Genomic DNA, 70949 nt, shown 5'->3' with positions numbered 1-70949 from the left:
TGTCCCGTGAATCGAGATAGTCGTCAACGTACGTGTTTTTGACAATGGCTTCTGCTGCGTCTGGAAATGTGTCCATGTGTTGAAACGCGTTCAAATTTTTGGCATATTGCGCCGAACATGGCGAGCAGGTTGCGCCAAATGTGGCCACATCTAATACATAAACCGTTGGAGTGGAACGAGAATCAGAACGATATAAGAAACGTTGAACTTGACGATCTTCTGGCTTTATAAGAAGTTGATGGAACATTTGACGGATATCGGCTGAAACAGCATATTGCCTTTGGCGAAACTGGCACAAAACAGTCAGCAAAGGTGTCAGCAGGTCAGGTCCAGGTAAAAGAAGTGAATTTAGAGAAATTCCATTTACCTTGGCCGCTGCGTCCCACACAACGCGAACCTTATCAGGCTTTCGAGGGTTGCGTACCACTCCTAGTGGTAAATACCAGGTGCGCTTTGGGTTCGAATTTTTTAGCACACCCTCAGTAGCCATGTGTGCGTATCCGAGTTGTAGATATTCTCCAATCAAATCATCAACTTTCCTTTTAAGTTCTGGTTCTCTTTCAAGCCTTCTCTCGAGGCATCTCAATCTTCTTTCTGCCATAGGATAGCTGTTCGGCATTTCGATGTCATTCCTTCTCCAGAGTAATCCGGTTTCAAATTTACCAGATGATGTGCGTTTCGTAGATTCATGCAGAATTTTTTGTGCGCGCTGATCTTCTGCAGATTCCATTACAGGAGACGTAATTCCGAGATTATCTACAGCAAAATATTCCTTAACAAGCTCATGTAATGAATCATCTTGACAGCATCCACAATTGTGCACCAAAAGGTTGGCAGATTCAGATTTGCATCTTATACCTCCGAATAAGGCCCAACCAAGACGCGTCTTTGTTGCCACTGGTTCTCCGATTCTTTTCTCTCGACGAGCTAACGTCAAAATCAAGTTTGCATTGTTCGCACCAATTAGAAGTCGTGGAGCGGCCTCACGATAACTTGCGATTGGGAGGCCTTGCAAGTATGGGAACTGGGAAGACAACTGCTCGTACTCCAAAGTCTGCCGAGGGAGGTCTAGCTTTTTAACAGTTCTAACATCGAACATCTCATATTTAGAGCCTCCGTGGATGTTTGAAATACTTATATTAACTTGTCGAGATGTTGGTTCTTTCCTAGTCACATTTCCCGTCCATTGAAGACAAAGTGGCATATTTTCTCCATCGAGCCCCAATTCGTCAGCTAAATCCTGGTCCATCAACGTATGGCTGGACCCGTCGTCTAAGAAGACATAAGTTGTGATGGTTTTACCGGCCCCATACAATGTTGCAGGAATTATCTTGAATAATGTTGACCGCAGTACGCAATGATGAGTTGAGATTAGAGCTCGTGGATCCGATGTACTAACTGTATCGAGAGCTTGCTCTGAATGCAGAAGTCTGTGGTGCATCTCAGTACATCCATTCATGCTGCACGGTTGTTTAGTCCGACATGGCCATTTGCCATGGCCCACTAGGCATCGCTGACACAACCTGTGTTGATCGACCAGTTTACGTCTTTCCCCTACCGTAGATTCTTTGAAGATGTCGCAATCGCGTATTCTGTGTCCAACGGAGTTACATAATGGACAAGGTCTCACCTCAGCGTTCTTGGGTTTCGAAGTTGAAGACTCCTCTGAGCTATGTGCATTGATGAAGCTAGACTTATCCTTCCTTCTCGATGAAATATCTTCTGATTGCGAAAACTCCGAAGACATGGATACATGACATGCTGCAGATCTAATCGTAGCAACGAAATCACTGAATGCTTTTAGTGACTCGTCTCCTGTTGAACGGGAATGCAATCCCCAATCCAGTCTAAGATTCGGCGGAAGTTTGGCTACCAACTCCGAAAGCAACATCGGGTTCGAGAGGTGGGCCTGAAGATTTGCGGCTTCGATGTAAGTGACAAGGTTACTGACCTCCCGTCCAAACGTGATAAGCGTATCTAACTTATTGATGTTTGGATGCGGTGCACCTCGCACTTTAATGAGCAGACGATGTACCAGTTGGTCAGGCCGGCCACATTCGTCCCGTAATGTTGCAATAATATTGGGGACAGCAGCAGGCAACGTGAGAATACTCTGGACTTTATCCCGAGCGCTTCCAACGAGACATTTTTGAAGCCTAGCCAGATTTTCATCTGGTTGTATGCCGCACAGTTGCGTTGTCGTTTCGAATGCCTGCAGAAACATAGGCCACTCCAAGGGATCACCAGAAAATTTCGGTAGCTCCCTAGGCACCACTTGCCTAGCAGCGAGTTGCTGTGCGCTAATCGCAGGCACCGACTGCAACGGCAGAGGTTGTTGCACTATTCGACTTTGTTGACAAACAGATGGTTGATGGCTGAGTAAATACTCTTGTCGTTCGCGTTGTGGTGAACCTGATTGACCAGTAGCATGGTGGTATTGGTTTGGCTGACCATCGTGGTCAGCGTACAGTTGAGTACTGTCGGTGATTTGAGCATTGATTGAATGTCGTGATGGTGCTAACGGTCGCTGGTAACTCATATGACCATTCCACTCAGCCTGTGGTGCACGTGTATGTGCGGAGAGAGGATGTGCATCTGGTCGATAAGAGAATGTTTCTTTATTGATAGTATGTTTATATCTCGGTGCTGGTTGTGGAGTGCTACGCTGATTATGCATCACAGCTTGTTCGAAAATGTGTTGCGATTGTTCCAGTAGTCGAGGTTGAGCTGATACATCAACGTATTCAGGCTGACAAGGCATACATACAGATCTATTTGAACCTGATCCCCGAAGTGGTGCGGTTGTATGTAGTTCCATGATCATCGGCTGGTTTTCTATGGTGGCTGGTTCCAGTAAGCCGAATGTTTTAGACGGTTTAGCCAAAGCCACAGATTGGCCAACGCGTGATTGTATTGAAACACGACGTTGCAGACTTCGGACGGCAGGGTCCGATCGTGGATGTTGCATGTTCAAAAGGCTCTCTTGCATTTGGACCTGGGATGAATCGTGTGGTAGTTACTTTCCTTCCGTGTAATGGTCGAGTTCAATGCTCTGAGCTGCCTGTACTGCTGCTTTACGATTAACGATGGGCAATTCTGCAGTGGATGTGAAAATAGGGGTTGCTGGATGTGTACCCGAAACTGTTTTAGGAATGGTCCCTGTCCTAGGACGTGCAGCTGCTCTTTCAAACAAAGATTTGCTTTCGGTCAATTCCAAGCCACCTACGGCCCCTTCTAGAGAACGATTTTGGTCCACTATCCAATCGTGCAGCGATTTGCGACGGCTATGCGACGTATCAGACCCTCTGCTGCTGGATGTTTCCGTCACATCTGACTCAATTTCAGTTTCGATTTGATGCTTCTGGGTAAGGTAAGCGCGATCTCTTTCCGCCTTTTCCATGAAGATACGATCTTCGAGATCTTTTGCCTCTGCTAGTTGTCGGAGCCGAAGACGAGCATTAGAACTGGTAGATTTGAACGACTTAAGTGATTTACGGCATTCGACGCAATTTATACAAATCCACGACCTCTCACTTACGGATGCATGAACTCCAGCACAATTAAAGTGCCACCAATTATTGCATTGGTCGCAGGCAACCATGTCGTCTACATGAATCGGGCGGTCGCATCCTTTGCACCCTTGGGGAGATATTGGTACGGATGTTGTGGAGTCCTTTCCGCTCATCCTGTGCGCCACAATTTTCGAGATTGTGAAAACTTCCCGTAGTTGTGTTTAACTAGCAACTCGACTGAAATATATTGCGATATTAGATTTTGACAATGCTTACAAACTAACGAATTCTTACAAATTGGTTTCCAACTCAACCGGTGTAAACGCACCTACGGATGATTTCTTCTCTCGGTACTATTTGCTATAGGTAGAACATAATTATAAAAAATAAATGAAAATACTAATTCAGTCACTGCCACAAAGTTCTTCGATGTAGGTTTCTTTAGGAATACAATTTATAAGGCAATTTAGGGAATTCATACATTACACTATAACACGTAATAATTCAATTTGTATGCACGCTGAGTCATATATCTTTCCTTCCAGCTTCTCAACCATAAACATTATCACCTCGTTTGGCTTTGATGTGATCTAACTACCTACAGGGCCTATCGCTTGTACGTCGTAACAGACCTTCCTTAAACATATTATGCTGTAATCAAACTTGTCATATTTGGAATTCAATTTCAATGTTTTCTAACCTAATTTTTACTCTCTTTCACAGAATCACAGTTCGAGGTCATTGAAACTAGTTCAGATGAATTTATTTGCAAAATTATTCATTCGAATACGAATTATTCGAGCTGTTCGGAATTTGCATCAAGATGTTACGATTATGAGAAAGAATGAACACAGTGTTCGGCATTTGAATCAAATTTCACCACATACTTAACCCGTAAAAGCAATACATAAATAAATCAAATCAACATTATTATAGGCACATCAAACGACAAATAGTTAAGTTTTGCGAAAATTAATATTTTCACAAATATCAGCGAATTTATGCCTATCAGATGTATTTGAAGCCACTGTAGGTGTTCGGAATATCGGAACAAGCCTGTACCGCCGAGCTTACCGATTCCCCTGTTGAATCTACAACGAGTTGCGACCGACGACGAGACAATCGACGTGCGTCAAACGATCCGTCAGCAAGGCTACCTATACACCCTTGATATGCAAAAACTGATACGACGTTTAGAAAGCTAGAATTGATTAGTCACGTTTTTCTGAATATTACTACTTTATTGAACTTTATTTAAGTACTAGTGGTCCCGGCAAACTTCGTCTTGCCATCAAGTAGGCTGTTGAAAAATGTCATTGGAGCTCCCATACAAAATAACATATTAGTACTCCCCCGTTTCACCAAATTTTCCGAAAACATTCCTAAACTTTTTCGTCGCACGAACACGTCGGAACCCTTCAAGAAGACAACAGTGAAAGAATTGTGGAAATATGTAGTCCCGTTCTTGAGCCATTTCGTGACATACAAACACCACTCCATTTTTATTTATATAGATAGATAGATAATTCCCTATATTTCAATGCTTTTTTTTTTTTTTTTTTTTTTTTTTTTTTTTTTTTTTTTTTTTTTTTTTTTTTTTTTTTTTTTTTTATTTCTTTATTAGTATCATTCCAAACATTACATTCATTTCTTATATCTAGGTGTTCTGTGTTATTTGACAACACTATCATCCTAATTTGGTAAAACAAATTTAAGATTTAATTAACATTTTGTTAACAACATATTACATTTCATTTGCCGCAGCAGTTCAGTTTTTTTTTACAGGTGAGTTGATTTCACCTGCTTATAAGAGAAAAAAAAAGTTTTTAAATATACTTAACCTAACTTAACCTAAACATATAACGCATTAATCGTGGCAATAGAAGATTGTAACGATTTTTGCCTGAAATTATTAATGATTGTATTTGACATTTGTTCCAATGTTTCAACATTGGATATTCTATGTAACTCATTGGTACTATACCAGGGAGGAAGCCTCAGAATCATTTTCAAAATTTTATTTTGAATTCTCTGCAGAGCTTTCTTCCTGGTATTACAACAGCTAGTCCATATTGGTACAGCATACAACATGGCTGGCCTGAAAATTTGTTTGAATATCAACAGCTTGTTCTTAAGACAAAGTTTTGATTTTCTATTAATAAGGGGATAGAGACATTTTACATATTTATTTCATTTGGCTTGAATGCCCTTAATGTGATTTTTGAAAGTTAAATTCTTATCTAGCATGAGCCCTAGATACTTAACTTCATCTGACCAATTTATTGGAACCCCTCTCATCGTGACAACATGTCTACTTGAAGGTTTCAAATAAAGAGCTTTTGGTTTATGTGGGAATATTATTAGTTGAGTTTTGGAAGCATTAGGAGAAATCTTCCATTTTTGCAAGTATGAAGAAAAAATATCCAAACTTTTTTGCAATCGACTACAGATGACACGCAGGCTTCGTCCTTTGGCGGAGAGGCCTGTGTCATCCGCAAACAAAGATTTTTGACATCCCTGAGGTAGCTCAGGTAAGTCAGATGTGAAAATATTGTATAATATTGGTCCCAAAATGCTGCCTTGAGGAACACCAGCTCTTACAGGAAGTCTTTCAGATCTGGAGTTCTGATAATTAACCTGAAGTGTACGATTTGACAGATAACTTTGAATTATTCTAACAATGTATGTTGGGAAATTAAAGTTTTTTAATTTTACAATCAAACCTTCATGCCAAACACTGTCGAATGCTTTTTCTATGTCTAGAAGAGCAAGACCAGTAGAATAGCCTTCAGATTTGTTGGAACGGATCAAATTTGTTACACGTAAAAGTTGATGAGTGGTCGAATGTCCATGGCGGAATCCGAACTGTTCATTGGCAAAAATTGAATTTTCGTTGATGTGGGCCATCATTCTGTTCAAAATAACCTTTTCAAAAAGTTTACTGATGGAGGAAAGCAAACTGATTGGACGATAGCTAGAAGCTTCTGCAGGATTTTTGTCTGGTTTTAAAATTGGAACAACCTTAGCATTTTTCCATTTGTCAGGAAAATATGCTAATTGAAAACATTTGTTAAATATATCAACTAAAAATGATAAGCTACTTTCTGGAAGTTTCTTGATGAGGATGTAGAAAATTCCATCATCGCCAGGAGCTTTCATGTTTTTGAATTTTTTAATAATAGTTCTCACTTCTTCCAAATCAGTCTCCCAGGCATTTTCAAAAACGTTCTCTTGATTGAGAATATTTTCGAACTCCTGAGTAACTTCATTTTCAATTGGACTAGTAAGTCCTAAATTAAAATTGTGCGCACTTTCAAACTGCATAGCAAGTTTTTGAGCTTTTTCGCAATTAGTTAGTAATAATTTGTTTTCCTCTTTCAATGCCGGTATTGGCTTCTGAGGTTTTTTCAAAATTTTCGATAATTTCCAAAAGGGCTTAGAGCCAGGGTCCAATTGAGAAATTTTATTTTCAAAATTTTTGTTTCTTGATTGAGCAAAACGTTTCTTGATTTCTTTCTGCAAATCCTGCCATATAATTTTCATAGCAGGATCGCGAGTGCGTTGAAATTGCCTTCTCCTCACGTTTTTAAGACGGATCAAGAGTTTAAGATCATCGTCTATAATCACGGATTCAAATTTTACTTCACATTTTGGAATTGCAATGCTCCGGGCTTCAACAATGGAATTTGTTAAAGTCTCAAGAGCATTGTCAATATCAAGTTTAGTTTCTAAAGAAATGTTAACATCAAGATTGGAGTCAACATACGTTTTATATATATTCCAGTCGGCTCGTAAATAATTGAAAGTGGAGCTGATAGGATTGAGAATCGCTTCTTGGGATATTTGAAATGTAACAGGGACATGATCAGAATCAAAATCAGCATGAGTAATCAGTTGGCTACAAAGATGACTAGAGTCGGTTAAGACCAAATCAATCGTAGATGGATTTCTAGAAGAGGAAAAACATGTGGGGCTATCAGGGTATTGAATTGAGAAATATCCTGAAGAGCACTCATCAAATAAAATTCTGCCGTTGGAATTACTTTGAGAATTATTCCATGACCGATGTTTGGCATTAAAGTCACCAATGACAAAAAATTTTGACTTATTGCGAGTCAATTTACGCAAGTCAGTTTGGAGCAAATTAACTTGCTGCCCAGAGCATTGAAAAGGCAAATAGGCAGCTATGAAAGTATATTTACCAAACTGTGTTTCAACAGAAACACCTAAAGTTTCAAAAACTTTAATTTCAAATGATGAAAACAGTTGATGTTTTATACGCCTATGAATGATGATTGCAACTCCCCCACATGCCCCATCAAGTCGATCATTACGATAAACAAAAAAGTTAGGATCTCTTTTGAGTTTAGATCCAGGTTTTAAATACGTTTCGGTAATAACTGCTATATGCACGTTATTAACCGTAAGAAAATTAAACAGCTCGTCCTCTTTACCATTCAGAGAACGAGCATTCCAATTTAAAATATTTAAATTATTATTTGGATCCATTAGAAAAACGTAATCCAATAACAATTTGATTTGTAAATTTTACACCTACTTGGACTGCTTCAGTCATAGTGGTGGCTTTGAACATTGCATCAATCATTAGATTCAATTGTTCAGTTAGAAAATTAAAATCAGAGGCAGACATGTCATGTGATTTCCCATTGGAATTTCCGGTAGACGAAGAAGCGGAGTTACCTGTGGCGGTAGGGTTTTTTCCATTTGATTTGAAACAAGTAGAATGGGTACCCATGGATCGAACAGGGGAGGAGTTCGAATTTCCTGCTACGATATCGGCAAAGGATTTACCGTGGGTAGTTACATTCGAAATAGAAAGATTCGAACGGCTACCCGACGGATTAAAATTAGTTTGTGAATGAGCATGATTATGATCTTCCTGATGGGTATGATTCATGATCAAGCGATCGTTAACTGAAAAATGAGCATTGTTCGATACTCTACCAGGCAAATTCCGGAAACGACCGTTATCGTAACGGATATTATCTTTCATCTGCCTGGCACGAGCCTCAATGACCATTTTGCGTGAAGGACAATTCCAAAAATTGGACTTATGGTTAGCCCCGCAATTACAACATATGAATTTGGTGGTATCTTCCTTCACTGGACAGACGTCTTTGGCGTGAGAAGAACCTCCGCAAATCATGCATTTAGCATCCATGCGACAATTTTTTGTACCATGACCCCACTTTTGGCACCGACGGCACTGAGTGGGGTTCTGGTAATTTCCTCCAGGTTTCTGGAAATGTTCCCATGTCACACGGACATCAAACAAAAGTTTTGCTTTTTCTAAAGCTTTAATATTATTTAGTTCTTTTTTGTTAAAGTGAACTAAATAAAATTCTTGAGAAAGCCCTTTCCGAACAATGCCAGATTGGGTTCTCTTTTTCATAATGATTACTTGGACTGGGGAAAATCCAAGTAGATCATTTATTCCATTTTTGATCTCTTCAGGTGATTTATAGTCACTTGAGAGACCTTTCAAGACAACTTTGAACAAACGTTCAGTTTTGTCGTCATAAGTAAAAAATTTGTGCTTCTTCTCTTCAAGATGTTTGAGAAGAAGCTCACGATCTTTAAGAGTTTCCGGCAAAACGCGACAGTCTCCTTTCTTTGCGATTTGGAAGGAAACCTTGATTCCCCTAATGGAGTTCAAGATCTCCTGCCTAAATCCCCCAAATTCGGAACAACTGACCACGATAGGCGGCACTCTTTGCTTCCTCACTTGAATCAAAGAGCCTGGGCTAGAGGCTGCTTCGATTTGGTGTTCGGAAAATTTGTCTAGAGCATCGAACTGATTGCTCATTTCGATACAATTATTCATTTCACCCTTGGAAGAAAGTTCGCATTCCGGGGAAGCGTCCTTTCTTCCATTCTTGCCACGTGTAGTGACAGTTTTGAAACCCACTTTTTTGGAAGGAAGTAGTGAATTCAGAGATTCACCCTTCCTTTTGTTTGTTGTTGATACCATGTTTAATTAATAAACGAAAGAAGACGTGACCTTCGAAAGGTTTTTTTCCAAAGACGGTGTCCAAGAAGGATTACCACCGCTAGCTTTCGCCAACGGGTCCAACGAAAAATCGAAGGCACGGGTCCAAACAAGGATCGTAAAGGGATCAATAGTAGAAAAAATAGTACTGAAAAGTACTGTTTTAGTGGCACTGAAAAGTACCGTTTTTAATTTTAGCACTGAAAAGTACTGTTTTTGTAGCACTGAAAAGTACTGTTTTATTGCTTTAGGTAGTTTTTAAGAAAACTTCCAAGAGCAGAGAGAATTCGTGTACGCACAGCACGAAGGTACGATGCGCACTGATTTTTCAATGCTCATTTATATTTCTTCATTGTTATGATGGTTTAATGTAAGTTTTCATGCAACATATACTAAATTTCGTGAATTTCATTATGAATTTGTTATCCTACCTAAACATTTATAATTTGATAACCTAGATTGAACCTATTCACACTGAAAATTGTAAAACGGTTGAGATTTCTTAAAACTAAGATCCTTAAAAGCAAAGTAAGTCCATACAACATATGTTATCAAAATGATCCACTGATCTTACGTGTTCTTAAATCTATAAAGGTCATTTGGACGACCTATCAACCAGTGTTGGGAAGTAACTCTTGGCTGCCTGAGGAAACTAGAAGAAAAACTTGTTGTAAGTTTATATTCATTGAGTAATAGATGAAATTATCTAAAACTAGTGGTCCCGGCAAACTTCGTCTTGCCATCAAGTAGGCTGTTGAAAAACGCTATGGATCGTCCCATACAAAATTATAGTTCCGTTCACTCTCGTTATTCTGACTTTCCCGGTGAATATCATGAGATTTCTATACACACAAACACGTCGGAACCCTTGACGAACAAAACGGAGAAAGAATCATCCAAATCCGTTGACCCGTTCGTAAGTCATTTCGTGACATACAAACACCAATCCATTTTTATTTATATAGATAAATCTAATTACAGCTTCAAGCTGTCAACAACAAGACTGCTCTGAGGACCGTTTGTAGTTCTATCCGAACATTCTTGAAGAACATCTCTCGGATAACCTCGAAATGCCAGAGGAAAACGAAACACCGGAAAGCGGCGATCGCAACTGTACGCTTTGCGAGGATCACGATAGCGTAGACGACATGGTCCAATGTGACAACTGCGACCTCTGGACTCACTATAGTTGTGCGGGCGTCACCGAAGCCGTGAAGGAGTCACAGTGGGTGTGCCCGAAGTGTACGAACACCCTGCAGGTGTCGAAGAACACCAAGAAGGTTACCTCCAAGAAGACTGGTAAGAAGGGTAGCAATAAGAGCGATACCGGATCCGATTCCGGAAAAGTAGATGCTATTGTAGCTAGTTTTGAGGAGTCACTGGCGCAGTTGCAGCAAGAAAGAAATGCAAAAACAAAACATCTCGACGAGGAAAAGGTTCTGCATGAAAAGCGTTTGCAGATGGAGCGGGAAATTCTGGAGCGAAAGCGTTTGCAGAAGAGGCAAATGATGGAGAAAGAGCTGGCACAGGAACAAGAAATCCTGGAACAACAGCTACGAGATGAGCAAGAATTTCTTCAACGCCGCCAGGATCTTCGCAACCGGTTTCAACAACTCAAATTGGACCTCTCTCAGCGTTACGAAGAACCCGACGACTCAGATGATGATGAAGATGGAGCGAATGGAACGGAAAAGGCGAAAAGTTGGTTGCAAACAACCAAAGAAGATCCCCGAGGAGCATATCCGAAGAAAGGCGGACCGCATGAAACAGGTTTCCAAAGCTCACATGTCAGCCAGTTAGGTGGTACCAGAAAGTTAAGCCAACACCTGGAATTTCCGGGACCCACGATGCAGAACGAGCCGGGGTTGAAACATGCTGGCAGTTTCGTCGAACGTCCGCAGCCGGAACAATTTCCAGAACCCACGATGCTAAACGAGCCGTGGTTGAAGGAAGCTCCCAACTTCATTGAACATCCACTGCCAAATCAATTGGCAGCAGATAATGCATCACGGGAACTACTGCAACGATCGGACCTAACCGCAGAAGAAGAAGACGTCATCAGAAACATTATGAGCCGCAGAAGACCAGGAGGTAATGTTCAAGGCAGCTTTGCAAATCGAGGACCTACGCCGGAACAGCTGGCGGCTAGACAAGCTATATCCAAGCATCTACCAGTATTTCGTGGGGAACCTGAGGTTTGGCCACTTTTCATAAGTTGTTACGAGTATACCACGGCAGCGTGCGGCTTTACGAACACGGACAATTTGAAAAGACTACAAGACAGTCTACAGGGACTTGCGAAGGAAGCAGTGCAGAGTCGCCTCCTGATACCAGATTCAGTTCCAGAAGTAATAGAGGATCTGCGAAAACTCTTCGGTAACCCAGAAAAGTTACTGAAAACTCTGGTAACGAAAGTGCGACAGGCGCAAGCTTCACGAATGGATCGACTTGAGACGTTTCTGTACTTCGGAATCACAGTTAAACAGCTGTGTGACCATCTCGAGGCAGCCGGTTTGCACGATCACTTGAGTAATCCAATGCTCGTGCAGGAGCTCGTTAATAAGTTACCACCAGAATATAAATTAGACTGGGTCCGGTTCAAACGCGGTAAGCTAGGAACACCGTTGAGGAACTTTACCGATTTCATCAACGAGATAGTGTCGGAGGTGTCGGAGGTAGCTACTTTTGGGGCTACATGCTCCCCATGTTCGGCACAATTTATTAAAAACCGAAACGCTCTTGAACACTCGGAACAGTACCCTGAAGCAGCATTGGCAATCGTGGATCGAACGTATGTGGACGACTATTTTGATAGTCTTGACTCTGATGAAGAGGCCCTACGCCGGGCTAAGGAGGTGAAATTCATCAACGCCAAAGCGGGGTTTGAAGTCAGAAATTGGTCTTCAAATTCGTCGTTAGTACTTTGCGGACTGGGCGAAGAAAAATCAAGCGGATTGGTACATTTTCATCAAGATAAAGCAACCGAGAACGAAAGAGTACTAGGCATTATCTGGAATCCACGCTTGGACGTTCTGTCATTCGCTGTTCCATCTGGAGCGGAAATTTCGTTGGATCATTCTGGCAAGACTACAAAAAGGATCGTTCTTAGTTCGGTTATGTCCCTATTCGACCCGTTAGGTCTACTAGCGCCATTTACCACGCAGGGAAAAATGCTAATCCAAGATCTTTGGAGGTCCGGATGTGACTGGGATCAAGCCATTGACGACGATTCGTACAAAAAGTGGAGATCATGGGTAAGCGTTTTACCTAAAATCGCCGACTTGGAAATCCCTCGCAGTTACTTTGGTATGGTGCAGTCAAAGGACTTCGGCCACATCCAACTGCACATATTTACCGATGCTGGAGAAAATGCCTTCGGGTGTGCTGGATATCTACGGATTGTTGATGATGGAGTAGTTAAGTGCTCTTTGGCAATGGCACGATCGAAAGTAGCTCCTCTGAAACAACTTACGATCCCCCGCCTAGAACTGCAAGCGGCGGTATTAGGTGCAAGAATGTCGCACCAAATCAAGCAAAATTTGTCGTTTCAACTACATCAAACCTTTTTCTGGACTGATTCCCGAACAGTTCTGTCTTGGATAGCTTCGGATCAGAAGTGTTATAAACAATTCGTTAGCTTTAGGATTGGAGAAATCTTAAGTCTGACGAATTTGTCGGAGTGGAGATGGATACCTTCGAAGCTGAACATAGCGGATTGTCTGACGAAATGGAAGGGTGAATGGGATCTGGATCCGGAGTGGTTTAGTGGACCGAGCTTCCTGTATCAAATTCCAGAAATGTGGCCACGCCAGCAGCTGCCTCCGACGAATACAAGGATTGAATTACGAGCTGTGCACTTATTCCACGACGTAGTACTGCCGGATAAGTTGATCGATGCAGCCAAGTTTTCCAAATGGAATGTTCTCGTCAGAACGTTAGCAAGCGTACTACGTTTTGTTTCAAATTGTCGGCGAAAATTGCAAGGAGAACCCATCGAAACACTCAAACCGACGGTGAACCAAAGATCAAAAATAGTAGTCGAGATGTAAGCGGTTCGAACACCATTGAAACAGGCCGAATATCAACGAGCTGAAACTTTACTGTTCAGATCAGCGCAATACGACGAATTTGGCGATGAAATAAAAACGCTTCTTAAAAATCAAAACTTTGAACCATCCAAGTGGATAAACCTGGAAAAAGGCAGCTCACTTTACAAGCTCACTCCGCTCTTAGATAGCGAAAAGGTATTACGAATGGAAGGACGCTGTGATAAGGCTGAAAACCTGCCGTTCGACATGCGGTTTCCTGTCATTCTTCCACGAGATGGACCAGTGACCGAACTTCTAGTACGCCACTATCATGAAACGTACGGTCACGCCTTTAGGGAAACTGTTAAAAATGAGATCAAACAGCGCTTTCTCATCATCAATGTGAACACAGTGGTGGCCAAAATCGAGCGAAGCTGTACTTGGTGCAAGGTGAACAAGAACTCGCCAAGAATTCCCAGGATGGCCTCCATTCCAGTACAACGCCTAACTCCCTACAAGCGACCCTTTACCTTTGTAGGGATTGACTACCTTGGGCCAGTAGATGTTTCAGTAGGCCGACGTGCTGAAAAAAGGTGGATAGTATTATTCAGTTGCCTGGTAGTTCGGGCTGTCCACCTCGAAGTGGCCTATAATCTTACCGCACAATCATGTACGATGGCGATTCGGCGCTTCATCTGTCGGCGGGGTCCCGCAGCGGAATATTTTTCCGACACGGTACAAACCTTAAGGCTGCCAGTAAAGAATTCGTCGAAAAGCTGCAAGAAATAGGAAGTGAATGTGCAGAGGAATTCACTACCGCGCGAACGAAGTGGCACTTCAATCCACCTGCAGCCCCACACATGGGGGGTATTTGGGAGAGGATGGTCAGGACTGTAAAAAACGTGATGGCAGTATTGAATGACGGACGAAGATTAACTGACGAACTGCTTCTGACTACCCTAGCTGAAACCGAGGATATGGTCAACAGTCGCCCTCTAGTTTACGCGCCGCAAGGTTCTCCCCAGGAATCACTCTCACCTAACCATTTCCTTCGAGGAATCGCCGCCAACGAACCGCATGAAGTACTGCCTCCAACCAACCCTGCCCTAGCTCTGCGTGATACATATCAACGTTCAGTAGAGTTGTCCAATAACCTGTGGGAACGCTGGCTGAAGGAGTATACACCAAGCTTAAATCATCGCAGAAAATGGTTCACTGAATCTTCGCCGCTGAGAAAAGGTGACCTTGTCTACGTGGTCGAAGGAAATCGACGTAAAGCATGGATTAGAGGAGTAGTAGAAGAACCAATAGTTTCGGGTGATGGAAGGATCCGCCAAGCGGTCATTAGAACCAATTATGGACTTGTGAGGCGAGCTACTGCTAATCTGGCGGTACTAGAGATCGAGGGAAGTAACGCTGCTCCGGATGGCAATTCCGGAACAGGATTACGAGCCGGGGATATGTTCGGAATATCGGAACAAGCCTGTACCGCCGAGCTTACCGATTCCCCTGTTGAATCTACAACGAGTTGCGACCGACGACGAGACAATCGACGTGCGTCAAACGATCCGTCAGCAAGGCTACCTATACACCCTTGATATGCAAAAACTGACACGACGTTTAGAAAGCTAGAATAGGGTCCTAAAGCCCTGTCCCAATTTTAGTGCCAAACGCTCAAGTTTAGGCCAAAAACACATGTTTACTCAATTTTCTAATGTTTTCCGTTGGTTTAAGCCCAAAAAACATTTTTGTTAGATTTTGTCACATCCTTTGGCTTAAACTCAAATTTTGGGTGTATTTTGTTTTCCGTGTCCCTTAAGAAATGTCAGATAGGAACAATCCCAGTGGTCGAACTAAAACCCCTGTGGTGTTTTTGTCGACGAAGCGAATGTCAAACATGATCAAAAGTGTCAAGGTTCATTTATGGACCAAATTTTTAAATTAAAGTTTAAACATGATATAGTCATTATTTGAGCGGGAATAATTGCCAAAGTAGTTACAGTAACATGCTTTTTCGTGTTATTAAATAAAAACAAGATTTCATTAAAAATTTTAGGACCCAATTGATTAGTCACGTTTTTCTGAATATTACTACTTTATTGAACTTTATTTAAGTATAATTCCCTATATTTCAATGCTCATTTATATTTCTTCATTGTTATGATGGTTTAATGTAAGTTTTCATGCAACATATACTCAATTTCGTGAATTTCATTATGAATTTGTTATCCTACCTAAACATTTATAATTTGATAACCTAGATTGAACCTATTCACACTGAAAATTGTAAAACGGTTGAGATTTCTTAAAACTAAGATCCTTAAAAGCAAAGTAAGTCCATACAACATATGTTATCAAAATGATCCACTGATCTTACGTGTTCTTAAATCTATAAAGGTCATTTGGACGACCTATCAACCAGTGTTGGGAAGTAACTCTTGGCTGCCTGAGGAAACTAGAAGAAAAACTTGTTGTAAGTTTATATACATTGAGTAATAGATGAAATTATCTAAAATAAATCTAATTACAGCTTCAAGCTGTCAACAACAAGACTGCTCTGAGGACCGTTTGTAGTTCTATCCGAACAGTAGGCCTTAAGTGTTTGGTGCAAGAATTTATTTATTGCTATACATATTACTTATTCATTCTGTTCGTAAATTGAATCAAAGTGTTCGGAATATGAGACTTAATGAACACAGTGTGCGGCAGTTGAAGCATTATTTAATTATTTATTTGCATCGTCTTCAGATAAACTGTACAGACTGTTTGGTGATACCTTACTCTAATAGAGAACGAAATCAATTGCAGGCACTGACAGAAATAATAAATAAATTTGGAAAAACAACTACAAGTACACGCCACGAATAAAAGCAACATTGAAAAAGCGGCAGAAGGATGGAAAGACTTCAGCAATACAAGCTGCCTTAAATTAATATTTGCTAAAAACAAACTTTAAAACATATAGGGTGCCGGTACCAATGGTTGTAATGTACCAGTAGATTGGACTATGGAATAAAACGTGCATTTTTCGATAAAAACGACATGAGTTATTTTTGGTGGATAGATCACCTCTTCTTCTTCTTGGCATTAACGTCCCCACTGGGACAGAGCCGGCTACTCAGCTTAGTGTTCTAAGAGACCTTCCACAGTTATTAACTGAGAGCTTTCTTTGCCAAAGTTGCCATTTTCGCATTCGTATATCGTGTTTTTTTTTTTTTTTTTTTTTTTTTTTTTTTCATGCATCTCTAGGAGTTAAAAAATCTTCTCAAGACTGGCCTGTATTTGTTCATGCTCATGCCACAGTGTATGGTTTGGCACTGTGTGGGATTCGCAATGGGGCGCCTACCCACTAAAAAACAGTCTCCTAGGTACACCGTCACCGTAAAGAATTCTTCTCCGGCACCACCTTGCGGTATTACTTCGAAGAAGAGGCGACACATGCTACGCGCACCCTTCATTAAGCCCTTCGGCTCCATCATTAATTTGTTAGTTCCTAATCCATGCCATGCTGAGCCCTTCGGCTCCCATTAATAATTTGTTAGTATTCCTAGTTTGTGATCTAAACATGCCATATTCAGCCATTCGGCTCACGATACCATGGGTGCCAGAAACTCCCTGACGAAGGAAGTTCTCTTGGTGCTGGACGCATGCCATTTAGCACTCCAGGTTCTCGCGCACTATTCGGATAGTCCCCGGCGGTGAATCTACCCTACCCCGACGAAGACTTCCCCGGAGGTGGAAGTTCTTCCGGTACCGATGCTGCCCGGATAGGTGCCAAGGTCGATCCTGCGATTCCGGTTGGTGGATGACTTCCGGTTCACAGGTGCCCTGACGACCAATTTGGCAAGACAATTTACACCGTCTTCAGCTCAAGGCTGCACAGACTGAACAATCACAAACATTAGGCAACGGACAACACGAAACACCCAGTAGCCCAATGATGAATTTTTCGTTTGACGAAAAGTTTCCACCGACTGGAGTGGGAATCGAACCCACACTTCATGGCACAATATGCCTAAACGACTGACGCCGCTAACCGCACGGCCACGAAGCCTACAATTTCCGGGGCTTTTCCACGATCTACTCGGTCTTGTCCCCGACGGTGGATCAAGCTTACCTACCGGTTGGGTGCCGAGGTCGGTTCGGCGATTCCGGTTGGAGACTGACTTCCGGTTCACCGGCTTGTTCCTCCCTCCACTTCCGCTGAAGCAGTGACATTATTTTCGTCACCGCCATGTTCACCGCGTTCCACATCACCTCATCGCTACACATTCTATCCACTACGTTGTCTACGGTTACGTCAGCACCGCAGACCGCTGTCATCTCGCTACGTTCCGCAGCAAAACGTGGACACTCGAAAATGACGTGTTCCGGCGACTCCTCTACGACTGGGCACTCAGCGCAGAGCGGCGACTCTGCGTGGCCGAACCTGTGCAGATATTTCTTGAAGCAGCCGTGACCTGACAAGAACTGCGTCAAGTGGAAGTTGACTTCTCCATGGGATCTGCTCACCCATTTCGCCAGATTTGGAATAAGGCGATAAGTCCACCTTCCCTTCTCAGCGGTATCCCACTCGCGTTGCCATTTCACCATCGTGTCGGCTCGGGCAATCTTCCGGGCTCCTCTAGTACTACTAGCTTCGTAGCACTCCTTATCCTCTTCCAAAACGTAGCCGATAGGGACCATTCCGGCAATCACGCATACTGCCTCCGAAGATATGGTTCGGTAGGCACTCGCTACCCGCATGGCCATCAGCCTATACGTGCTGCTAAGCTTGACTCGGTTCCTCTTCGTCTTCATTGCGGTTCCCCACGCCGGGCTAGCGTACCTCAGGATCGACGTAGCCACGCTAGACAATAGCCTCCGCTTACTGCTGCAAATCGCCGAGTTATTCGGCATGATCCTGGACAGCGCCGTGACTGCCCTTGCTGCTTTCTCGCACGCGTAATCGACATGGCAGTTGAAGTTCAGCCGATCGTCGATCATTACGCCGAGGTGTTTTAGCTCCCGCTTTGAGGCTATGGTGTGTTCTCCCACTGTAATCTCAGCCTTCTGCACCACTTTTCGATTGCTGATAAGCAACAGCTCTGTTTTTTGGTGGGCTATCACCAGTTTCTTCTCGTACATCCAGTTTTCGACTGCGTCCACTGCTTCTGTAGCGAGAACCTCCACCCTTTCCAGTGAGTCACCAATGACCACAAGCGTGATGTCGTCTGCAAATCCAACGATTTTGACGCCTGTTGGCAGCCTAAGCGTCAGCACTCCGTCGTACATAGCATTCCACAACGTTGGACCCAGGATAGAGCCCTGTGGAACTCCCGCATTTACCGACCTCGTCTTCTGTCCTTCGCTAGTGCTGTAGCTCAAGACCCGGTTTTCAAAGTAGCTTCCTAGTATCTTGCACAGATAATCCGGAACCTTCATTTTATGTAACGCCACAGCAATGGCTTCCCAGCTTGCACTGTTAAAGGCGTTTCTCACATCTATCGTCACGACAGCACAGTAACGGTTACCTCTACGTTTTTTTGTCCTTGCTTTGTCGGCTGTGTCAATCACTGTTTTGATGGCATCTACCGTTGACTTTCCTTTCCGGAATCCATACTGCCACTCCGACAGTCCACGCTCTCCCTCAGTGAACGCCATCAGTCTATTGAGGATCATCCTCTCCAACAGCTTTCCGAGTGTGTCAAGCAAACATATCGGCCGAAACGAGCCTGGTTCACCGGGGGGCTTACCCGGTTTCGGTAGCAGAACCAGTTTTTGCCTTTTCCACTGTGCTGGGAAATGTCCCTCATCTAAGCAGATCTGGAGTGATGTCCGGAACATATCTGGGTTGGCCGTGATAGCTGCTTTCAACGCTACGTTGGGGATACCATCAGGGCCAGGCGCTTTCTTCGGCTTCATTTTCTTGGCCGCCTCTATGAGCTCCTCATTGGTAATGATTGCTCTTTCTTCACCTTCCTGGCCATACGGTGTCGGTGGCCAGACCGTTGGCGCGTGTTGTGGGAACAACCCGTCGACGATAATCTGCAACTTCTCTGGGCATGTTTCAGCGGGTACGGCTGGACCACTGATCTTGGCCATCGCCACCCTGTATGCATCTCCCCACGGATTTGCATTGGCATCGCGACACAACTCCTTGAAGCACGTTCTCTTGCTCAGCGAAATTTCTCTTTTCAGATCGGCTTTCGCCGCCCTCAGTGTTACTCTACGCTCTTCCCTCTCACCATCGGTTTTGGCTCTTTGCATCCGTCTCCTGGCGTGGAGGCATCTTTTGCGGAGGTTGCCAAGTCTCTCATTCCACCAGTATACCGGACGACGTCTGTATTTCGGCTCGACCTTCCGTGGCATGGTAATGTCGCATGCTCGTACCAGCGCAGCCGTTAACTCCTCCGATCTCAAGTTCAGAACCTGCTCTTCTCTTCTGAGGGCTTCCACGAAAAGCTCTTCGTTGAAACGTTGCGTTTTCCACATCTGCTCGTGAGGTGTACTCGCTCTCTGTGAGCATTGTGTTCTTCCACCAATTCTATACCGGACCTCCTGATGATCGCTATGAGTGTACCCATCGCAGACTCTCCAGTTCAGGCCTCCCGTCAACACAGGACTACAGAAAGTGATGTCGATTATTGATTCCCGGCCATCTCTACGGTAGGTGCTGGTTGTTCCTTCGTTACCCAAGTCTACGTCCAGCCTTGCCAGCGCTTCTAGTAGACTACGCCCTCTTGGGTTGGTGAGACGGCTGCCCCACTCAACTGCCCAAGCATTGAAGTCGCCAGCGATGACGACTGGTCTCCGGTCGGCTAGCTTATCGGTTAGCTCGTCCAGCATCTCGTTGAACTGGTCCAATGTCCAGCGGGGGGGTGCGTAGCAGCTACACACGTACACATAGTTAAGCTTTGCAATAACGAAGCCTTCGTCCGCCTGGAACACTATTTCCTGGATAGGATACCTCCCCATCGTCCAGATTGCCGCTGTCTTCGCCTTATCAGCGATCCAGTTACCGTTTCCAGCTGGTACTCGATACGGCTCGGCAAGGATAGCTACGTCGCACTTCGATTCCGATACGGACTTCCACAGCAGCTGTTGCGCTGTGTCACAGTGGTTGAGGTTTAGCTGAGTTACCTCCACTGCGGTTTAGAATTTCTCGCTTGCTTGAAGGCCGGACACTTAGGGCCTCCCGTCGCGTGTCTGTTGCGACTTTTGTCCTTGCAGATCAGGCACCTTTGCTTATTGTTGCAATCTTGCGCCTTGTGACCTTCGTCGCCACACCATCTACCATTCGTATATCGTGTGGCAGGTACGATGATACTCTATGCCCAGGGAAGTCAAGGAAATTTCCATTACGAAAAGATCCTGGACCGACCGGGAATCGAACCCAGACACCTTCAGCATGGCTTTGCTTTGTAGCCGCGGACTCTAACCACTCGGCTAAGGAAGGCCCTAGATCGCCTCTAATTTAATCAATTTGCCAAATATCAGATTTTTATTATATCACAAAGTCATATAAAAAATCAAGTTTACGTAAAAAATTTGCTCCCTTGCACCAATAGCTGCCGTCGTGTTCCATTAGTGGATCAACGGATAGAAGCAGTTTTTAGAATGGATGTATTAAAATGAAGAAAAGACCCAGAGATGATCTTGTTGCTTCATTTGAAAGATATTAATTGTAGTTCCGAGGGAAAAATGTTAAACCTATGTAAAAATTTACCATTTTGTTTAAAATTCCTTGTATCATTACCGAACGTCTACTACTGGAGCACTAGCGCAACTACTGGAACACGTGTACCTATAGTGGCTCAAGCGATTTTGTGTTAAAAAAATAGTCTTATCACTCATTTTATATTTTTCCCATATAGAAGAGGTTGAAATATTTCTGTTGACGCTAAAAGATATCTGTTAAGGCTTTCCGTTATTTTGTTATGATTTTTGAAAGCTTAGGTAGTCCACTAATGGCACCGGCACCCTAAACAATTTATTCGAGCACAGGTCTCCATGTCGTGTCCATAAACTCCTTAAACTCTCGGCATTGGATTCCTCTCGGCCACTTCGATAGGTTGAATGCGTTTTTACGATGGCACCCGGGTATTTCAACCTTGAATGAGATGAAGTCCAACGTAGCAGCATCCTGCCAAGCAGGCTTCAAACATTTGATGTTCACGATTTGATCAATTCCGATTGAATCATACATCATCTGCACTACTTCATCCGTTGTTACGTCGTTGGCGATGTTCGACAAATATAATTTGACTGTAGGAGCATCCGAGCACGTACAAGCAAACCTTGTGGAACTCAACGCACAGTGATTTTTTTTGCCGATTTTGTGATCGAAATAGAATAGCGTCTAAACCGTTGGTTTTAGTGAAAAAGTTTGTTCAGAGAAGTTTCTTGATTTGTAAAAGCGCTGCTTTTGATACTAGCGGCCAGGTGATTAAATCACCTAAAAGTGAGATAAAAAAATATTTTTTTTACCTGTTCGAGATAGACGGTCGGTGTCTTCAGCAAAGTTGTAGCACATGTTAATTCAAGACACTTTGTCTAAGACACCAAATTTCTATCTCTTATACATTACAAGATATGTAATTTTATCTTAAAATGACCCTTAAAAATCAAAATTTTAGTATAACTTTTTTCTTAAATTTTTGACATTTTTTGTGTCTTCTACAAAATTGTTCAACTACCAAATCTACATGTTTTTGCTGAACATTGCAACTTGCTATCTCTTATGGTAAAATAGTTATTTTCAAATAATAGATTTTTATGGGGCTTTTTTGGACTAATAGCATTAGTTTGGACGCAGATTGACGCACATGACGATTTGCGATTCTGAAAGGACTGCTTTTTCACTTTCAAATGACACTAAGAACTTTTGGCCAGAAGCGGTCTATTGATTTTTATGTTTAAACTAGTTAAACCATAAAAATGCATTTTATAGCTCCTACTCGGAGCATCATCGGTCTGTTTTGCCGGTAAACAAATTAAACAAACAAATGAAAATGATAAATCATGATAATAAGGAATGGTACAACTAATTTATAATCAAATTTGAACCTGTATTTGTTGGACCAGACATTTTTGAACAGTTCTCACTGAATTCACAGAGTTTCTAACAGTTATAACAGAATTCAATAATATGCACTGAATTTAAGGTGAAACTCCTTTGAATCCGTAAACTTCCGTTTCAAAGTAGTGGTACACAAAATATATTCTCTTACTAGTTGGTAATAGTGTAGTTACAATTAATAAGACTCCGTTGGCATTAATCCCAGCATCAGTTCCAGTCTTTTTAATTTCAACTGAATAATATTGCTTGATATCATGCGTAACTATCAACATTCCTGACAGCACTGCAAGCGTGCAGCCGACTTGATATTAGAAAAATTAGAAAAAGCGGAAATTTGAGAACGGGTGATTGTTTTGAGCACGGATCTATAAAGTTTTATGTTGTATCCATCAGAAATCAATGAGAAGGTGTCTTTCAATAAATAATTAATGAAAGTAAACTGAGTTCGGAGTTCTACGTGTAGCGGAAATGATAAAATTGGGCGAAAAGTATTTTTCGTTAGCGGGTGAGTAAGTATAAACAAACGAGAGAATGTTCGTCGTTCGTGTTGAAAATTAGCACGATTTGTGAAATTTGGCTAGTTATGAGTTATTTTAACTACAATAATGGTAACATAACAGTGTTCTGATGTACAGTTAGCAATTTGGGAGTGAATAATATTAGGTAAGTGAAATATTTTGAGAAAAAATGTGTTTGTTTGTGTGAGGAGGCCATTTTCCCTGCCATGACAGGGATTCCTTCCTACATGTCCTTAAAGTTCTGATTCATGTCCAATCGGCGTTCACTGTTACAGTTTTATATCAAATCAGCATATACTTTGTCTGTATTAGTATAAGTGAAATTTACATTCACTATAGAAGTGTCAGCACACATATTATTCTCGATATTTTTTTTAAAATTTTGTTCCTATATCATAGAAGAATTTGTATAACACAAAGAGGATTTTTATTAGCTATGCCGCGTATCGCGAGATTTTGAAAGGAACAAAGACATTACATGGTAGCGCCACAAATGAAAGTTGTGTAACAAACGAATGGCACCGTTTACAAATTACGTAACGCTCTATCGAGAGTCAAAAGTTGGGTCAAACGTTATGACTTAAACAAAAATAAAAGCATTTCCATGCTAAATGAAGTTTGTGGGTGAGGTAGTATATCAAAAATTATATAAATTTTTCCAATTCCAACATTTTATATATGAAATAACGTTATGAAAACGAGAAAAAAGTCGTAAAAGCGTAAAAAAATGCATTTTTATGGTTTAACTAGTTTAAATATAAAAATCAATAGACCGCTTCTGGCCAAAAGTTCTTAGTGTCATTTGAAAGTGAAAAAACAGTGCTTTCAGAATCGCAAATCGCTATGTGCGTCAATCTGCGTCCAAACTAATGCTATTAGTCCAAAAAAGCCATATAAAAATCGATTATTTGAAAATAACTATTTTATCATAAGAGATAGCAAGTTGCAGTGTTCAGCAAAAACATGTAGATTTGGTAGTTGAACAATTTTGTAGAAGACACAAAAAATGTCAAAAATTTAGGAAAAAAGTTATACTAAAATTTTGGTTTTTAAGGGTCATTTTAAGATAAAATTACATATCTTGTAATGTATAAGAGATAGAAATTTGGTGTCTTAGACAAAGTGTCTTGAATTAACATGTGCTCCAACTTTGCTGAAGACACCGACCGTCTATCTCGAACAGGTAAAAAAATTATTTTTTTATCTCACTTTTAGGTGATTTAATTATCTGGCCGCTAGTATCAAAAGAAGCGCTTTTACAAATCAAGAAACTTCTCTGAACAAACTTTTTCACTAAAACCAACAGTTTAGACGCTATTCTATTTCGATCACGAAATCGGCAAAAAAAATCACTGTGCAACGGTGGTGAATTTACAACAGATGGTGGTCGAGACGTGTTCATCGATGTTGCAGTAGATTGGTTGTTTGATACATTCATTAGTTTTTCGGATAAACTTTGAATGGTCTCGTTCATTTTCAAAACTTCGGTTTTCAAATCTTCTACATCTTTTCCGACTGGCTGGTTTAGAGATCGGACTATATTTACGGTGTCACGAAATCTGATATTTTCTATCAAATCACGACAACTATCGCACATCCACAATATATTGCGGTGCAAACAAACGCCACCTTCATCATCTGATTGTCCAACGCATCCTGCATGAAATCGTTTTATACCGACGCAGAACCCTTCACTCACACACAACGATTGTTTCGGTTGATAGACACTCTTTTTTACATAAAAATAACACAGTCTCGTTCCTGGGCCATTCTTCAAAACCGTTGATGATTACGTAAAGCTGTTCAGGCGAATACAAACGCCTGTATGGGCTGCAATCTAGAGACAATGTTAATAGGGTGCAGAACCACTTGGGCACTTCCATGATTCACTTTGGCATGGGGGGTTTTTCTCGGCCGAATTGTCTGAAACTTTGCAATAAGAAGCGCATCAGTACGACGCATGTTGTGGCCAAATATTAGCTTCGTAGCTTTCAAAAAACCCCACTGCCGAAGTGAATCAAAAGTTCCAAGAATAGGATCCGGCTCCCTAATACAAAATGATGATAGCTATCGGCTCATGAACCAATTGTAGTTTGTAGAACTCGCAAAACCGCGTCGTGATGAAATGTTTTATGCGTTTATTGGCGTTTATATGACTTTCCACTGCGAAACTCGTAGGTAAGCGAGCACAAATCAATTCACTTGATAGATGGAACACAGCAAATACAGCGTACTTAGCGTTTAACTTCCACAAAAATGCTTTTTAACAAGAGCAGGAACAGACAACCGTCAGTAGCGAAGCGAAACAACGAAATGTTGTTCCTTTTTTGTGTTGAAATCATAGTAAAAAGGTAAACCATTACTTTTACCACTACGCTCAATAATTTACAGTTGAATTTTGCAACGAAATACAATAATTGTTCACAAATATCAGCTGTTCAATCAGGTCCGTCGCACTCGGGCTCAGATTGGGTACCACTTCTAGTACTGCATTTGGTCCCTCGGTAGTGCAAAAGGTACTCAAGTTTGACACATTGCAGTACACTTTTCACGGCATTCTAGATTACCTTATGAGCCATAAAATTTAGGGCATTTGCAAGGGACATGAAGGTCTTTAATTTGTCTTTGGTTCAATGCCTATCTGATGCATTAAAAGTAAGTGGTAGCCTCAAGTCTTCGGAATATAAGTCGAAACGGTAGTAAAAGAAGATAAATCATTATTTACACCATCAGCGCATGAGCCAGCAGAGCAGATGTGATCGTTTAAGCAAGTACTTTGCTACATGAGATCTAAAAAATGTGACTCACAATAGCACATACCGTAATCCGGGGGCAAATTGATCACTAGGGTGAATTTGATCGGGTCGGTACCAGCATTCCCTTTCAAGGATGCTTAATACTTCGTTGCCATCACAGATATTCTATGTTTTCTAATTTATAGATGTTTAATGATGATTTTAAACTATTTCATTTTTATTAAAGTCAGTTTTGCATAGAAATATTCACAGTTTTTGAAAGAGTTAGCAATACTGTTGGAAATGTCGATATTAAACAATCCGCTGGTGCTTAGCCTACATGTTAACTTTGAGTGTTAAACACGTTTTGTTAGCTTCAATGTTAACTGCTGAACTCATATTTGAAATCGTACAGCATTACAAGAATAGTTGTTTGCTCATAAAACCGTTTATTGTTGAATAAAGTGCTTATTTCAAGGGAAATTGCATACATTTAGGCGTATTAGGCAGATTTACAAAGTTTAATTTTGCGATAAAACTATGATATACACGAGTTGTAAGAATTTTGACATCTTATTCAGATTCAGGAGACCCAAATTTAGTAGACAGGGAAATTTTACATACTAAAATATGCTTTATTATATAGTGATCAATTTCGCCCCAATCATTTTCAATTTTTGATATTGAAACAAATTTTATGAAATGTTAAATTTTATTTCATAAAAAATCGATTGCATAAACTGATAAAGATCAATGAAGTACCGATTTTACCGAAAAAAATTTGACAATTTTTGAAGTCCAAAGGAAATTATGGCAAAAAGTTGTAAAAAAGTGATCAATTTGCCCCCGGATTACGGTACTCGAGCACGTACTGAGCTCAAGCTCGTGATATGAAGCGCGTATACACAATGTCTGCTCAAAAGAGTTCGTTGACTTTGTGGTTGGATTTTTGCAGTTTGAGTGATTTCAGGACGTTCTCAAGTCTAAACTTTTAAGCTTGTCGCTCCAGAAATAGTAGATTTAAAAACTTGTTCATGTTCTTATTACTCTAGCGTTCATTACCGTCTTGACATATAAGTCCCATTAGTAATTTCTCTTCAAGCACAACACAGTCTTGTTCTTAACTACTAATTTATTTACATGAATGTATAATCTGTCGATTTATTGCCGTATATATATTTTCATTCTTAGAACACGTACAGTCATAGTTTGTTAGTGTAGTAACTTCTACATGAGAATGTTATTAATTACAAAACATGTTATTTTATAATAACTTGCCCCCAATGTCACGCTTAAGATTTCATTCCTTTTAATCGTTTTTGATCATGCGTAAAATCACAACAACATCCAGCAGCGAGTAGTTGGCGTTCATTTTCACCTCGAGTTTTCGCGAGTTCTGCCCAACTTCCAGCCCAGCAGTAGGCAGCACTCGCGCTTATTCAGGCCATAAATAATGCTTCTTCTTTATCCTACATGTGCTTAAGTTAAAAATTTAAAAATTTAGAAGCTTTCACTTTAGAATCCCTCCCAACAACAATCGTCTTTTCAGCAACCAAGAGTAAGATGTATGCCAGCAGTCCTGCATTCGGGTTTCTCCAATATTTTTGTCAACGTCAAAGGTGGTGTAAAATTTGTCTTTACGTACTATGGTCGTATCTGCGCGATGGTGTAGAATTTAGAAGTTTCAACAGATCTCTATTCGTCTCTCTGTCCGGAACAGCCACATCTAGCAGCAACTGGCCAATGCCATCTTCATTCGAGCTGCCAGTTTCGGTTGTTGCGGTTTCAAACAGAGCTGCTTTCCTTCTCAGTTGTCGTTGTCGAAGCAGATCATCACGAGATTGCGGAACATTGTGATTGTCGAGGCTGAGTTCCTCGTTATTTTCGTCATCGTCCGATTTTGAAGACCTGAATGAAGAAAAAAGAAAGCTTTAGGTGTTTACCCTTGAGTTTTTCTTATTATTATAATTATTTTTATCAACGAGATTTTCAGCCTTGGGCTAGTTCATCTCGGGACCAATGGCTTTATTTACCGAAGGAAGTTGTCACTATAACAATTTTGCAATAAGTGTCTATCTTGGGGATGCAAATCCCAGGTCCTCGGCGTGAGAGGTGTGTGTTTTAACCACTACATCAGATCCGTCCCCCCATTACCCTTCAGTTGATAAACCTTCAATACCACACACAGCAATAGATCAACATTAACACAGCGAAGTGAAAATTTTCTCAAGCATTTTGTCGCGAATCAAATTTTTGTCTTTAATGTAGTATTCCGGTGTTTTGTGTCGAAGAAAAACAGATTACTTGAAAAATTGGTTTACAATTGCACGTAATGCATGTAAATGTGGAAATTTCGAATAGTGCAGCGGGTGAGAGCCACCCACCACCGATGGTCTACCGATGAAAGAGAGGATTCGCCACGGTGTCATCGTCTGACGATGACAGTTGTATACTTGTAACTTTATCTCGTAAGTTAAGTCATTCTACTATCAGTGCATTACACAGTGAAGTAAATTCAGATACTTTGCCGCGTCTACCATCCAGATGTGGGTGTAAAAGAAACATTCTATGGATCTATGCACGAGTTCACTAATTTGACGTTTGAGCGTTGCCGAATTCACTTGTTTCCATGGTCACATAAATAACACGGCACCGCTCAAACGTCAAATACTGAACTCGTGCATAGGTCCATACCTACTTTGACACGTCATGCATCTGCTATCCAAACAACCAAAAACAAACTCGCCAGCTGTCACTTGGCATTTCAAAATGGCGGAATGGCAGATCTGACACATTGGAATACCTTAAATGAAATTTGCTGGATCATTCAGCAAATAAAATTCTCATAAAAATGACAGCTGGTTTACTGAACAACCAGCAAAGTACATTTCAATTTGCTGAATGATCAGCACTTAGTTATTTGTTATTTTTGTAGGATTTCATGCTGTTTAAAAGCAAATTAGGGCCGCCAAGTTCTGATTGAAGCAAAATTTAAGTAAATTTCGCAAAAAAACATAAAAAAAATGCTATTCCGTTGCTTCAAACATTTATTTTCACAATAAAAAATAATCCTAAATTTTCTGCGCTTCGGGAGGAAAAAGTAAAGCTCCGTTGGCCGTTCCGGTTTGTATCCTGGAAATGAACACTTGAGTTATTTATCAATAATTAGTGTTTCATTAAATATTTTACTTACTCAGATATACAAAAAAGGGCGACTAATAGATTGTTTTTCTCACAAACCTCCATGCTGTGCTTGCAAATGAAACTAAGAGATTTTTTGTTTCTCTTTTTTAAGTTTCTCGATTGACAAGTACAACTGTTGCTGGAAATCAGTAATTATGTTTACTGGTTTACAGCAAAATTTCTAACCGATTGCTGATTATTAATCACCTGTCATATAACTTACTGGAAATCAGTAAACCTGATGGTGTTGACAATTATCCAGCAAGTTAAATTGCTGAATTCCAGTAAATAATTTCAGAAGTGCTGAACATCAGTAAAATTGTGTATTGCTGAATGGGTTTCAGCAAACGAAATTGCTGGAAGACTGATCGAAAATTTGGTGTGTATGTAAACGTTATGGACTGCGGGAAAAATATGCATAGAACGGCAGAAAATTTGCTTATTAAGTTACTAGATAATTTTAGTGTATATTAAAGTTTCTCAAGACTATGTAGGCTCTTCAGGTTGCTGATTTCTCAGTCAAATAATTTTAATTTTACCTCATCGGAACTGGAATGAGCCTGCTAGAGCAATTTTGTACATATGATCATTCAGAGAATCTATGCAAAAGGTCGAAAGATAAAAGGCCGAAAGGAAAAATGGTCGAAGAACAAAAAAAAGGACAAAAGGTCGAAAATCTATTTTCAAAGAAGGAAAAAAATCCCCACCAAGCAAATCATTTTCGATCTTTTGTCTTTCGACGTTTTGTCCTTTCGACCTTTTGTCTTTCGACCTTTTGTCCATAAACTAACACTCACATATGTTAATAATAGAATTTTTTAGTATTGATTTTTGGTATTTTGCCTCTTATTACCATCATATGAAGAGCGTACTATAGTATGCTGGTATTTAAATTACCATAATACCATGATAGGGTATTCGTTTGCAATCTTTTTCTGCTCGAGATGCCACACAAACCGATGGTATCGTGCAGTTTCATTCACATGGAAAGAAAATTATTACATTTTCCGAATTATTACATTAAAAAATATAAAAAATAAAAAATATATAAATTATAATTTTTTTTTCAGGGTTTGAAATATTTTTTGAAAATATGAAATCTTAGGCTTTCATTTCATTAAAAAAAATGGAAATCGGTTGAGCTGTTCAAAAGTTAAAAAAAATCTACTGCGCTGAGACCTACAGTGTGTGCCGATAGAAACTGACTGATTTTTTTATTTTCGAAAAAATATATTCCAAAAACTAAAAAACATACATCGCTGAAAATTTGACAGTAAACGTAAAATTGACTGAATTTTCAAGAAAAAATCAGAACAGCAATAGTCCCTCTGGTCCCAAGATTTTCAAAAGATGAAAAAACGCAAATTTTTGATTTTTATTCATGTAAAAAAAATGCCAAATTTTTCTTGAAAAGTCAAAATATTGAGCTTTAATTTTGTCCAAGAAAATTAAAAATCGGTCAAGCGGTTCAAAAGTTATAATTTAAAAAGAAATAAAAAAATTGCGAAGTCACGTTTTTTTTGGTCACTCTATTTTGGAAATGATCACCCTAATCAAAAAAAAATCCAAAAGCACATGTATTCTTATTTCGGATAAGGAACAAAATAACAAATTTTCAAGGAATTCGTTGACCAACTTGATCGGTTTTTCATGGAATTGCTGAATTTATGTTTCTTCTACCGCAATAATAGACCTGCACTTCCGCAATAATAGGATAAAGTAGTGCAATAATAGGGCGATGGAATGGTTGGGTACAAAACGTGGAAAACAAAACGTCGAATCCCAAAACGCCGAATGCCATAACATCGAAAGGACAAAACGTCGAAAAGACAAAACGTCAAAAAGAATAAAATTGAAGAAAACGAAATTTCTTGGAGGAATGATTCTTTCCCGAAATAATAGATAGTTCATTATGTGCCAAACGTTCATAGCATATTTACTCGATCCCGATTTGAAAATAAGTCTGGCATACAAAGTTGAAAATTCACAGCTTTCGACGTTTTGTCCCTCTCGACGATTTGGGATTCGACGTTTTGGCATTCGACTTTTTGTCTTCCGACGTTTTCTTTCGACATTTTGTCCCTAAATCCAATTTGGGTTGGGTGACAAAACGTCGAAAGACAAAACATCGAACCCCAAAACGTCGAATGCCAAAACGTCGAAAAGAAAGAAATTGAAGAAAACGATATTTCTTGGAAGAATGATTCTCTTCTGATCTGAAAGAATAAATAATTCATTATGTGCCAAACGTTAATCATAGCATATTTATTCGATCCCGCTTTGAAGAAAAAGTCTGGCAAACAATGTTGAAAATTCACCGTTTTCGACGTTTTGTCCCTTTCGAAGTTTTGGAATTCGACGTTTTGGCATTCGACGTTTTGTTTGTCGACATTTTGTCCCTTAACCATAGTTCCTACATAATAGGGCGGATATCATATTTTAAGAAAATACTTTTGTTACTGTAGAGCTCTATACAGCTCATCCTATGGATGCCCAATGCTCATATTACCCTATCTACTGCCCGTTAAAAAATAGGTCAGTACTGTATTTTTAGATTATTTTTTATGTATGGTTCAGCGGCCCAGAATGTTTGAAAATTTCTGGATCAAAATAACATATTTCATCTTATCCCTACCCCAAAACATATCTCGGTGCTCTTTAATGAATGTTCGAATTCTCTGAGCAGAATCTCAAATAGAGAAACTTTTAAAGTAGATGGAGTACCGTGTACCTTTTAATTCCGCTCCTAAATGCTTATCTCTGACAGATACGCGTATTTCGACTACCACTTGCAGTCTTCTTTAGTGTCATATATCTCGGTGAACCTTATACTACTAATTTTTTATTATTTATTATTAGCATAGTTTATTACATCAAACTCAATTTTACTTACACATCATCATTTTCGATTGAAGTAGATAACGACGAGTCGGATCCCATCAGATCCACTAACGAAACAGACGGAGCCTTTACAATGCGTCCTAGTGGTTGATAATAGATGTTGTTGGGTGCTGCATAAAGTGTCCTACAAATAAATGTAATTTAGATAAATTTCAGTGCGATTTATGGGAAGCGCTCAACAGCACATCAACATTACCCTTTGCCTCCGGGTGGCTTCATTCGTTCAATAGTGGACCATAGATCAGCTTGAACCATTGGTGGTGCAGGAAGGGACCTGGGGATGGATCGGCCAGACGGTGGTCCTGATCGTTTGCCGTGCCCACCCCAACATGAATGACCGTAGCTGAGACAGCCTCCTGTGAAAAGTAGATGGAATGGGTGGAAGAGAAAACATCACATGAAGCGTGTGATTACTTTCGATTTCATTGACGATAAACATGTGAGCGGGTTTATTAGCTCTAAGGAAACAGGGACTCGTAGGTGCAATGGTGGCTGGAAATCAGACTCAATTCCCAAATCAAATTTTGTTTGATAAAACAATCGTTGCTGTGTTTGAGCCATGTTGAAAGGTAAAGGTAAAGGCTTGGACCGAAGCAAGTTTGATTTGATTTGCAACCAGGTATTTTCAGAAGAAGAACCTAGTTCAATTAACCGAAAAAGTTAGTAATAGGTAGGTGTATTTAATCGAACTTCCATATCTACGCCGTACCAACCAATCACCGTCTTATATGTAAGGATATCTGTTTATCGAAATATCAGACAGATCTGGGATTATTTATGGTGGAAAATTTGTCAAATTTAGAGTGTAAATAGGTGATTGTCCAATTCGCTTGTATGTTAATTGTGCTCCTAACTTCTCTACCTTAGCAGCACAGTTTGTTTCAACTCAAGAATAAAATCATCTCTTGAAACTAATAAGAGTTGTTAATCGTTGAAAATATGACATACAATTACACTGAATAGTAATGCAATAGCGCAAGAGGCGGAGTCTCTTTGCAACATATTCAAGTTATATCGAAATAGATGATTTATTGCAAAATACTTAAAAGAAAAAAAAAAACAAAACTGTGATCGAGAATCGAACTTCTGACATCAAGATCAGTAATCTTCTCCTCTACATACTACTCCACCAACTCTTCGAACAATTGCTGCGCCAATGCACTATGATAGCTTTTCCACATTACCTAATTAAAGCTTGTTGCTTACAACTTTACTGCACTCTTCGTAATACAAGTTTATTACTGGCGAAATTAGGCCACGCCAGTTTTCACGTTAGGGCGAAGCTGTAAATATATTTGCGGTCCATAAAGTTTACATAACGGTATGGACAGCATTTTTCATCCATTGTGCTAATTCAAGCGGGGCAAAAGTTCGACCCATATATTAACTTGCTGGAAAACTGGAAAATGTCTAAAAATGTACATATTGTAGTTAAATTTAGCTTAATATTTCAATCTGGCTTAGTGTAGCAGAATCTTGGAAATGTGGAGCGAGAGGAAGCTAGCAGTCATGGCCCGAGTCTGTTATCATAACTATGCACAGTGGTGTAGAAAGCAGTTTTACACGGAAAGATGCATTTTGAGCTTAAGAATAATTAAAAAAATAGACGAACACCGTCATCTACATTTTTTTTTGTATTAGTTAGGGGCTATTTGTTGGGTGTTATTGAAAATTAAAGTGGTCCACATTTTCAAAGAAATGGTATGACTAATTTCTATTTCTAGTCTTATTTGTGGAAATTATTGTATTCACTTGTACACCATTCAATTTCAAGCAACTTTGCCAACTCAAAGTTTTTAGTGGCTCTGAAATTGACCGATTTGAAGCTTTTTTTTCCTATTGTGGCATAGGGTGGTCCAACAAAAACTGGTTTTCTGGCTCCAGCGTTTTCAATTCCAATGTCTCATCAAAGTAGTCTATGAAACACTTTTAGAGCTTTGGGAAATGCGTAATTTTGTGAGTGAAGGAGCTCGCCATCTCTTTCCGTTTGGGAGTTATTGTTGTTTTTCTTGCAAAAACACGTCTGCTCTGATTGTAATAATGTTCTCAAAGTCGTTCATAGAATACTTTGATGAGAAATCTGGAGTTTAAAGATATGGTAATTAAACTAGATTGAAGATTTTCATTGTATTTTATTTTGTGTTTCTGTATTTGTATGTATATTTTGTATTGTATGTATGAGGCTCCCAATATCCCGATTTATATGCGTGGTTTCTGGACAACCTCCAGGTAAAGATAACAGACTTTTGAAAAAAATGATACGGCTGGAATTTTTGTATGCCTTATGTTGCACAAAACTCAATTAACTAATAGAAATCATTGAACAGAAATTAAAAAAAAAAAAAATCACTCCGACCCTGCTGAGTATTTTTCAATCAGCCCGTTTTCAAATTTGATGATTCACTAAAAGTGAATTGATATTCCCTAATAGACTATAAAAGCATTAAGCAACCATCTGTACAATCGTCCTATATTACGTTGGAATTTAAAGACAGTTTCAAACGGCCTATTAAACTATTGAACTATTAAATTGTGCATAAATGAATCATCTCATTTCATTGAAAGCAAATGAGCGTTAGAAATTCGGCATGATTTATTTCAATTAAAAATCAAACATAGGCGAGATCAGGACAAAAATTCGTGATTCTCATATTAGAATTTTCTGCATGTAATAATATAATGTCATCCGAAAGCTGGCATAAATTGGATGCTCTGATGTTTCAATACATCAAGTAAGACCTCCATTATTGCTATATTATTCCTGACCATAAAGTTTCGAAAGTGAATTTGATTGAAACATTTCGAACAACGTAAAATTGTTACCTTTTAAAACAGCAGAACATCTACAAATATGTAATTCACATAAACTTGTTCCATTTTGGACAATTTGCGGGATTTGGGGCAAGTGTGCCACCTTAAGCATATTGTTTTCTAACTTTGTCTAAAGCTTTAAAAAACCCCCCAGTTCAGCCTCATGATGTTAGTTTCATAAGCACTGTGCCATTTAAAAAGAAAATAATTCCAAAAAGTATTAGTTTTGGAGCTTCTCAAATATCATCCAAAATAACGTAAATTTCAACACTATGGGGCAAGACGGCCACCGAATGAACATTCATGTAATTCTACTTTTGATTATATTTTCTTTATTTCCTGTTTAAATTGTTAACAAAGCAGTACCTAATTGATAATTAAAAACATATTTTTTAGTTTACCGTCACAGGAGTATGCTTTATAACAACTACTCTCTACTAGTGAATTCGAATAACTAAAATGGTTATTTTTGTCTCCATTCAATACGATATATTAATTACCCTTTTATTACGGTGGATCTGTACACACTAGATCAGCGTTAAATAACGGTAAAATATTAATGAAGATAGGTAAAACCGTTCTTAAAACTACTCAAACCATGTTATTATCGAATATTTGGAGAAAATATCACTTTGGGAGCACACATGATTGCTATTCCCCTTCTTCGCTTCACAAACCAATACTGGTGACTCATTTTGATTCATTATTATGATTTTGTTGATTATGTTTACATATTTATGAATTTCACTCTAACTATTTTTGTTTGATAAATAGGTGGCATACTTGCCCCAAAAAGTATAGATTTCAACTAAACTGAATTTCGGATGTAAAACTAAATATTTTTTTCGTTCAAATGCCATAATAACTTACACATTATTACTTGACGATGTACAGTACGTTAGAAAAATCTGTTATTAATTTACCTTTCACCATGCTATTTGGAAACAACGAAAACTAATAAAAAATCACTAAAATTTGATTGTTTTTGCAAAAGTCGATGTAAATACTTGAAAAATAGAGCAATTTCCGTCATATTTTGATCATTGTTTTATGAACTATAAGGGAACATATTTTTAAGCTCAAAGAGAAAATATATTTTGTAGTTTTTATAAAAATCAGGGGTGGCACACTTGCCCCTATGGCACATTTGCCCCAAATTCCACTTAATAAAATAATACTCTATGAATGACCTTATAATCTATCAAATCTCCTTATTTTGATTGCTTACATACTTGCTAGCTCAGCACCCAGTCTCTAAAGTATGCTATAAGTAAATTCATCGCTTTTCGAGGAAACGGGTCATTAAGGGAAATGGCTTTCTGTGAAACTGGTCATTGGGAGAGCTGTAATTCGGGGAATTGACTTTCGGGGAAAAGTGACACAATCATGTTAAACAGCTTTTACACGGTTTTTTTGCTTTAAGCTTTTCGTCGTGTCTGGCCATGAATTACATAGACATTATTTTTTTGATTTTCAAGACCATCTCATTCCCACTGCGTGATCTTTTGTCCATACGAACGTTTTGAAATTTATATGGGCGGTACTGCCGTTCTACGCATATTTACCCCGCGGTACATAAGGTTTACATAGAACATGGGACAAGTAGGCGTAGAAGGGCAGCGCAGTATTTGGCCAAAACCTTCCCACCTATTTATATGACCATGTGGTTTATGAGCGGCCCCTCAGATGGTTTGCCTGAGACAAGGGAAGCAAACACTCGCCTTTAAATAGTTTTTTTTTTTAACTCAACTTGTATTCGCTTGAGATCCATAACAATGATTTTGATGAAATAAAATATTGGGTGAATTGATGTCGATGTCCGGGATTCGAAGCGTCTGGAAATTCGAATCAATTCGGTAATTCGGTACATTTTTTTAACCACAAGAGACTAAATAAAACGAAATTTATTTCTTACCTCTCTTTAAAAATAAAACGATTCTGGGGAATGGATTTCTGGGGAATGCCTCATTTTGGAGAATGGGATTCTAGGGAACGTCATTCTGAGGAATGGTGTTCTCGGGAATGTCATTGTGAAAAATGTCCTATAACCATAACACGCTTATTACGAAAGTTTTTTTTACGACCTTTGGAACATTTTTGTATTTTTGAAAAATGTTTGAAAAATTGTATTACAAAAGCATTGATTCAATTTAACCTGCAATACTAAATATGCACATTTAACAAGTTTCTACAATCAACCTATTATAGATGAAGAGTCTGGTGGAATTGAAATAATTTCAAATCGATTTTTCCGTTAGTTACATAGAAAATAAAATATGTTCCAGAAAACAATAAGAAATTTATTATTTTTAGAAGAACTACAAAAACTCAAGCTTTTATCATAGTCAAAAATCGGTACCCAGAAGAGACTTCAAGAAAAACTTAAAAAGGATAGGGATGTTCAAAAATAAAAATTAGACAAACAAAAACCAAAATTCATAAATTTGCGAATACAAATAAATCATTGTCCTGAACGTGTTTAGATCGATTTAAGATAGCGAATAATGATACTTAGATCGAAAATAAAAATCTGGGTATAAGAGCGTTAAGTTTTTAGTGCTTTTAGGTTGATTTTTGTTCGTTTTGAAGGTGTTTGGAATTTTGTCGTGATTCTTTGATTTCTGGCTCATAGTGCACCGCTCTTTCAATTCTAGTTCAGATTCTGAGTGTCCTGCCAAAATTTGACCTCATCTGGATGAAAACTGAGACTGTGAAAGCCGTTCAAAGTTCGTATGGTAATTATTATGGGAAATTCAAGATAAGTATTCAAAAGTTTATAACTTGATTGTTGGTATTGTGCTGATATCGTTAGATACATTCATCGGCTGCAACTTTGCTGTTTTCAAATCGAACGTCTCAGTTATTAGTTGTTTATTTCTATTCAAATGAAAAATCTCAAGTATTGCTCATTTATATCCTGAACAGACAACACTGCTGCATCTGGCGCGAAAGATAGCATACAAAAATCGTGGCTACTATTTTTCACTGTATACCATGCCCACACAGTTACGGATCACCCACAGTGACGGATCACTTTGGCGTTCAACATCGGATAACTCGCTCAAAACATAAACGTTGACGTAAAACATATTTTTCCCATGGTATACTATTTGTCTTCTACCATTTGTAATGTTAAGCACAACATTCAACCGCTAAATAACGGTGTTTTTGGCAAATGTTTAGTTGGTACCACACAGCTATCATTATATGGTCGTTTTCTGTAAGAAGTGCCGTCAGCATTCATAAGCTCCCACAGGTGGTTAATTTCAAATGTTATAGCATGTTTTATGCTCGTTCGCTTCGATTTAGTATAAATTCATCTTTGGAAAATATTTTACTTGAATTTTTATTCAAATTACCGAATATTAGCACTTCTAACTAGTGATCCATAATATGGACCAGGAAATGATTGTTTACCACGGTTATGGATCACTTCCAAAGAATGTAGATTTCTGCTATTTTATGCATTGGATTCGACATTTTCAGACAACAGCACTAATTATAAAACTAATAAAACATCAAGGCTTGTAAATTTCAAATTTTAGCAGACAAAAATGGGTGGAAAACTTGGTGTGGAGCGGAAACAGTTCATGTCTCAGTTACTACAATGCAGTATCACAAAAAAGGGCATTTTACCCTTGTTTCCAGCTCTAACACTGCTATTTTTTGCAGTAATATATGACACATTGTTAACTTTCGCCATACCATGCAATACAGATGCATTGAGTTGAAAATATCTTGATTTTGCGCACTGATCCGCAATATGTCACAATTTGATCCATAATATGAAAATTGATCCATAATATGGTTTTCAGGAACCGACACAATTTTTAATTTTTATGCAATCCTATGTAAATATTACACTCAAAACAGTTTACTAACCGAAGTTCCAATTTGAAACGATTCGATTCATGCTTTTAAATTACAATTTTACGTTTTCCATGTCGTTTTATTGAATTTTATAGGTTGGACTCCACACTATTTGATCCATAACTGTGGGGTCATGGTATATCTAGTGATGCCTGCAGAGCAGCTTATTTATCCTAACCAAAGGTTTTTAATTCGGATAAAAATCATTAGCTAATAACTCAGACGTCAGATTTGAAAACAGTCTTCGACAAAATAGCAGCCGATAAATGGATCAAAAAGTATCAGCATCGTACTAATTCTCGAGATCCCATGGACAAAGGCTATAAAAGATTGAACGACTTGTTTGGTTTTTCCATAGCAATGCCCATGCAAACTTGGAACGGCTTGCGCAGTCTCAGTTTTTATTAAAAATGGCTCGAATTTTGAGAGGACTCTCAAAATTTAACCTCGAATCGAACGAGCGGTGCGGAGCAAAAACGATATTTTTAACCACCCTAATGTCTTACACCTACTGGAATAATCAATCCCGTTTTATCAGTTTTGAATTTTCAAACGTACGTACGTGTTCATTGATTATAGCCCCTATCTAAGGTAGTTTTTGCTTCGAAAATCGGTGCTATTTCTTGTAAATAATCTGGAAAAAGGGTAACTATATACTTTTTTTTTTGATTGGTTAGAGCAACCATCCAAAAGAGCATCTTAAATTACGACACGTTGCCATTTGGATAGTATCCGTCACTTTTTTTTTAATTCATAGCAAAGATGACGATTGAATGAAAACCAACACACATGCTCTGGCTTATGCATTATCGTTATGAAGAATACTGCCTTCAGTGCTGTTTCTTTTGCAAATCTGTTTACTTCCGTAAATAACCGGTACCACGTAAGAATCCTGGAACGTAGAAAGTGCCGGAGGAAATGCTTTTAGCTCATCCTCACCAAGAACAACATCCACGCTTGGGACAACATATGGAAATGTGCGTTAGCTTGGCCATGGATACGGTTAGCAGAAAGTGATACATGATCTATGCTGGTCTGATGGTAAACCGGTTGTGACTATATGACTTGGTCAATAAAAAATCGCTTCCCAAAATTTCAGCATGTTTAGATTCTTTATAATACTTTCGTGTGGGGTGACGTTGAACCATAAGGGTGACTGTGGTCCACTATTTTTGCAGTAAACTATTGTCAGAATAATTGACAAAATATGGCATGCTTCAAGTGCACGACTGACATGAAAATTTCAAATTGCTCATATGAGTAATTCTCGCTGAGACCAGCCCATTATTTACACTTGGTCTTTTAAAATGTTGCTCAGCATAAAGCTCCTATCGAGTAAGTAAAGAAACTGCATTCGGTTGGTCAAATTGATGGACCCATCGGTAGTTATAATTAAAACAGTTTTGAGGACCCCTCGATGTTTGACAATTTTTGGCTCACTCAAACTGCTATAACTCAGAATTTTTTTCAACAACCCTTTCAAAATAGTATGGTTTTGAAAAGAGAAAACATAGGCGCTTCATTTTCAAAAATAAATAGGGAAAGTGTACCAGTTATGGCCATAGTGGTTCCCTATTTGGTCATATGTGCAGATTCGAAAACTTTCACATTTTTAATATTTTTGAATGTTTTAACTTCAAGATACATCCTTTATCTTACTCCTAAAACACACAAAAAATTGCAAAATGTGAATAAATTCAAGTTATCATGTATGGCGAACTAGGGAACCACTATGGCCATAACTGGTACACCTACTCTATATTTGGTGGCAATATTGAATTTGGCCGCCATATTGGATTTTACCAGAAAAACTGAATTTTCATGGTGTTCGCAACCACCGATTACAAAAGATTTTCACGACGAAATTCCACTAGGGATTTCATAAGAGATTCCTTCTAGAAATCCTCTAGGAATTTCTTCAAGGAAAACCTTTAATCGTTACTCTAATTTGTAGGTCTTCCAAATATTATACCTGGGGTTTTTGCAAGAAAATCTCTACGAATATTCTTCTAACGATTTTGTAAGGAGTTTCTCCAGTTAAATCTTTACTGAGATTTCTTTAGGAATTTCTCTAAGGATTTCTCCGGGAACTTTTCAAGCAATTATTCCAGGGATTGCTCCAAGCTTTAATGCGGAAAAGTTTTATGCTGTAACTGCTAGCTGAGCTTTACACTGACACCGAATCTTTTCCGAATCAGGCGTATTAGTTGACTTTTTCAATATTAAAGTTTCTGAAAATTATTGAAAATTGCCTTGAAATTTAACAAATAACACTTTTTTTCCGGAAATGTTGTGCGGAAACTAAATGAATAGTGCAGCAAAAAGTTTATATCCATTTTACGAACATCGCAGTCATCCAGAGATTTCCTCCAGAAATATCTCTTTTCTTCCAGAATTTGCAGCAGAAATTTCCTTCAGGGATTTCCCCGGGAATTTCAAGAATTCCTCCGAAAATATCCCCCAAGAACTCCTTCGGGGATTTTCTTAAGAAATTCCTTTGGGGATTTTGGCCAGAAATTATTCCGGAACTTTCTTCCGAGAATTCCTAAAGTGATTCTGATATTTCCGGAGCTTTCCCTCACGAATGCCTCCGGTGCACATTGGTCCCGAAGTCATATCTAGGAAGACAAAAATGATTGCGCCTAAACCGTCAATTTTAGATATATGGTGTCTTCGGCAAAGTTTCTCCATATTTTTCAGACATTTTTTTCAGTAATTTGAAATTAGGGTGGGCCACATGGTTTACGAGATCAGCAAATAAACTTTTTTGCTGACGCATTTAGGACTACACAATGTTCTACAATGGGGCCCAGATAGCCGTAGCGGTAAACGCGCAGCTATTCAGCATGACCATGCTGAAGGTTGTGGGTTCGAATCCCGCTGGTCGAGGATCTTTTCGGGTTGGAAATTTTCTCGATTCCCAGGGCATAGAGTATCTTCGTACCTGCCACACGACATACACATGCGAAAATGGTCAATCGGCAAAGAAAGCTCTCAGTTAAAAACTGTGGAAGTGCTCATAAGAACACTATTCTGAGAAGCAGGCTTTGTCCCAGTTGGGACGTAACGCCAAAAAGAAGAAGAAGAATGTTCTACAATGTTTCAGAACAACCGATTTGGAGCAACTTTGCCGAAGAAACCAAATTTATATCTCTTATGGTTCGCGAGTTATGATTTTTTTAACAAAAAAGTTAGGGTGGTACTGAAAAATCAGTTTTTTCTTGATAACTTTTTATACGATAATTTCTCGCAAAAACTTTGTTCCGGACACTTTTATAAATTTGCTAGAACAACCGAAATAACTGTATGTAAAGTCATTTAAAATTGAATATATATGTATTGATATAAGATCGATCACAGTACGCGAAAGCTTTGGAGTTGGGGCAAGTTAATTGCTGAAGCAGTTTTAACAGTGATCCATGGAACATTAATCCTTAAACGAAGTCCTACTATTTCACGCGACATAAAGTTTGTCTAGCTAACCTATGCCGTGGTCGGTTATAAATTGCTACCGCCTCGGCTTACTAAGCAGAAGGTCATGCTTTCAATACCGGTCCCGTTTATTATATTATCAACCCTAAACGATAACAAAACGTATACTTTGAAGAATTCCTTTAAATTACCAAAACCTTCCTTCCCGTGATATCCTCTCATAGAAATATAGATATATCTACAATTATTCTATCTGAGCATCCAACTGATCCCATTCAACTCAATTAAATCCAATAAAGCTGCCACAGTGAATTAATCAGGGTGGCATTCGCCTGTTGAAGAATGCATGAATCTTGAACAAGAGCCAGATATAAATCCCAAATGTCTGTCTAAGGTAACGAACCAGAAGGTGGGCCTTGATCACTTGAAAACTGCTTCAGCAAATAATTTTCCTTCTTTCAACTCCTTAGATTTTAATCGATATCAATACATACAAGTTACGGAGGACATCAACCCACACAAATTCGCAACGGTCATCAAGTTCGATAATCAACCAAAGGTATCATCCGGTCACATCGCATAAGTCCACATCACCACCAAAGTCCAACCCCAGGCGGAGCCACGGCAAGTGCACCAAACGACGACGTAGCAAATCGACCTAGCAACAGACGGACCCCGGACGACGGAAGTATGCAGAGTATGCAAACTGGACTATAAACGTAGGTCAGCAGAGTAGGGCAAGTGTAGGTTTCATTATAGCATTAATTAGACAATAAATTCATTCTTTGTTCAATCGTGGAAGTGATAAGTTTAATTCTTTTTTTAAAAACTGATCTCCGATAGCCCAATACTTAACTGGCGCAGTCGGTAGGATCGTTTTTTTTTTTAGTAGTGAATAAAAAGAGTTAACAGTGCGGAGATCTCACCGGAGGATTACCGAGGAGGACCCTGCAAGGACACCGAAACGAATAGAGGATCCCCGAAAGGACATCGGGAATAAATCGTGAGTAAAAACCATATAGATTAAGAAAAGTGATTTAAAGTGCAAGTGATTAAGTGAATAAGTAGTGATAGTTCAAACAAATTTAACAATTTTACAATGCCACAAACCAGCGAAGAAGTGCTCGCCCATCAGGAGCAAATGATGGCTAATGCCGAGAAAATCGTGAAAACGTTACAAACCCCTCAAGGGATTAACATTCTACAGCCATTTGACGGCAATCCCGTTAAACTACACTCGTTCTTACGCAGTGTAGACAACATTATGCCTTTTATCGATGCATTGGAAGCCACACCATATCATAATGTGTGGGTCCAAGCGATAAGAAATAAAATTATCGGTGACGCCGATACCGTTCTTGAGGTATATGGCACACCGCTAGATTGGAAAATTATTAAGGCTAATTTAATTTCTCACTATAACGATAAGAGAGATGCTACAACTCTTACACGGGAGTTGTTTTTGGCACACCAAACCTCTTCTATCGAAGACTTTTACGGGAGAGTGCAACATCTACTCTCCTTACTCGTCAACCACGCAAATATTGCCATCGACGATCCTACTGTGAGAACCGACCGAATTAAAACACACAGCGAGAACGCTCTGCAAGTATTTTTAGCCGGCTTGAAAGAGCCGATAGGTGGAAATATTAGAGCCCGCAGACCAGAAACGTTGAAATCAGCGTTTGACGCTTGCATAGAAGAACAAAACTTTTTAAATAAATCAGGGTTTACAAATAATATGCCACCAAAACACACAAGAAACCCATTTTTACCTCCAGAAAAACCCAATCACGGGATTCCAAGAACATTTAATGGTAATCCTCTTCCTTTACCTCCACGGCAACAAAATTATTACGCTCCCAATCCATTCAGAAATCATACGTTCTTTAGGCCACATCCCCCACAAGAACAAAAACCTGTTCCCATGGAAGTAGATAAATCTATTAGAAGTGCGAACATAAATTACGCAAATAGACCACCAACCCGATTCCCACCGTTTAGACACCAACAACCGTTTCGACCTTTTGGAAACCCACCGATGGGGCCAAGACAGCCTTTTCCACCAATGCCACCTCGACCCTTTGGGAATCCAACCTTTCCCCATCAACCATTTCGACAAACTCAGGCTCCGAAATTTATTGTAGAAGAACTAACAAATCTTGAACATGATTATTCATATCATCCATATTTCCCTGAAGACTACTATTATGGCTATAACGGCTACGATTACAGTGACGATTATCCTGAATACCACGAATCGCAAGAGGTTCAACCAAATACATCAAAGGCCATATGCCAAAATGAAGAGAACTCGACCGACGAAATAAATTTTTCGAGGGATTCCGAAAACCCACAAGGCACATAGAGCCACACAATTTCATTCCATACGTTGAAGTTACAACAATTTTCGGAAAACTTAAGCTCCTTATCGACACAGGAGCGAACAAAAATTATTTAAACCCTCAACTAATAAAAGATAAAACTATAACTATTCATGAAACACCCTCTGTCGTGAAAAATGTTTCAGGTATGCATAAAATTAATCAATCCATATATTTCGCACCGTTTAAAGATAAACCACCAATCAAGTTCTTTCTCTTCAAATTCCATTCCTTTCTCGACGGATTGATAGGGTACGAATCGCTAACTCATCTACAAGCTAATATTATTACATCATCGAATATACTACAATTCCCAGATGAAACGATCTCTATGAGAAGATTGTATCCGGAATCATTTTCAATTAAAATTAACGCTCATGAACAAACGGTTATTGAGTTGCCAACAACCGCAGGAGACGGAGATTTTCTGGTAGAAAATAATTTTCCATTAACAGAAGATGTGATTGTCATTCCTGGTCTTTATAAAGCAAAGGATAATAAAGCAAATATCATCGCCTTGAATACCTCTAGCTCTCCAGTTCAAATAAACCCAAACAGACCTCTTTTTGCGGAGGTGAATAATTTCGAACAAAAATCTCAAATATTATCGAATGGCAATAACAAGCACAAACTGAAAAAAATCTTCAACTAGAACATTTGAACGAAGAAGAAAGGACAAAATTGTTAAAAATTATTGAAAAATACGGAAGCATTTTCCACCAGGAAAAACAACCTTTATCATTTACGAATGCAATTAAACATAATATCAAAACGAAGGATGAAAATCCAGTTTACTCCAAGTCCTACAGGTACCCATTCTGCCATAAGGAAGAAGTACAGAGGCAAATTTTAGATATACTGGAACAAGGAATTATTAGGCATTCCAATAGTCCATGGTCATCACCTGTCTGGGTGGTGCCGAAAAAACTAGACGCGTCAGGAAAGCAAAAATGGAGGCTTGTCATCGACTACAGGAAGTTGAATGACAAGACTGTCGAAGACCGCTATCCAATACCTAATATATCGGATATATTAGATAAATTAGGTAGATGCATGTATTTTTCTACGTTGGATCTTGCATCAGGATTCCATCAGATAGAAGTTAATAGCCAAGACATTCCCAAAACTGCTTTCAGTGTCGAGCATGGACACTACGAGTTCGTGAGAATGCCTTTTGGATTGAGAAATGCTCCATCAACCTTTCAAAGGGTTATGGACAATATATTAAGAGAACACATTGGTGTCAGATGTTTGGTATACATGGATGACATCATAGTATTCTCGACAAGTTTGCAGGAACATATAGAAAACCTTGCAAAAATTTTCGAATGTTTGCACAGATACAATATGAAAGTGCAACTTGATAAATGTGAGTTTCTTAAGAAAGAAGTAGGTTTCTTAGGACACATTATTACCCCAGAAGGCGTCAAGCCGAACCCAGCAAAAATCGAAGCTGTGCGGAATTGGCCCCTTCCCAAAACGGAAAAGGAGTTACGAGGATTCCTTGGTGTGATAGGATATTACAGGAAGTTTATTAAGGATTTTGCGAGAATCGCAAAACCCCTAACAAACTGTTTCAGGAAAGGGGAGAGTATTCATCACACAAAGGAGTTCATAGAAGCCTTCCACAAATTTAAAAATATTTTGACAAGCAGCAGTATCTTACAATACCCAGATTTTACACAACAATTTATTGTCACCACGGACGCATCGAATCATGCTGTCGGTGCCGTCCTGTCACAAGGAATTGTTGGTAGTGATAAACCTGTCGCATATGCATCCAGAACTCTAACGAAATCCGAAGAGAAATTACCAGCAATAGAAAAAGAACTACTCGCAATACACTGGGGTTGTAAGTACTTTAGGCCATACATTTTTGGTAGAAAATTTGTGTTATACACTGATCATAAACCCTTGACGTATGGCCTGCACCTAAAAAACCCTAACGACAAAGTTCTAAAGTGGATGGTAGACCTCCGTGAATTTGATTTTGAGGTTAAATATAAACCCGGCAAACAGAATGTAGTCGCCGATGGTTTATCTCGGATACCTCACGAAATCAACGTTAACGAAAGCGGATTCGAAACTGACAGCGACGATAGTTCATCAGACATATCTGTACATTCTGCAAACACAGACGATAGCGAATATATTCCCATGACATTGAAGCCTATTAACTACTTTTCAAATCAGATTATTCTTAAAATAGGAGAATTCGACGACGACCAAATAGAAGAAGTATTTCCAAAAGTTTTTAGACGAACCATTACTAGGATGCATTTCGGAATGGGACTAATAACACGCATTTTTAAAGATTACTGCAACCCGTCAAAAATTAATTGTCTACATTGTCCCGAAGAACTCATCATGAGTTTACAGACAGTATACAAGAACCATTTCGGACATAATAAAAGTCTTAAAGTTACCTTTTCACAAAAAATGCTACAAGATCTGAAATTACCAGAAGACCAAAATCTTATCATTCGCAAAACACATGAATCTTCACATAGAGGAATTTGGGAAAATCATAAGCAAATATCGCGGAAATATTTCTTCCCAAGAATGAAAGTTAAAATCCGACAATTTGTCAAACTATGCGCAATCTGCAACAAAAATAAATACGAAAGAAAACCATATAAAATTAAACTGGGAGAGACTCCCATACCGAAACGACCACTCGAAATCATCCATTTAGATATTTTTATTGCGCAACCCGATATGTTTCTATCAATTGTCGACAAACTATCTCGATTTGGAATCATTATTCCAATTAAATCTAGAACAATCCAAGATATCCGTAAAGCTATACTAAAATTCTTTAGCACGCACGGAAAACCAGAGCTGATTGTCTCGGACAATGAGCCCGCTATAAAATCAATAGAAGTAAGAGGGCTTATGGAGGACCTTGGCGTCCAAATGTACTTTACGCCAGCAAACCATAGCGAGACAAATGGAATAGTCGAAAGATTTCATTCGACTCTTGCAGAAATCTTCAGGTGTATAAAAGGTCGACATGAAGACCTTTCTCAAAAAGAAAATTTTTTGATTGCTTGTACACAATACAACGAAACTATACACTCGGCAACCAAGCTCAAACCGAGAGAAATCTTCTTTGGTATTAAGGATCAAGATGTCAGACCTCTTGATATCAATGAAATAATTGAAAAAAGAAATAAGCTCTACGAAGAAGTAACTCTCGAATTGAGTAAAACACAAAAAGCGAATTTAGATCAAAGAAATAAACATCTGGAAAATGCCCCAAAATTACAAGAAAACGATCAAATCTACCACAAAGTACAAGGAATCAAAAATAAAACCAACGAAAAGTATTCTGAGGTACATGTTAAAAATGATAATACAAAGACATTCATTGATGACATGAACCGCAGACTACATAAAATGAAAATAAGAAGAATCCTAGATTAATACATTTCTCTATTTCAGGAAGCCATGGGATCAACTACACTTGTGATGATTGGGATTCTATGTGTAGCCAGTACACAAACGCATACAATTTACATACAGGACCTATCAACGAACCCAGGACTATTGACGATCACATCTGGACGTTGTTTCATTATCAAAGGACAAGATAGACTGTATCATGAGATCGACCTCGACCAATACCAAAAACTACTGAATAACGTTGACACAATCATACAAGGACTCAGACATTTTGATGCTTTTCATGATCTCACCGTTTTACTTTCCAACAAATATAACAGTATCCTGAAACTTTTCAATAATCTTTTGCCCCATAGTAGAAACAAACGAGGAGCATTTAATCTCCTAGGCTCAAGTATTAAATTAATAACTGGAAATCTAGATGATAATGATCTTTTGCAAATTAACCACGAAATCTCAAATTTGAAAGTAAAAAGCAACAGCCTAATAGAACAAAACAATCTTCAGATTAGAATAAATAAAAAAATAGAAAATCAAGTTAATAAACTGACAAAAACATTTAACGATCAACAAACTTTGATAACTAGAGAGCTGATTAAAATCAAACAGGGGCTAAATAATAGAACAGGAATCAATAACATATCTTTCCTTATTCAGACTTTCAAAACAACCTACCAGCTAGATCAGATAGAAAAAGAATTAGAATCAATTTTCGAAACAACACACTTAGCAAACCTTAATGTAATTTCCAGAAATATCCTAGATAGATCAGAATTGTACCTTATTAGAGAAAAATTAGAACGATTTAACGTTACCTTTCAAAACCTTGATCAAACATATGAGTTATTAGGGATTAGGTCAGTCTTCAAGGACCAAAAATTATATTTCATCATCTTCATTCCACAGTTAGAGTCCACAAACTTCAATCGCATCTTGATGGAGCCCATACCCGTTGACAGACGAATCATCACACTGCCATTTGCAACCGCACTTGTTGGAAATAACAAGACATTTCTAGTCAAAGAGGAATGTCACTCTATTGGACCGAATACGATGTGCAGCATGGACAAATTATTAGACATCTCCAAGGACAGATGTTTTTCCAAACTACTCAGGGGCTTACCAGGTAATTGCTCATTCACCAAATACAACAGGGATAACGGAAACATCAAAAGGCTCACTGAAAACTACATTGTGATAAAAAACGTACCACAAGTCAAAATGACTAACACCTGCAACCTCTCCAACAGAACCTTGCAAGGTACCTTTTTGATCTATTTCGCGAACTGCTCAGTGACTCTTGACAATGTCACATACAGCAATACTGTTTATTACACCAAACCACAACAGACCATTATACCACTAGATGGAGTGAAAATAGATCAACACATTTTAGAGCCAAACATAACAATGGAGATGCTACAAGAATTACATCTCCACAACCGAAAACAGATTTCAAGCCTCGAGCTTAAGAACATAACCCACACCTACACTAGTGTAGGTTTCGCAATCCTCAGTATAATTTCAGTAATAGCCACCACCGTTCTCATCTACATCAATATACCAAAACGAGCAATTGGGAGTTCAAGCCAACTCTATCCTACACCAAGAAACATAAATGCAAGGAAGGAGTACACCTTTACCAATTCGGGACGAATCGGTCTCGAAGGGGGAGTAGTTACGGAGGACATCAACCCACACAAATTCGCAACGGTCATCAAGTTCGATAATCAACCAAAGGTATCATCCGGTCACATCGCATAAGTCCACATCACCACCAAAGTCCAACCCCAGGCGGAGCCACGGCAAGTGCACCAAACGACGACGTAGCAAATCGACCTAGCAACAGACGGACCCCGGACGACGGAAGTATGCAGAGTATGCAAACTGGACTATAAACGTAGGTCAGCAGAGTAGGGCAAGTGTAGGTTTCATTATAGCATTAATTAGACAATAAATTCATTCTTTGTTCAATCGTGGAAGTGATAAGTTTAATTCTTTTTTTAAAAACTGATCTCCGATAGCCCAATACTTAACTTACATATTTAATTTTAAATGATTTTGCATACTGTTATTTCGGTTGTTCCAGTAAATACCTCATTTTTCGCTTTCTCTACCATATAAAATTCGGTTTATGGTGAATAGTGAAGCGTGAATTTATTATGAATACTTTGTATAAAACACTTTTAGAACTTTCAATTTTGCACATTTTTGCCGAACGCACCAAATAGCTATCTCGATTATTTTTCAAGTTATGGACAATTTTCGGTTAAAAACATATTATTTTCAAAATTTTATCAATCTTTTCAAACAAAAAACGTCCTCACAGTTTTATCACCATAAACAGAGAAAGAAATAATATTTCTAATGGCGACAAAAGATTAAAAATCCGTTTGCGCCTTTCGGAGATGTCGGCATTTGAAAGCAACCATTTTTTCGAAAATTTCTGATAACTCTGTAACCATAAGAGATAGAACAGTAGTTTTTTTCTGCAAAAAGCTGCACAATCAAAAGTTCTAAAAGTGCTCGGAACGAAGTTTTTACGAGAAATTATCGTATAAAAAGTTATCAAGAAAAAACTGATTTTTCAGTACCACCCTAACTTTTTTTGTTAATAAAAATCCTAACTCGTGAACCATAAGAGATAGAAATTTGGTTTCTTTGGCAAAATTGCTCCAAATCGGTTGTTCTGAAACATTGTAGAACATTGTGTAGTCCTAAATGCGTCAGTAAAAAAGATTATGTGCTCAAAAAAGTCATCTCGTAAACCATATGGGCCACCCTAATTTCACATTACTGAAAAAAATCTTTGAAAAATATGGAGAAACTTTGCCGAAGACACCATATATCTAAAATTGACGGCTTAGGCGCCATCATTTTTGTCTTCCTAGATATGGCTTTGTGATCAATGGGCGGTGTTTTCCTCCTGAAATTCTTTCGATGATTTCGTCCAGGAGTTTCTCAGGAGACTCCTACCAGAAATCTTCCGGGGATTTTCGCCAGAAATTAATACGGAGATTATTACCAAGAATCCCTCCGAGGATTTCCCCCGAGAAGTCTTCCTGGGATTTTCTCCAGGATTTATCTCAGGGAATTTCCAAAATAAATTCCTGCGGGAATTTCGTCCAGGAATTTCTCTGGGAATTTCTGAAATTTCCTCCAGAACTTCCTGCGGGGATTTCAAGGATTCCCTCCGGAGATTTGCTCCAAGAATGCTTACGGGAATTCCATCCAGGATTTTACCGGGAATTCCTCCGGAGATTTTCCACAGAAATTTATCAGAGGATTTCCTAAAGAAATTACTGCGAGGACTTCGTCCAGGAATTCTCCCGGGGATCTCATTAAGAAATTCCTTCGGGATTTTTTTAGTGTATGAATCTGTGATGGGATCTTTGAAGGATTGTCCTGGTAAATTGCTTAAAGAATAGTTGAAGGCATCTCAGGAGGTATCTCTGAAGAAATTCCTGACGTAATCCTTGGAGGATCATTAGAAGAATCATTGTGAAAAATATGCGGGAGAAATCCCTGAAGAAATCTTTGTAAATATTTTTCTGGAGAAAGCCCTGGATAAATTTCTGGGGAAATACCTGGAGGAATCCATAAAGGGACTTTCCTAGAGGAAACTAAGTAGAAATTTTTCTAATATAATCCTTTAAGAAATTCTAAGAGTATCTTCTGATGAAATTTCTGGAGGATGATTCTATGTTTAATCTTTGAAGGAATTTTTTAAGGAATATTTGAAGGAATCGGTGAAATTTTTAGAAGGCCAAAACGAATCTCTGGAGAAATTTCTGAAGGAATCTTTGGAAGATTGCCTTCACGTAGCGATTTTCTAGGAGGTATTCCTTAAGGAATTCCTGGAGCCAGGCTGGAGGAATCCCTTAAAAGATTCGTGAAGTGAAGAATTGCTGGATTAATTCCTGATAAAATCCCTGGAGCGATCCCTGGAGGAATCCGTGAAGCCCTGAGGAGGACTACCTGGGAGAATCCCTGCATCTTTCATCCTTGTTGGAATCCTTTTGGAATTTCTTTTGAAATATCTGGAGTAATCCTTGGAGATTACTGGTTTTCCTGGAGAAATACTGGAAGACATCTCCGCAATGATTTCTATAGAGTTTTTCCTGGTTGACTCCTTGAAAGAGTCTATGGAAGAATCTTTGAAAGAACATCAGGACAAATTGTTTGAAGAATTTCTGGTGGAATATCTGAAAGGGTTCCTCGAGAAACCATGGAGAAATCCCAGTCGAAATTTTACTTGAGGAACCTATGAAGGATGCACCGGAGGCATTTCCACAGAAACTCTTAGCGAATTTTCTAGACCAATCCCTGTAGAGATTTCCCTGTAGAAATCACTGCAATAATTCTTGGAAAAACCCCTACATCACCACACTTTTTTTTTAATTTATGGAAGGGATTATTAAAGTATGTTTAAGAAAAAAACTACTTATTGAACTTTAATACTTCACTTCACTGTTGCAAAAGAAAAAATAAAATACTAAAAGTGTAGGCCAGCAAATCTCTAATATGTTGCTTATCTTGACAGATAGGCCTATTTCGTCTGAGACTTACAGACTTCTTCAGTGTCGAGTGCCTTGAGTCCAGAGTGGTCATATATGCCATAGGTTCCCTTCGCCGGTTTCATATCTATCATATAAAGCTAAAAATCCAAAATCGGTTTAAAAATAGATTTTTGAGTGCATTGAAAAGACATGGGTCATTTTTAACCCTTAATGCATAGTGTGCATTTTTCTTAATGCATTAAGAAGGTCAATCGATACCGATGTTGTTTTTTTTTTTTAATTTTATATTTATTTTTAGTTTAATATGATACGTCCACTAGTTAGGTACCTCTCCGTCCCCTCGTCACACATCGTCACAAATACGTGAAACCCCCTTTCCCCCATAATGCTACGTCATTTATGAATGGACCCTTGCTGCGTATACTATCATTATTTGGCATTATTAGAAAATCGAAAAATACTCATAGAGGTGAAATTGATCACCATACAACAAAACAGAAAAAAATATTTAATTTTCAATGTGATGTAAACTGAAGTCTACTGTAAAAATAAATCAAATTTGTGTATTGTTACAGCATCATGTAAATTTAAATTAATATTCATTTAATTTTCTATTAAAACTGGTTGAATGTTACATGATCGTGTAAATTTAAAGTGAATTCGATTGAAAAATAATGGATTGGTCGTTGAAATTTAGGTTTATTTTGATGCTCCAAATATGTGCATGAAAATAAACTTAAATTTACAACATATATTTAGCTGTGCATATTATGATTAAAAAATATCTTTTATTCGTCTTGGTGTCAATTTGAACCCGGATTACGGTAGTTATTCAATAAAAATTGTTCATAAGCTACCCGTGGTCCGTCCTCCTTTCCAAAATCAAGTACTAGAAATAAAAAAAAACAACAGCGTCACTCATCAACAATTCAGAAACTTAAAGCTTTTCTGAATGTGGAAGGTGAAGGTTCATATCCATGGAGGGTTCATTTATAACCAACTGAAACGTGTAACAGAAGGAGATTTTCGCAATTATCTTCCAATCAAGAAGCTTCCTCGTTCTGCTGGGATGCAATCATTTTGACTGTTCTGCAGTCGAAGCACGTTATAACGACAACTTTTATAGCGACAAAAGCTCTTTATAGCGACATTTTTTGGTCCCTTGAAAAATATTTTAATGTTATAACTATTCCCTATAGTGACATTTCTCTATTACGACGGTCCCTTGCGATGTCGTTATAACAAGCTTCGGCTGTACTTTAACCTTAATGACGAATGGCGAATGCAATGTACAAAACACTGAGCCTTAGCTCAACACAGCAGACATAGAAGTTAAGAGGGCGCCATGGCTGACCCGTCCTGAGCTGCAGGTACGATAAGAATCGCGGGAAATTATCATCTGCTCATTTGCTCGTAGAGATAGCAGATAGTCGCTCATATGCTACTTGCAACGAATGCTCGATGTGATGACGGTGGGTGGTGGTAAAACGATGATGTTTTGTTGTTTGCGGTTTCTGCATAGAGGTGACAGTGACTCGCAGTGAAAAGTGGTGAAAGCCTTTCGGAAAACATGAACCTGTACAACAGGGTTAGTGATAGTGAACAGGGACGATGCTTACTGAATAAATGTATTTTACTTGTTGAAACTGAGTAGATAAAATTCAACAGTGGTGTTTGATATACTTACTATGTTTGTTTTCCATTAGTTGTTAAAGATAGCGAATGTGATAATTCATTGACCTTTATACTACATTTTATAAGGATTTGTGATAAGTACTCACGAGTTTTGTGTAGCCGACAAGGGTATAGGTAACTGGATTAGTTTTCAACTAAGCTAAGGGCCTTCCTAAGTTTTGTGGTAGTGTCCGTGGTAAAAGCAAAGCCATGCTGAAGGTGTATAGAGATCGATTCTCTGACGGCCCAAGACCATGTAACGGAAATTTGCAACGTTGGAAATGGAAGCTTTCAACCAGTAACAGTGTATATAAACGTTGAGCTTTAGGTGGAGATGCTGTGTCTTTTCCAGTGGGAGTGGTATGCTAGAACCATATCATCAGAAACCTTTACAATATTAACCCGCATAGGCCTGAGTGAAAGCAAAAATACTGAAACTCTCAGCGCTCAGAGAATTCTTAACGGATGCAAATGATTTTTTGTCAGTTAACTGGCCCACATATCTAGTTTCTAGAACAGGCCAGAGAAACTCGGAAATATTCTTGTGGCCGGAGTTATTCCGGTGGGTCACTGGGTCAAGTCGGGGAAAAAATGGCTATTTTTAGGGACATGCCAAGTTACCTTTATTTATTTTCAATGACAATAATTTCAATTTGCTTAAATCATGATGATCTGATATTCAACATAAGAAATTAAGAGTTTTGCACCGTTTAAAATATACTGGATGTGGCCATTCGGCCGTAATACCCGGAAGAACCGGTTATAGATTTGTTGGATACTAAACCGTTTCAATTCTCAAAAAGCAGAAATCAAACATAATTGTGCACTAAAATGCGTTCCCATAAGCTTGGCACAGATGTGAAGATACAAATTGGCCACTGTATCGTAAGTTTTAGGCGTCCCTGGATCCGAAAATAGTTTTTTGTAGAATTAATCAAATGAAAAACTCATAGTTATCCAATTCAATCGTTTCTCAAAAGGTTAACACTGATGCAATTTTCTTAAAATTCCGACATGTAGTGGCCACATTACAACCGATTCCGGAAATTATCTGTGACTTGAAATTTGACTACCTCCAGAGGCACAAACGCACAGTACCTTTCTCACCCGACCTGACCCAGTGATCCACCGGAATAACTTCGACCACAGGAATATTTCCGCGTTCCTCTGTCCACTTCTAAAAACTAGAAATGTGGTCCAGTATACTGACAAAAAATCATTTGATTCCATTAAAAATTTTCTGAGCGGTGAAGGTTTTAGAATTTTTGCTTTCACTCAGGCCTATACGGTTTAAGGCTCCACCAAATCGAAGCGATTTCTTACGGCGACAGCGGCAAACAATGGCTGCGACTTCAACGATGGTTCGCTGCATGAACAGTTTGATGACCGATCCAAAGCGAATACTATCTTTGAAGAATTGCAGTCCGGTATTCTTGCAACACGTCCTGCCCATGGTATCCTTCCGGCTTTGGTTAACTTCTAGATACTGGGTCCGCCGTAGAGATTGGCGAGCTCGTGGTTCATCCTTCGCCACCACAAATCGTTCTCCTGCAATCCGCTGAAGATCGTCCTAAGCACCCGGCTGTACCGCTCAGCTCCGCCTACTAGCATGTATTTTGACGCAATAATCGCCAGAACGATTTTTGTTACCTCGCGTTTCAGGCGGGTACACAGGTCTGCTAACTTTTCAAATGTTCGGCCGACAATGTTCATATCATCCGCGAAGCAAACAAAATGACTAGATCTATTCAAAATCGTACCCTGGCTGTTATGCCTGCCAAACTTAAATTATTACCTGTAAAGTCTCAAAAGTTGAACAGTTCGGTGAATTTCTATAGTATTCGGCAAAATTTCACCGCAATCTTTAAAATGTCGACGGAGTTACGTTGTTTTATTTTACCGAACTGTTCAGCTGTTGAGATCACGATGAAACTCACGGATTTCGGTGAAACGAGCTTAGGCACGAAAGCCCATCAGCTTGTCGTAGTTCTCCGGGGGAGTTCAAACGAACTGGAATGTTCACGAGAAATCTTCACACAATTTTGCACACCTTCCATCGTTGCTCTTATCAGTCTTGTGAAAATTCCTGAAATGTTGTTCTCGTCCATGATTTTCCATAACTCTACGCGATAAATACTATCGCATGCCGCCTTGAAATCAATGAAAAGGTGATGCGTTGGGACCTGGGGCTCGCGACATTTTTGAAGGGTTTGTCGTATAGTAAAGATCTGGTTCGTTGTCAAACGGCCGTCAACGAAGCCGGCTTGATAACTTCCCACGAACTCGTTTACTTCAGTTGATTGCGACGAAGGATGATCTGGTATAAAACTTTTTTGATCGCATTTAGGAAGCTAATCGCTAGGAATTTATCACAATCCAACTCGTCGCCTTTTTGCCGATGGGACATATTACTCCTTCTTCCACTTCTCTGGTAGCTGTTCTGTTTCCCAAAATGTGCCTATCAGTCTATTCATTGTGCCTGCTCAGGCCCATCTTTATGAATTCAGCTTCGATACCATATCAACTGAAATTCCCATATTTTGCTTACAATCTTTATTATAAAAATAGAGTTCTGTCTATTTTTTGGAATTGTTTTGTTACTGTGGACATTATTACTAGGCTAAGGAAGGCTCCTATAATATTACAGTAATCGTAGCTTTGAGACCCACTGGTCACACCAGCGTATCATTTTAAAACCATGAATTAGGTTCTGCATAACGAATACATCTTTGAGATTGCATACTGTTGAAGCGAAAACTCGTAATGTTTGTTTAGATTTTATCTGCCGGCAAAGAATCAAACAGTGAACAAATGTTTGACGTCATTGCCCTTATGCTCTGCACGTCATACAAATGCTATAATGTGATGCTTTCTAGTTCCAGCATTGAAATCATAAGAAATATTTTCATTGTCTTGGTTTTTGTTTTGTTCCCGTCTACAGTTCATCACTGGAGTCAGACACCAACAACGAAATATGTAGCACAAAGAAAAGAACATTGGCAGTGAAGTCTTTTGCAGAAATATATCCACTCTTGGTTTGTGGCTTTGTTTGAGGAATTTTGTAGTGCTAATGGGGCGCAATATTAACACATATGAGTGAAACTAGACGGATTCCTTTTTTAAGAAGATACATAAGTTTGACATTGGATTCGGTAAAGTACGCGGCATGTGCGAATCTCCAAATAGTTGTTGAAATTTAGGTTATGATTTGCGACCTAATAATTTTGTACGCTATGCCATCCTTTTTTTCTTTTTCTTCGTGTTCCTACGTTCAGACTAAATCATGGTGAACCTCTTCAATATTGTATTATGAACATATCCACGTCATTTAACCCTTCAGTCGTCGCGCGGTTTGCCACCGTCAGAACCACCACGCTGATGCTGTGAACGATGAGCGAGGTTTTTTCACCACCGTTGTACAAAATACAACAGCGCGACGACTGAAGTGTTAATTATTTTCCTTGCCTGCCATCGCTTTTGTAAATAGTACAATTACAGTACTGAACAGTTTGGAGGCCTGGATCTCGGTTTCTACTGCTCCAATTGATCTGAAATTTTCACCGCAGCATGGAAATAACACGAATTTTGCAATATCTGGAACACATTTTTTTATGTTGAACAACTGACTTGGAAATCAAGCACTCTGTCTAAGTCCAATGTAGATTTTGAACGAACTGAAGGCTGATAATTGTGATGGATAAAAAGTGTGACATTTGAAACACGATTGCATTGGAGTCGTCTCATAGTTGTGAATCCTTTGAGGTCAATTTATAGGACAACACTTGATTAAAGGATCAGCACAATGCTATAAAGGGCCTTTAAAATGAAGCAGCTTTTTTTGCGACCATACAGCAAAGCCATGCTGAAGGTAGGGTTTCGATCTACTTCGTCGAAGGCACTATTATTCGTCGTATCAATCTTAAAATGTTCCACTACGGCGGATAGTCGAACTAACCTGGAACAAAAATTTGAAGGGTGCTATAGTTTGTCCAATGTACACCAAAATGGTATAAAGCTGCCGTAATTTCGGGTGAAATTGATCATTTTTCACGGTTTTTCTAGTCTGTTTTCTATAATGTTAACAATTCCAAACAACTAAATGCAGGAAAACAAGTACGAAGGTGAGCCTCATCGACTTATGTACCGAAATTTTCTAACAAATGTCATTTTAGTGTTAACAAATACCTCTAAAATAAAATATCAGAGGATCTCATTTCGGGGTGAAATTGATCACTTGTCAATTCCATTATTGTTAGTTTCCAAAACTACTCTATATGATAATTTTGAGCTCCCTGAATCCGAATATGCTTGTAAAATTCTTAACAATGCAATATTTATATAAATAACGAATAGTTAAATTTCAAGAATTACGCGGAAAACGCCTAAATGTATGCAATTTCCTAAGGAATCCAATGATATCTAACAGAAATTCAATTATTTCAACCATATGAGCTAATTGGTACGAGTTTTGGTGATGAAATCTGGTTTGGGGATATATCTCAAGCATCCTCACAAAATTTCAGGTTTATACCATGTTCAAATCCTTGCTTATAAATAGAAGTTCATAGCTGTTTGTCAATACTGCACCGTGCATGATTTGAAATTTTACGTTATTTTCATAGTAATAAACATTCTTCAACGCAAAAAAAAAAAATTCACAACTCACAATTCTACAATAGTTACGACAAGCAACGTTCATTTACTGCAGCTTACATTGATATTTGTGCTCCATTACGAATAAATAAAATCGTGTGATACGATGATCAATTTCACCCTTCTGATCAATTACACCCGATTTTACGGTACTGTATTTCGATAAATAATTTCAGTTAAATTATCCACTTTGCACTTTTTCTCCGTAATCGCATGGACAAACACGATTCGAGCGAAATGCTTAGCGATCGACTGATCCAGACCACTTTAAAATACAAATTTCGTCCCACCCCCTGTGTGTCTTACTTCACCGGGCACTCATTGACACTATGGATAACCTTCGTACTTCTTCGCTGAAGGAATTAATTCACTCCGTAAAACTTCTACAATTCACGAAATTTTACTAAATTCACTAAACGACCGCATAGATTATCGTAGATCTATATATTCTAGTAGAACATTTTATCATAGCGTTGATATGTTGTATTTTGACCACTCACTATACCACAGTGAGCCGTTTGCTGTGAGACGAATCTGAAAAGTGATTGCGACATAAATAAAAACGATACGACGAATAGAGAAACCGGCAAGTAATAATTTTATTGCCCTATTTCTAATAAACGATCAAGATGTATCAAAACTTTATTGCACAATGCGAAAGCCGTCTTGGGAAAGAATTGTTTGGCATTGGTTTGTATCAGCATCATCCACTGCAATACTGGGATAATAGCAGGTTCTGATTGATCAAAGCTAAACATATCCATCGTGTTTAGCTTTGATCAATCAGAACCGCATCACACTATCTTAGTTCGTTTCCTAGTCGATCCAGATTCTTTTCGTTTTATTCACTTCCTTGGCCATGAAGTATAATCATGCTCGTGTATCGTGCACAAATAATAATGCAAAATGGCTATTTTGGCAAATCAAAATTTTGATTAATAGCTGTAGAAGTGCTACTAGACACTAAGCTAAGAATTTGTGTTGCGGCGCTTATTATTTAAGTTTGGTAGTGAACATGTAACTGGAAAATTTGCTTCATAGATTATCCGTTATTTGAATTGAAATAGTCATTTTGTCGAAAAAATTAGTGGATTTATTTTAAATAAGCTGTTTTGTCGAAACATAATTTTTCAAAAATTAATGTCATTATTGCTCTTAATATTTTTATCATGCATTTTCCTTTCTTTCAATCATGGGCTATCCTTTATACTTGTATACGAATAATTAAATGACTGGAAGAAAACGCTGTTTCAAAAACCATCTTCTCCCAACAAGTATGCTGATTGTAGATGTGAATATTTCCATCATTTCGACTTACTCTTGAATGATTATGTGGAACCCTTGGGAATCAGATAAGCTGTTGGAGCTCTGTACAAAAAAATCGGGAATATTATTTTGAACCTGAATGCACGCCATGCTAAATGCTGAATACTGTGCTATGTTGAATTTGAAATTGACTTCTGCATCTAAAACAAATACTTAATTAAATTGTACTTTTCCAACTCAACGACTCAAATAATTTCAAATTACTTTCGGTACGCGACAGATCAAAATTGACTGAAAATCATCGAAAATTGTTTGCAGAAGAGGAAACCCGACCAGTGGATTACAACAGAGTTGTAACAGTTTTGTTACTCAGAAAGCGCATTTTTTGTAACAAAATATGCTATAATTTTGGCTGGTTAGTAGTTCAAAAAACAAAAATTAAAGCTCAATTACCTCTACACTAAGCAAAATTGAATCAAAATATGTTATAATTTGAACAAAAATGTAAATCATTATGTTTCAAATCAAACAAAAATATAGCTTATTTTGTAATTTATCACATCTGAATTATAATAACATTTGTTATAAGCAATTGCTCTCATTTTTTTATAGCAAATTGTGTTATAATTATGTTTTGAACTGAAACAAATTTGAAACAGCCTTTATCTATCTATTTATCTTTATTAACGAGATTTTTAGCCCTAGGCTAGTTCATCTCGGGACCAACGGCTTTACTTCCCTTCCGAAGGAAGTCGTCACTACAATTTTTAGTGACTATGTCGGGGATGGGATTCGATCCTAGGTCCTCGGCGTGAGAGGCGAGTGTTCTAACCACTACACCAGGTCCGTCCCCTGAAACAGCCTTTGTTATTATAAGTTATTTTGTTTTAATTAGGTCATAATTGCCTCCATCGACTCAATGTGCATCTAACAAAAATTAATCAAAATTTATTATCTGTAACAATCTGTATCTGAAATTTTGTTGTTATCCACTGCTCGGGAAAGGTACTGTTCTCACTACATTAAATTGATTTGCAATTGACGATGTTGTCATACTACCAGAAAATTATTGTTGAAGTTAATGTAACCTATCATAACATAAATTCTTGACATGATTCTTGATTGTTGTCTTCAAGTTAATCGTTTGCATTATAAGTACTTATACATATATGGATGATTTGCCTTCTTTGGAATTAACGCAAATATGTAAGAAAAATGTAACCAAAAATGTCATATACTCACTTAAATAAACATCTCTCGAAATAAATAATAGTGGATTGAGCTGGATTTTAGAATGATAACAATGACCATGACAAATATATTCTTTCATATCTTGCGATAATGGGTTCATTACTAAATTAATCATAATCATAACACTGGAAATATTCATTTGTGACCAACCAATCAAGTCAATTCCTCGTGACGCTTTTTCTATGAATTTTTCACTATTTAAATGAGTTGTTACATCTTAAGGACACCCACCCATAATTTTCGATATGAGATGAGTTTTGAATGGAACACACGCAAGATGCTTTATGCCAAACGTCCACTAAGCCTAATATTTTTTTTTATGCCTGACATCCATTATGCTTAATGTCTTTATCCTTAACGTACATTATGCCTAACATCTTTATGGCTAACGTCCTTTTTCCTAACGTTTGTATGCCTCTTCAGAAATATGCCATACTGAAGGTGTGTGGGTTCGATTCCTAGTCGGTTGAGATTTTTTTCCTAATGTTAACAATACCTTGGGCATAGAGTATAATCATTGCAAACATTGCAACTTTGGCAAAGAAATCATTCAGTTAATAAGTGTAAAAATGATCTTTGAACACTAAGCTTAGAAGCTGGTTCTGTCTTAGTGGGAACGTAATGTTAAGCAGAAGCGGAAGTAGCTTAGTCTCTACAATGGACCACCCTAATATACAGTGAAACTATTAGCGTGTCCATTATTATAGATAACTCAGCCTAACAAAAATAACGTTTTGCATGTCTCGAGAATCAAATTATCTGTCTCGAGTAGACTTAGGGTTGCTGAATCTAATGTCGTTTTCAGACATGTTCCAACACGTCACAATTTTATGCCACAGGTCCAAAAAGTTGTATAAAACTCTGGTTTCATTGATGTTTACATGAGAATTAAATCTTATCCACCAAGTATGCAAAATGGGACTTCAAATTTCATTCAAGATATAACTGGGTTTAAACCGCACGAATAAATTTAGATTAAACACTGAGATGAGCCAGTCTCGGGCTGCAAATCTCGTTTATAAAGATAATAATAATAATAATAAATTTAGATTAAATCGACGATTTCAGCACGCTTGCAATCTCCACACAAAATTCTTTGTTTCTCTTTTATGGCAGAATGCAATACTTCTATAAATCATCAAAAAAAAAATTGGGCATCGAATGTATTATGAACATTGTTGATATGTATTGTATAACATGTGAAGTATGAATTCTTTGGCAAATTAAGCAAATAAGTTGCCATAAAAGCTGGCAAACTTGCATTCAAGATGGATGAAATCGTCAAATTCTGATTCAGCAATCCTGAAATAAATAAATAACAGTATTTTAGTGAGATGGAGTGTAATCCAAGAGTTTTTTTTACAACTTTATGTGTTTGTATGTCTCAATGATGATGGGTACATTCTTATGTTGTCGTTAAATTATACAAACTTATCCTGATATTTTGCCATTCTAATATCTATTAATATTTTATTAATATGAGGTACCATTATATGAGGTCTCCCAAGTGTTGGTTATTTCTTTCATAATTGTAAAAATGATAAGCTACACTTTTATTAGATCACTTTAATGTTTAAATCTGATGAAATAACTATGACGTTCTCAAATTTCAAAGTTTTGTCACCCTAATTTCTGACCATCCTAATGTTGAGCTTGGGAATAACATCAATGTTATGCACTAGATTTTTATACCATATACTATATTATTATTGCATATTAATTGTTCCAGGTCACCAGAGCCGCAGCTTGTTTAAACTCCCAGCTAATTTCATTAACAATTCTTTTTAATTGTGCCCAGGACTCTGTCAGAATCTCAGATAAGGTTCTTTGAAAAATCTCAGAGCTAAATGAGTTTGATTAACAAAGTTTTCAAAAAATCCAGCTTAGAGTTCCATCAAAATTTCCTCTAATATTTTGTCCGAATAATACCAAGTGTCATGTGACATTCCTTTCCATGATTTTTTGTGTCCCGAATTCTAAGAAATTACTCTCTTTAGTTCTGCGTTAGGGGTCTGAATGAATAAATTTGGAAGGTGTAGCTTAAGAGATTTGCACTTTGATGATTACGGGCTCAACAAGTGTAAAATTTAATACACTCTGCTATTTTTGGCTGAAATATTAATTGATAACATATCAACCTAAATGGTCGTAAATACATAACAATTCAGCAAGACTTAACAAAGTCGTGGGATCTTTCGGGGTGAAAATTTTCTTGACTTTCCAGAGCAAAGGTTATCTTCGTGCTTGCCACACAAAATACAAAACACATGCAAAAATGGGTCAATTGGCAAAGAAAAATTTCAGTTACTAATGGAAAAAGTGCTCATGAGAACATCAAGCTGTGGAGCATGATTTGTTTTAGTTGGATAGTAACACCAGAATAAGTACATATTAAGGTGAAGATGAATCGAAGCCAAATCTCAAATTTCCAAGAGCACAAATCTGGAGGACCAAACATCCGTTTAAGCTGATCTCTAGCTGGTGGTGACCAATCGAATAAGTTTTCAGCCTAAACGCATGTTCGGTTCTCTAGATTTGTGCTTTTTACTGTTATGAATTATGGTCTTGTCAGTAGTATTTTTTTATGGGGCATTCAATGCAATTACCGTGATGTTTTGAATTGTCGAACGGTTTGAAAGCCAGATACTTTTGGACTAAATTGCAAATTTTTCCGCTTGGGATCCATAATCTTAACGTTCTCCACGCGGACATGGACACAATAGTAAACTTTGGATGAATTAAGGCCGGTGTCCGATACATGAAGCGCCCGTGCAATAAACCAAGAAAAAAACTGACTTTTTAATAAATTTGTGGTATTCAGAACTTGAAGTTCAATTAATAATCGAACATTTGTCAAACATGAGAAAGCAGTTTTCAACAAATCTAGAGAAACATTTTATTTACCAACCCAAAGAAAACTGATTTTTCAATGTCAATTTGTCGATTCTCGATTGAGTCTGAAAGGGTAATTTGGTGAGAAGACAAAAGCCTGCATTACATTTTGTTATTGGGATTACTCTGCCCATAACTGCATACTTGTAACACTCGAAAAAGTAGGCGTTGGGTAAATGGAGTACCAAGTATGCATTTTTGCCCCTATGAGAAGAAATTGAAATTTATAAAAACTGTCGAGAGCTTAACAATACTTATTTGAAGCTTAAATTTTGTACAGCTCATATAGCATATTGGGTCAATATACTGAAAAAATAAGATAGAAATTTCATTACTACTACATTATGAGGCAGGGGCCTTCCTTAGCCGAGTGGTTAGAGTCCGCGGCTACAAAGCAAAGCCATGCTGAAGGTGTTTGGGTTCGATTCCCGGTCGGTCCAGGATCTTTTCGTAATGGAAATTTCCTTGACTTCCCTGGGCATAGAGTATCATCGTACCTGCTACACGATATACGAATGCGAAAATGGCAGCTTTGGCAAAGAAAGCTCTTAATTAATAACTGTGGAAGTGCTCATAAAAACACTAAGCTGAGAAGCAGGCTCTGTCCCAGTGGGGACGTTAATGCCAAGAAGAAGAAGAAGAAGAACATTATGAGGCCCATGTATAACTTCAATGTGACTGTTATGCGGTTATATTTAGCAATATGAAAAAACAATTTGAAATTTTTTTAACTTTCTAGAGCAATCTCACAGATTTTATTAAGTTTGTCAAAAGTATTTATGATTTGATGAAGAACCACGGTATTAACTCGAAATTGCCAAAGTGTTGAATGTGATAAATATGCAGTGATGTGTAGAACAGTTGCACTAAATTTACTACTTTACCTTTTGCATAACTGAAGCAACAGCAGAACATCAGAAATAAGGCGCCTATCATTTTCACTTTATAGCCTATTAAACCACTTATGATAGCCATAGTTTGAAGTTCAACTTTCACGCGACGAAAACAAGTGGTGTGAAATTTCCTTCTATCCCTTCAATCTCACTCGCGGGCCATTAATTCAAATTCATATCATTGGTCTCCGAACTTGCAATGTAATCCAATCAATCTAATACCGAACTAAATTGTGTGTCCCGATGATACTAAACTGATTTATTAGACCACTTTAAATCAACTCAACTGCTTGCAAAGCTTTTAGCGAAACTGAAGATAAAAGCCAGATGCATTGTAACAGAAATTAAATCAAATTAATGTGCACATTGTTTCAACACTAAAAATCAACCGACAATTTTCACCAGCTCCCACTTTTCACTTCATGAATAGTCTTCTTCGTTGCGATCACTGTTCCACCTCAATGTTATCCTGAGTTTCCTGTTCAACGTTTGAGCTGTCACTGGCCAACCGGCAGGAATCAGCAAGGCTTTTTATATAGTTTGGCGGAAAGAGTTTGCTGCCGTTGGAACGAGAAGCGCGCATTTTCGGACCGCAACAGTCAGCAGCAACAGCAGAAAGCATACATTCGTCTTCGGTCGTCAGTTAGAGTTAACCATCTAACAGATATATCTAGGCATATGGGTGTATTCTTGCGGGAAAAGACGTAAAATGTGTGTTACGGTTTTCAAACATCACCCATCAGGTGTTGTTGGTTTAAGTGAAATTTTGAGTGGGAAGAAAATTCAGAGTTATGGTCGATTGAACAGAAATACTTCTTTGTGACGCATCGACCACGACGTATGATATTTCTTAGGGGTCATCCATTAGGAGCATCAAGCTAATGGAGGTTTGGGTCTGTGTGATAATCGATGTTTTAACTAAGGGGAAATTCGCACTATAGTTTTACGTACATACTTAACGGATGCTCCCCTGTAGAATTGACTCGCGAATAGAAGGTTAGAAATTGCAGCACAGCTTCTACTTCTTAGCTAGGAGAGGCTAATGCAAAATACTCAGACAAATTGAGTTTTCACCAGCTGTTTGAAGGAGTTTTTCTCAATTACGTACAGAAGGGTGAGGTTTATAATTTTTTTCCGAAATTTCTCTGCAAAATTTCATAGCATGTTACCGTAATGCGAAGGCAAATTAATCATTATTTTACAGCTTTTCATTATGTTATCCTTTTGAAATCAAATATCTTTAGATAAACTTCATTAAAATCAGATCTTTTTTACTGATAAAGCTTATGTAATCGATTTTTCATGAAATAACATTTAATATTTTATGATATTAGTTTTACAGATATGTCCCGTTTTTGTCATGTTCCGATTTCGTCAACAAATTATTCCGTTTTTATCGACAATAAAAAAATTAAAAAAAAAATGTTTTCAAGCGCTTTGAATGTAAAATAAAGACTTATTTTGAAGCAATACAAATGTTTATCAAGGTTTATGGACAAAAGGTCGAAAGACAAAACGTCGAAAGGACAAAAGGTCGAAAGACAAAAAGTCGAAAGGACAAAAGGTCGAAAATGTTTTGCTTGGTGGGAAATTTTTCCTTCTTTGAAAAAAGATTTTCGACCTTTTGTCCCTTCTATTTTGTTCTTCGACCTTTTGTCCTTTCGACCTTTTGTCTTTCGACCTTCTGTCCTTTCGGCCTTTTGTCTTTCGACCTTTTGTCATAGATTCCTATTCAATGAGATTTGGTCGCTAATCAATTAGAAATTTCAAACTTAACATGAGTTGTTGAACATTGACGCATCCTTTGACAGTCGAGAGTTGCTCTGGCCACTTCCTAGCGACAACTGGAATTGTGATTAGCTGTATACGGTCTTAAGGAAGTTGCAGAGACCTCTGCTTTTACTCTATAATATGGCATCATAGAATGTTCGATAGAAATATACATACGTTCAATCAATGTTGGGAAATGATTATCTGTCACGTAAGTAGAATCGGTTACCCTTAGACAGAATATGAAAATAGAGGTTGTAATGAGTGAAGCACAAACTGGGTACCTGTCGGCACTTGTCAGGTCAAGTACCTTACGTACCATTAATATTTGGGTACAGCAAGGAAAATGATCGAGTTCATTTTATTTATGATAAAACTATCATGTTTAGGACATTATCCTTCATTCTTCAAACTCGATAGCATTTCATAGATTATGGCAAACTAATGATTAAGTCTGCTTAAGGGGTAGGGGAAGAGGTATACTTAGCAACCTATTGAACATTTTGGAATCTCCATACAATAAATTAATTTAGAAGAAGAGGAAAAAGGCTGGCTCACGATTGATAAGAGCGACGATGGAAAATTGTGTGAAGATTTCAGGCGAACATTCCAGTTCGTTTGGATCCCGCCGGGGACTACGACAAGGTGATGGTCTTTCGTGTCTGTTGTTCAATATTGCATTTGAAGGTGTTATGCGTAGAGCCGGGCTCAACAGCCGGGGTACGATTTTTACGAGATCCAGTCAATTTATTTGCTTCGCGGATGATATGGACGTTGTCGGCCGAACATTTCAAAAGGTGGCAGACCTCTAAATCCGCCTGAAACGCGAGGTAGCAAAAGTTGGATTGATGGCTAATGCGACCAAGACAATGTACATGCTAGTTGGTGGGGCCGAGCGCGATTGGGTTCGCCTAGGGAGCAGTTTAGCTGTGTAGTTTCCGGCTTAGAATAGAACTATGGATGACCTGTTCCGGTGGTAAGAGTTCACCAAACGGGGTAATCCCAATTCAAGGTGTCAACGACCCGTGCCAAGGAATGTGTGGTCGAGGGGGTGAAAAAAATGCTCGATCGTTTACGAAGCCTGTGGGGTACCTGGGCACCCCTCACAGTAATTTGTCCCTTACCGCGTTAATGCAGGGCTCTGGCGTGGCGGACCTCATTTCCCGTGCAACTTGTGGGATTCTAAATGAGTACAAACATAAATCAAAAGAACAGTAAAATCGTAGGTAGCGGTAGTAGAGAAGTGAACCCCTTTGCAAGAAGTGGGTTAGCTAGGCCTCCGTTGAGGAGAGCGGAAGCAGGAAGAGGCAGCTGCGCACGTAGTGCCAGTGTTGGACACCATATTTCATCCCGGCTTACTTATCGGGTGAGGTTACGGATGGAGCGTGGTTGATGAGGGCCATCAATAGAAGTAGAGATGGGCTCTCTGCGATGTAAGTGGCTGCACAGCAGCTTGACTCCATCATTGACTTTGCGTCCTCGAAGTCCAACATCAGTAAGGACCTCAAGCAGGCCCTGATGAGACTTCGTAAGTCGATGATGGCGGCCAAGCAGAACCATGCTAAACCCATGGCGACTGTGGCAGCGGCAGAACCCGTGGTATTTTTTTTTTCCTTCTAAGCAATGGGGGGATAATCTGCTCAACAGACTCCGGACCGAGGTCTGAGAGTGTGGGGTTTGGGACCATTTACTACGTGCAAGCAGTAAACAGGACAACACCCCCGACCCACTAAACCATTTCTATTGCCGCCAAACCCTTCGTCTCTCCGGGACCACCAAGAAGGCATTGCTTCGGAGAGGGGCTATTGCACATCGCATCCTCCAGGTTAGCTGCGTAGCCATGCAGCAACGATGACACGCTTAGGGGGGTCTCCCAAGGTAGCATGCACTTTGCCAGCTTCTCGGGTGGTCCTTACCACTCCCATTGTCCTCTGAAGGCGGGCAGGGTCAACCACAAAGCCCGCATCCAGCTGTTCTGCAAATATCAAGAACTGATACTGCGTGCTCCACTATTTTGACCTGCTGAAGGCTCAGGTGCCACAACGCCCGTGCCCAGCTGCACCGCAGGTATCAAGAACTGATACTGCGGGCTTCGCAATTTGACCTACTGAAGGCTCAGGCCCTATCAGCTAGCACCAGCTGGGATTGCTGACGAAGGGGCCTCCACCTGCCCCGACCCTTACGAACAACCATAGGCTCGTATCCAACCCAGTAGGCCGGCGCCACGACAGCAGCGCTACCAGGATGTTCTCCCCGCGGCCACTTAATCGCTGTAAGGGTCGATTTCGACCGTAGGGCACCGGTATGACCTACGTAGCCGACTGCGAACCCTTGGACCACCTGTTGTTTAGCGTCTGCACTAGTCACTCCTCGAGTCCACTCGCCACCTCCTTTGGAGTTCCGAGACGATGTGGGTGATAGCCGATGAAACGGCATTCCGGCCAAACTCGTCTTCACACATCCTCTGGACCAAATTGTCCGGAGTCGTGTCCCGACCGCATGTGGCAAACATGCGGTCACGCATTGTGCGGAAACGCGGGCACACGAACAAAACGTGTTCCGCCGTTTCCTCTAAACCTGCACAAACTGGACATTCGGGAGAACCCGCATGACCGAAACGGTGTAGATACTGTCTAAAGCAGTTGTTTGATACGTAATTTAACAATGAATTTTTATGAATCACACACAAGTACTGGAAACACACGATCCACAAAAACACAACACAAAAGAACAACACGGAACAACAAAACAGCAATAGGCATGCACACATAACAATCAGGCAGTTGAGATCTAACCGCCGCCGCTTGATACCACACAAATCGATCGAGCCAAATAAACGGGAAATAAGTAAAATTGCGCGCGTTTTGATTTGTTATCCCTACGGAATCATTTGAGCCCGATACAGTGACGAATTTCATGAACATTTAATGGTCCTTCGAGCCGGATTTAGTGCAACAAGAATCGTCGCGGTAGTGCAACAAAATTCGTGAAATCATTGCCCTGAGACGCTGCAGTGGATAGAAGGCGCCAACCGTCAAGTGCTTTGTGTTTCGCCTATCCAAGCGTACGGTCGGTGATGAGTGATAACGAGTCTGCATACACCGTTGCGAAACTGCAGCAGAAGATCGCAAATTTGATGGAGTCGATGTCGTTGTTGGAAGTTTTCCTTAAAAAATTCAAACCTGATGAGCATCTTGGACAGGTCAAAGCGCGATTGGACAAGCTTGATGAACACTTCAACTTGTTCTTCGATGTCTCAGCTCAGCTTGAAGCGATGTCCACCGAGAAATGTCCGATTTCGCTACAAAAGGAACGATTCTCATTCGAGTCACAATACTACGCTTTGAAAGCAGTTTTATTGTCCAAGCTTCCAAAACAAAATTCAGCTTCAAGTATGTTAGCAACCGTAGCTGGAGTTGTTGCGCCATCTTCGTCGGTATCCCATTTGCGGTATCCAGAGCTGCGGCTAATGGAGTTTGATGGTCGCGCGGAACATTGGGTGTCGTTCAGAGACAGTTTTGTGGCCGGTGTTCTAAATCGGTGCGAAATTCAAGGTGTGCAGAAAATGCAGTACTTGAAAGGGTTGGTACACGGAGAAGCAGCCAGGCTTGTGAACCATATTGAAGTGAGTGAAGATGGATTCAACATGGCTTGGAAACTATTGCAGCAGCGGTACGATAGTAAACGGCGGCTTATTTTTTGCCATTTGGAGTCCCTATATTGCACATTGCCAATGCAGAGCGAAAGCAGCGATGAGCTCCTTCATGTTGTCGACAGCTTTGATGAACAATTGGCAAACCTCAAACGGCTAGGTGAGCCAACGGAGCAATGGAGCTCTACACTAGTGTACCATTTGTATACGCGCCTCGATGATAACACCAGACGTGAATGGGATCGACATCTGAATGAAATAGATTTGAAGCAGGAACTTTCACCGGATGCAAGCGTCGATCAAGAATTCCCCAAGTACACCGAGATGATTAGTTTTCTGCAGGGTTATGCTAGAATTCTACCACATTCTTCTCAACTCCACAACAATCCACGGCGGCCGGCGCGAAATGCAGAATGGTCGGAGCAACAGCAATAGGTTGACGGCGGATCCAGCAAAAAGGCTTTGTTCATTCTCCCGGGGCTTCCGCTCCGGGCACAGTTAAGTATTAGTTTCAATCTAAGATAAGAT

General features: G+C 39.0%; 1 protein-coding gene across 1 annotated transcript; it reads right to left on the bottom strand.

Annotated features, from left to right (window-relative positions):
- Window positions 1–26978: 26978 nt before the first annotated feature.
- LOC110679499 lies at window positions 26979–65507 on the bottom strand. The gene is made up of 4 exons (XM_021854293.1): window positions 64991–65507; window positions 32145–32304; window positions 31941–32072; window positions 26979–27772 (listed from the first exon to the last, which is right to left on the bottom strand). Exons 1-4 carry the CDS (start codon window positions 65079–65081, stop codon window positions 27502–27504), a joined length of 654 nt encoding a protein of 217 aa, XP_021709985.1. The 5' UTR covers window positions 65082–65507; the 3' UTR covers window positions 26979–27501.
- Between the last annotated feature and the right edge of the window lie 5442 nt (window positions 65508–70949).

Source organism: Aedes aegypti, chromosome 1 (genome assembly GCF_002204515.2).
Source record: "Aedes aegypti strain LVP_AGWG chromosome 1, AaegL5.0 Primary Assembly, whole genome shotgun sequence".
Classification (NCBI taxonomy): Eukaryota; Metazoa; Arthropoda; class Insecta; order Diptera; family Culicidae; genus Aedes; species Aedes aegypti.
This window is presented reverse-complemented; position numbering and strand designations above follow the sequence as displayed.

Excerpts from the sequence above, each read along its gene's own strand:
- LOC110679499 (XM_021854293.1), bottom strand. The coding sequence starts at position 65,081 with ATGGCTATCATAAGTGGTTTAATAGGCTATAAAGTGAAAATGATAGGC. Across the intron at positions 32,305-64,990 it reads TTGCTTCAGTTATGCAAAAG|GAGGCTGTCTCAGCTACGGT; the intron begins GTAAAGTAGTAA and ends TACTTTTCACAG. Across the intron at positions 27,773-31,940 it reads TCAATCGAAAATGATGATGT|GTCTTCAAAATCGGACGATG; the intron begins GTAAGTAAAATT and ends TTCTTCATTCAG.